Consider the following 71,574-nt stretch of genomic DNA (forward strand, 5'->3'; position numbering starts at 1 on the left):
CAGCAGGCCCTCTGGGGTCCCTGATCGCTTCTCCGGATCCACGTCTGGGAACAAAGCCACCCTCACCATCTCGGGGGCCCAGCCTGAGGATGAGGCCGAGTACTACTGTGCTCTGTGGCACAGCAACCATTACCACAGTGACAGATGCAGGTGGGGAAGTGAGACATAAACCCCCAGGCTCAGCCATACCTCTGCCTCTTGCTCTGTGTGCCAAGCTGAACACAAGGCCTAGGGAATGTGTCTTGTAGTGATAGGGATGTAAAACTTCGGGTGTCAGAAGGCAGACAACCACCCAGACAGCCTTACTGATCTCACCTCCTATAGTTTATGCCCTTGTGTGATCTATTCCCTTGAATGTGGGCTGTACTGCATGGGTAGTGAGATGGAGCATTTCAGGGTGGAACGGTGAAAAGGCGAGACCACAACGTGCCATATCCCAGGAGGAGCTTCATTTGGGCTGCACTTGGACAGGTTGTGTTCCAGACAAAACCCCTCAATTTAAGAGCTCTTGCAAAGATGGTCATTCGGGTGAGGAGGCAAAGGGACTTCCTGTGAAGGGGGATGGAGAGGGAAAATAAGCATTCTGGATATGTCACTCAGCAGCAGAGTGGGGAGTCCCTGAGTCAGAGAGCTCCAAAAGGGAGCAGCAGTTTGAGGTCTGTGATGGCCCCAAGGTTTGTCTTGTCAGCAATGAGTTGAGGAGGGGGGAGTGCAGTTTATAGGGTATGAAAAGCAAGGGCTCTAAATGACTAAGAATAATTTTGTTTGGGTTCCATTAAGCTCAACTGGATGTGCAAACAATTGAATTTAACACTAACAATCCCAGCCTGCTGTGAAGAAGTGATAACATAAGGACCAACATGCAGAGGTCATCAACTGATTCTGACTCTAACACTGTAACAAATAGTACACAGCAGACTGACACAGCAGCCATTACCACAGTGACAGATGCAGGTGAGGAAGTGAGACATAAACCCGCAGGCTCAGCCACACCTCTCTGTCCCTTGCTCTGTGTGCCAAGATGAACACAAGGCCTAGGGAATGTGTCTGGTAAGTGACAGGGCAAGGAGTTGAGGGGGGGGGGTGGAGAGATGGAGCATAAAAGAAAAAAAATAAAGAACTTATGGACACAAACAACATTATTGCAGGAGGTGGGGTGAAGGCAGAAGAGGATAAAGGGGATAAATGGCAATGGAAAAAATACAATAAAATGAAATTTTTATAAAGGAGGCCTTGGAGACAGGTTCAGGGTGTTAGCCAGGGACAAGCTGCCACTGCCCGCTGCTTCCCTGGTTGAAGGTCTCATGGGGACCCTTAGCGTTTAGGAGAAAGAGAGAAAAGATACAAGGCACAGGCATGCTTTATCGCGATCAGACCACAGATCCTTTGTCTTGAGGCTTTTTACCTCAGCAGAGGGTTTTAACAGAATACCGATTAGCTTTCCAAGTGTGTCCTTCAATATGTTGATTCACCAAAATGTGTGTATAGATGGGTCAGGGTTATTTTTTGGTTAGTTTTATTTTTAAAGAACATTATTGAAGAGGGACCAGGACCAAGGCCGGTCTGCCCTCAAACAGTCTGGAATGTGTGAACCTTTTGCTCCTAAGTATCCTTGGTTAGGGAAGATAAAACCTAGAGGTTCATTAGCTGGCTCTAAAGTGCTCAAATGGTTTCATCTTGTTTGATCATTTTGTCTCCATTTCTCTCATTCCACTTGTCAAGGAATTTCCCTAGTTTCTTACCATCCTGCCTCAGTACCAACCTCAATGTGATAATCCACAGGGCTGGTGAACCATACCTGTGATGTATAAACATCTAACTCATGACTGTCGATGTGTGCTCTGTTCTGAACTGGAATATTGTCTGGATCTAGGGACTATGAGGTACAAGTAGGAGAGGTCACTCTTTTCATCACTGCTGGGGATCCGCTTGGGGAGTTTCTTTCTCCATTTCCTACAATCCTGGTCCCTGTAGATTTGCGGGTTATTGCAGGTAAATGAGAAACACTTATGCCAGTGGACACAACAAAAATCCTAAAATTTCCAAGTTCAGCTCCACTGGGTCACTAGATATTTATCATAACAAGAGACCTAGATATAAAGAGAAAAGTCCCTGAACCAGCAGAAACAACTGACTTTGATTATCAGGATGCAGTAAGGCTGCTATCACAAAATGGGGATGAGAAATGTTTAGCTTGACTGGCGAGTCTCTCTTGCCTGACTTTGATAGTAAGAGAAGAACTACAGCAACATAAAACACATTCTCAGAAGGAAATGAAGTTTGAGCACAGACCCCTCGAGAATGAGGTTCTGATCCACCTCCTAGGTAGCCACCTGGACCTGGTGCTCATAAAGGGGAAAGGAATTGGCATAGGAGGTGAGAGAAGAGGACAATTAGCATCCTTATAGCTTGAGAACAACTCTAGCAGGAGACCTTACAGTTCAACCTGTGGATGACCTCTTGCAATTACCCCAAAGAAAAACAGGTCATAAGTACCTGGGAGAACTGCTCATGAAACTGATGACAGAAGCTAGTGGATCTAAACAGTGTAAGGATGGACCATAGGGGATGTCGTGGTGCCCTGCCATGATTGCTTCTTGACTGAGCATCTTTACCTAATGGCAGAGTGTGATCGTCCAACAGATATAAGCTGACCCTTACTGAGTCTCACAATTGGATAAGAGATCCCTTAAGATCACCCAGAGAAAGAGCACTAAAAATTTGTGTTGAAAGAATGTGAAGGGTTTAATGGAATGAAACACAGTGGTTCAGAATTAAGTATCACTTGCAACCAGGATCCATTTGTGTTTTGTACAGATGGGAAAGATGAGGCAGAAAATGGGGCATCGATTCATGGCAGGCCCAGGGATACCTTGAATGAGACACTAAGGATTTTTATTTAATCATGATGGGGAGTAATGATTGGGAGTTTTATAATCAGGGAGGGGCTTCATCATATGCATATATCAAACTATCCCTATGATAATAATGTAAACAATTAAATAAGTGAAGGCACAGGGTGGACAACACCAGACTGAGACACTGTGCATGGCCCTGGTGAGTTTAGATGAGAACGTGCACTGAGCCACCTGGAGAGGGACAAGCAGGTATGGAGAATGAGGCTACATCGTGCAAGAACCTTGAGGGCAGCAGGGGTCATCCTTGGTGAGGCATGTGTCTTTCAGCAGTCAGAAATTGCCTCCAGATGTTGATGGTGTCCACATGGGGACATTTTATTACAACAGGGACTCTGTTTACAGTGGGTTTTACCGCTGGGATACAAGCTCCCTCAGAACTGAACTTTTTATTTTTTCATATTTTGTTACCAATATATCTACAAACCCCAGGACACAGGCTGGTACTAAGGACAAACTCACGCAATGTTGTTAAGTGAATGTATCTGGTCACCTAAATGTGTAATCTAGGAAAAGGAACAGACCTGAGGCCAATATAAAGATTTCTGCTTTCTGTATATTTTGACATTGAGGTTCTGAGTTTTTTCTAGAGGTAATGTTAAGAAACTTTCCCCCTGGGGTCTGAAAAGTAGGAAAGTGCCATAAAGTTGAGTCCTGGTTTTCTTACTAAACCTTATATGTGAGGCACTGGTCACAAGGCTGGGGAAGGTGACCAGTGCGATGGACTTGGATCCCATGGGTTCATGTAGAGAAAATGGAGAAGTTGTGATGAGCTATCAGGAAATGAGTGAAGAACAAGGCAACCTCCATGAGCTGATAAAGTGCTAAGTGCAGTTAGTTGAATGAATGCGTACTAGTATCTCGCTTAACTAAGATCCTGTAATATAGTAATTTGTCAACAGATGTTAAATACAGACAACCATGTGACCCATAAAATTCTAATACCCAATTCCACATACCAAATCCCACAAGAGACCATGATGGGAAAATTCTTGAAAGAAATAAAGATGAGTTTATAAGCTCTGCATCCACAGGGAGATGCTTCTGCAAAAGGAATTGAGGGCAAAGAAGCCATAATTGATTTTGTGCCAATTTATGTCACAGTCTGGCCCTAATTTCCGTCAACATGTCATACCATGAACCTCAAGGCTGTAAAACGAGGACCCCATTGTCCTTCCTTCACTTTTCAGTCAGTACAACAATTAAATTAGCTAACCATTGGGAAAATTAAAACACAAATCAATCGATGTCACAATACTTGGAATTAACTGCTTTAATGCACAAGAGTCTTGGAACATTAAAATTTGTGTATATAAAGAGTATATATAGTATACACATGAATAGGACAAAAGTCTCAAAATAAATATGACAGAATATTCTGAATGCTACAAATATAGAACAATAAAAATCACTTCTTGAAACAAAGAAGTATATACACTATACACTGATAAATGTTAAGCATACCAATGTATTAGTTTTTCACAAATCACTGGATCTTCTCTGATCCCTATCACAATTCTAAAGCTTAGACCTCATTTGGATATGCCACCATGCTCACTTTCTGAAAAATTCCCTTCACACTAGTTTAACTGCCCTCCTCTTGACACTTGACTTAATGGAACACAGGGCTTGTTAACTTTTTCTACAAACATATTCTGCGGATGCTAACATTTTAAATAGTTATATATACATGTTTTTGCTTCCCATAGACCAGAAGTCCTTCTGGAAGTGAAAAGAAGTAGGGCAATTATGCACAACGTGATTGATCAACAATATCTAAAAATCAGACTATGGATGTGTGAATAAAAACTGTCACCTGGTGAGCTGCAGAATCCAGCTGGGCTCTCGGGGCTTTGGGCCATGAGCAGCAGAGGGTGCTGTCGGACCGCCCAGCAGGCCCTCCACAGCTGCAGTGAGGATCATTCACTTAAAGGAATCTGGGCCTGGGGGGCTGGGCCCTGTGCTTACCGGTGAACTTTCAGCAGCTGTGTCTTCTCAGGCCTGACAGAGTGCCCTGAACAGAGAGACCTTTTGTGGTCTCAGCAGATGCCTCCTCCCAGGACTCTTCCAAGGGGTGAAGCCAACCTCCTTGCTCCTCTGTGTGGGGTGTGAGCTGAGCGCCAGCACTAGGGCTCAGGAGGGGCTGGGAAGTCCCTGGATGGACACACATTTGCATGGACAGCCCCTCCCCTGGCGGAGGGTGGGGAAGAAAAGGGGACCTGGGCAGCCCAGCCCCACTGTGGGCTCAGGGGCTGTGTGCACCATGGCCTGGACTCCTCTCCTCCTCGTGCTCCTCCCTCACTGCTCAGGTAGGGACAGGTCTCAGGGTGCCAGGACAGCCACTTAGCTTGCATCTTTCTTTACTTGCCCAGAGCATTGAGAAACTTTACCCTCAGTACCTGTTCCACCAACCATGAATGTCTGTTTGCAGGCTCCCTCTTCCTGTGCTGACTCGGTTACCTTCTCTGTATCCCCAGGAGCATCAGTGAGATTCACTTACACCTGAGAAGTGGAATCTGCAGAAGCCAGGGAGCCCTTCCTAGCATCTCCTGTACTACTACTCAGGGCCAGATAAGCACCAGGGTTCCAGGGTCCCCAGCTGCTTCCATGGATACAAACGCACCTCGGCCAACGCAGGGCTCCTGCTCATCTCCAGGTTGCAGAATGAGGACGAGGCTGACTATTACTGTTGTGTACATTACAGCAGCCCTTAACTTACACACTGCTCAAGAGTCACAGGTTAGTGAGACTAAAACCACCCTGTGCTCTTTCTGCCAGGGAACATCACCCCTGCTCTGCCTGGGATCAAGCTTAACTCAAGGGTGACATCTTTTGTAGCTTCTGCAGACAGGACCCGAGTTTACTCTTCACAGCAAATGTGCCTTTTCCCTCGTCTCTGATTTAGACTGACCCCTCACCATTATATCACACCTGTTCATGTTCTCAGAGGCATAAAGTTCTTCTCAGAGATAAAAATCTCCCAGTGCAGATGTTGGAGGTGCAGACAGTGGCTAGTACTGGCCAGGCCCAGCTTTGAGTCCAGGGGAGACTCAGTGATGTTTCTTCTCTGAATGATTTGATCTGGGCTTTGAGACACAAAAGCAACATGCAGAAATGAATAGCAATGTACACACTAGCAATAAACCATCAAAAATTAATGAGGAAACTTAAAAATTAACAATAAAAGTTTTTAAAAATTCAATGGAATCAAAAATAAGAAATAAAGATAAATTAAGAAACTGAAAATTTTGTGAAAATGAGAGATATAAACTATTCATGGGATACAGGAAGGAGACCTAAATAAATGAACATGTATAGCTAGTTTATGGCCAGGACACTCAACATCAATCATTCCCAAGTGTATTTATATGTTCACGGTGAGAATCTGAGTAACATCCACATGCAGTGAATGACCAGGTAAGAAGTCTCAGCAAAGCAGTGGAAGCTGTAAGGAAATCATGAATGACGTTTAGAGCCCCGGGAGAACACTGCTCCGTTTCCATGTGCCCTGCCTGCACGTGAAGAAGGAGAGACATATGAAGTTGACTTGAAGTTAGGAGAACCAAATCAAGGGGTCAAAGCAGAGCCCTTCCCTTCTCTTACAGTATCCTAAGCTCAAGGCTTCCTGAGGCACCCTGGGCCCGGGGATGAGGTACTAAGTTGGGAGATGCTGGGTGAGAACACAGGTTTGGGAGGAATTCCAAGCACAGAGCAGGGCCTGGACTGCAGGCTGGTGGTGGTACCCAAACCTTCAGTTGTGAGGTCATGAAGAGGAGGGTTCGTCGTGGGGGAAATCTGGGGCCTGAGGCCAGGAAACCTCTTAATGGGACATGGAGGATAGGGGGTAACCTACATTTCCTGGGAAATTGCTGAGCCTGCACACAGCCACGCCATTTGAGTCCTATGACCCACCTGACAGATACACACACACACACACACACACACACACACACACACACACACCAAGCATTTAGCAAGCCCTCAGAGAAAAGTCGCAATGTAGTCTTCTAGTGTTCTGGAGCAGTAGCAAACTAAACACCATTAAGAAAGAAAAAGAAAAAGAGAAATAAATTCTGCAAAGCTACCGTGCCCTGGTAGAGACCAAACACCTGACCATGGGACAGTCAACTACCTATGCGCCAAGGCATCCACATTATTGGGTGCATTCCTGAGGAACCTGAGCTAAGACAGCAGGAGAATCCAAGGCCTTAGCTCCTCTACTCAACCTAGATGCCTAATTTATGTGAATTGGAGTAAAGAGACAGGCAGTAATTCACTCAGGCCTCCCCTTGCCCAAATGCCTCTGTCCAGTTTCTGCCTGAGAGTCATAGGCACTTAACTGACCTCCGGAGAGAAAATGACTCCGGACCAGAGGAAAGAGGGATTGCAAATAGGGAAAGCCCTGCAGGAGTGCCTCTGTCATTGGTGATATTTTCACTATGGACACTAGAGGGGGCTGTGGGCCAGTGCCTGGGAAAACAAGCTCAGCCGTGAAAGGGTCCTCTATTCCCCGGGTCCCACTACCACGTGGTCACTTAAGTAGAACAGCTCAGTGGCTGTGACAAGGCCACACTGCTGAACAACGGTGAGAGTAGAACTCATTTGCATGGCAGCCCCACCCACACGTGGTAGGAGTTATAAGGAGAGCTGTGCAGGCCGAGTCTGTGCTGCGGGGTCTTGAGGAGCACAGCAGTGAGGCATCTACACCATGGCCTGGGCTCCTCTCCTGCTCACACTTCTGGCTCACTGCACAGGTGAGGGGAGACTCTCTGGGCTGGGGGCTGGGGGTCAGTGAGAGCGGCCACATGGCACCTTCATGGCCCCTGTACCCATTCCTGACCTTGGTCTCTCACCTGTTTTCAGGGACCGCTTTCCAGGCTGTGGTGACTCAGGAAGCGTCACTCTCCACAACTCCTGGGGGGACAGTCACACTCACCTGTGGCTCCAGTGCTGGGGCTGTCACCACGAGTAACTATGCCAGCTGGGTCCAACAGGAGCCCTACCAGGTACCCCGGGGCCTAATAGGTGGTACCAGCAATCGAGTACCCGGGGTTCCTGCCAGATTCTCCGGCAGCCTGCTGGGAGACAAGGCTGCGCTCACCATCATGGGGGCCCAGCCGGAGGATGAGGCCATGTACTACTGTGCTCTGTGGCACAGCAACCATTACCACAGTGACAGACGCGGGTGGGGAAGTGAGACAGATACCCCCATGCTCAGTGCACTGTCTGCCCCCGAATATTTCCTTTCTGCGTGTGCAAAGCAGAACACAAGACCTCAGAAATGTGTGTGCTATGTGAGAGGGACATGAATCTTTGGGGACCAGAGGGCACCCTGCTGTTAGAAACCACTCAGACAGCCCCCAGGGACCCCACCTCCTGGTGCTCATGCTCTTGGGTGAGCCCCTCCCTCGAGTGCGGGCTGCACTGAGTGAAGGGCTGGTGAGTCTGAGCATTTCAGGATGATGCAGGAAAAAGGCAGAAGGAGCTGTTATGAGGTGGCAGTAACACACAGAGCTTCATCTGGGCGGCACTGGGGAAGCTTAGCTGAGAGGCGAAGTCCCTCACAGCTACAAACCTTCGGATACAGCGGCACAGGGCCGACACGCAGGGAAGGGGGGGGGCAGCCCCCAGGTGGAAGGGAGTCAGTGAAGGGCTCACGTGTCCCCTGCATGCCTTTCAGCAGCATGGCTGGGAGACCCTGGGCCAGACAGCCACGAAGGGCAGCAGCAGTTTAGGGGCCATCAAAGCCCAAGCGTTTTCTCATCTGTGGCCAGCACACACCGAGTGCACTTTCGTGGGGTATGCAAAGCAGGCAGGCCCTAAATGGATACACGTGGGTTTATTTGGTCTGTATTTAAAGCAATTGGATATGTAAAGATTTGATTTTAGTTGTAGGCAGGCTTAGGCTCATGGCTGTAGCACGCTGCGAAGAAGAAAACATCCTAGGGGCCAGGATACAGACACATCAGCAACCCATTATATAACAACTGAGTTCTAACAAAAAGGACACAGAACTGAAATGCAATGTCACCTCTGATACAGGTTTTAAAAAGACAGTGGCCTGTCTTGGTTGTTTTCTCTTGATTTCTCTTGGATTGCTTGTCCAAGATACCCTAACTAAGGCGACCTCATGAAGAAGCCCACCTGGTGAGGAACCGAGGCCTAGAACAGCCATGTGACAAAGCAGGTCCAACTGCTCCAGTCAAGCCTTTGCTGTGTGGTCCCTACTGACAACTCACCTGCAAGTAAACACTAAGCAGTTTAGCAAGCTCGCACTCCTTTTTGGTTCCACTCCCCGTGCCCAACCTACAGCATCCTCATTCCATATGTATCGGTTATTTTAGATACAGGTTTGTATGAATATGCTTTTTAATTCTTCTCTCTTTCCTCCTTTCCTTCTTCCCTTGTTTTCTCTCCCCCTTTTCACCGTTCTTCCTTTTTCCTTTTTACCCTCGTTTCTGTTGATAATAAATCTGCACGTAAATTCCATGTTCTATATCCCATATCTTTTCTACTTCTTTATTTATTGATCTAGTACAAGTTCAATATTGACTATGAGTCAGGCCTTGTTCTGAAAGGTGCTGAGGACACAGACAGATGAGCTCATGGAGAATACGTGCTAAGAAGGAGACACAGGCCAGGAAGATCCATTTTGTAGAAAGTGGTAAGTGCTGTGAGAAAAAATGAAACACAGAATGGAAATAAGGAATGACATAGGGATACAATTTTAATAATCTGGTCGATATGATGTTTGTGCAAAAATTGGGGGAGGGGAATTAGTGCTTCTTTTTGGTGCAACAATTGCTCTCAATACTTTGTTACCATTATTATTCTTACTTAAATCTCTGAGAACATTGAACTTATTTTAAATCTCGATGTTCTATTTCATTAGATTCGTGTTAAAATGTTGAGTCAACACCTCTTTCTATAGTGTGTGTGTATTGCTATAGGCGTCTGATTATGTTTGTGACCATTCCATGGGGATTTCATCTACTCAGATTTAAAAAGTACAAAGAGAAAGAAGGCACTAAAGCCCAAGGTTTAGCCTGTGTTACTGCCAGGAACAGAATTCAGGTTTTACAGTGCAGTCAAGTCCACCCTCTTCTGTTGCTTTACCCCATCTGACTGACTATATATAGGCCCCACCCCCATCTCCCTTAGCTTGCTTATCTTTATTTTCCTGTAACTGTAGGGCCTAGAGGAGGATGAGTGAAGGAAGAAATACTTTAACACTGCCTGCTGTGCTGTTGATCTCTGCTGCTCTATTGTTAGGCTACAAATTCAGCGTGGCCTAAGCTGGAGACAGACTGGTATGCAAAGGACAGGCAGCTGTGAAAGGGCTGCCAATGCCCCTGGAGATGAGAGATCAAAGGTGTGGAGCCATGGAGGAAAGGTGTGGGCACACTGACTTGTCACTAATCAGGAATGAGTTGCTTTTTTTGACTGCTAGTCTATGTTCTCCCAAACTTTCCTTTGAAATTAAATAATGTTGAAAAGTGTGAGTATAACATAAGTAATAAATGGCCAATGTACAGCTGTTTAATAATCTTACCTTTGCACATATTTTGACAACATATACTATTGTTGGTGGAAATCAGGCTCTTCCACAGCATCGTGAGAAAAGCATTTCGCAGACTTATACATGGGATATTGTGATGTGGCAAGATGATTTATTCGGGTAGAAATCTATGCCTGTGTCCCATTTTTCTCCATCACACCATAGAAAAATCAGGGTGAAGACAAAGGCCAGCATCCAGAGTTTCTGTTTCTTATTAAAGCTTAGCCCTGTTGAGCCCATGCAGTCTGCTGTGGGCTCCCCCCCCCCCATTAGCTGCTAGACCCACATGGTCACATGCTCCCGGGCAAGAGAGATGCACAAACACACAAACAAACAGGGTGAGTGTGGGTCGCTGAGCAAGAGAGAACTTTTTTGTTCCTCTGGGATTATAGTATTTTGGGCTTGGGGAAAGACCAGGAGCTTTTTCAAAACAACCAGTCATCTTTCCAAGCTTCTGCAGGCTTATGATGAGTCCACTCGCTAGTTAGATTGACAAGCCTCCATGGTCAAGCACCTCTGCCTTTGCCATTTTAACTTATGTGGCACATGGCTTACCTCTCCCTGCTCCCCCATGCTGGAGGGAGAGCAGTGCTCCTGGAGAGATTTCCTGTGTTCCAAAGATTAAGTCTCCTCTGCAGCAGTATTCTGGAATGTGTCAGAGTCTGTAAATGCTGTAGTTCCCTGGCTAGGCAAGCAGGCTTATGCTCCTCGGTTTCCCTTTACTCTTTTTTTTTTTTTTTTAATATGCTTTATTGATTATGCTGTTACAGTTGTCCCAATTTCTTTTCCCTTTGTTCCTCTCCACCCAGTGACATCCCTCCCTCCGTTGTCCGCCTCCCCCTTAGTCCATGCCCATTGGTTGTGCATATAGTTCCTCTCAACATCTTCCTGTCTACTCCACTCCCTCCTACTATGCTTCCTAATTCCTGCACCATCTCCTTCCCTTTCCCCACTTCCCTTTCCCTGCTGACCTCCCCCCATAATGTCCCCCATACCTATCATTCTTTTCCCACTCTCGTTGCCTACTTAGTTTGCCTTTGTTTCAGTTCCCTAGCTTCTGTTATTGGTTGTTGTGATACAGCTTTCATTTTAATGTTCATAGCTTTGATCCTTTCTCTTAAGTAAGTCCCTTTAACAACGCATATAACAGTGGTTTGAATCTGATGAACTCCTTCAGTTTTACTTTGTCCTGGCAGCACTTTCTCTGCCCTTCTATTCTGAATGGCAGTTTCGCTGGATAGAGTATTCGTGGTTGTAGGTTTTTGCTTTTCATTACTTTGAATATTTCTTGCCAGTTCCTTCTTGCCTGCAGAGTTTCTTTTGAGAAATCAGCTGACAGTCTTATTGGGATGCCTTTGTATGTAATTCTCTTCTTCTCTCTTGCTGCTTTTAAGATTCTCTCTTTAGCCTTAATTTTTGACATTTTGATTATAATGTGTCTTGGTGTGGTTCTTCCTGGGTCCATTTGTTTTGGAACTCTCTGTGCTTCCTGGACTTGTAAGTCTATTTCCTTCCCCAAGTTAGAGAAGTTATGCTTCATTATTTTTTCACGTAATTTTTCCACTTCTAGTTCTTCTTCACCTTCTGGCAACCCTATGATTCGGATGTTGGCCCGCTTATAGCTCTCCAATAAGTTTCTGAGCCTCTCCTCATTTTCCTCACTTCTCGTTTCCTCTTTCTGCACTGGTTGACTGTTTGTTCCTTCCCTATGTTCCAATTTATTGATTTGATCCCTGGTTTTCTCTCCCTCACCACTAGTTTTGTATGTGTTTTTGTTCATTTCAGCAGGACTAGCCTTCATTCCTTCCCTGTCTTGTTTAAGATCTGCTGTTAGGTCTATAAGCACTTTTATATGCAAAGCTCTGAACTGTGCCTCAGAAAGATTTTCTATCTGCTGCTTTGTTAGATTAGAAATTTGCTGTCTGGTCAGCTGTGTCACCGGGATCTCTATCGTGATCTGTGCCATCCTGAACAGTTTTGTGTCTACCTTTGCTTCCTGGGGAGAGCTGTCACACCTCTTATGCTATAGGAGGGGGAGCCCTGTGCACTCGTCACAACCGGCGTTTTCTGCGGGGGTGGGGGTCCAAGATGAATTCCTGCCGTTCAATCTCTGCTGAGAGATCAGGAGCCTCCTCCTCCATCCCCACCCACACCGGGCCTCACAGTCCAAGGCAATGGGGGTCTGCCTTCCCCAGCTTTGGAATTGCAAGCTGATGGGTCTGGTCTGCAGCTGGGGGTGCTCCCCAGGCGCTTCTCACTTCTCCTTAAATACAGGTGTCTGTGCTTACTGCTGTCCTGCCACCGTCATTGCTGCTGCCGCCGCCAGCACGGCTTGACCTCTCTGCCCTGGCTTCGCCCCTCCTACCTGTCCGGATGAGCATCACTTCTTTATAACTTCATACGTTGGACTTCCATTTATTTTCTGGAACTTCTGGTTATTGCTGGTTTTGCGGTAGTTGTATTCCTTCTTAGTTGTGGAGGGAGACAAGGTGTATCAGTCTAGGCCTCCATCTTGGCCAGAAGTCCTACTCTTTCTTATTAATAACTAGCTAACTACGTATGGTAACAATATCCTTCCAGGTTTTTGTTTTTCTTGTTTCTATATAAGTATTAGTTAGGGTGGGGCAGAGTGAAGGTTTAGTAGCGGAACTAAGAAAGAGAGAAGGGTCAAACTATGATTTATCTCATAATCCAGTTTCCCATTTAGTAATACAATCAACATCTCTGCATGCTTTGGGGTATTCTTCACCTATTTAAATCATTACTTATTCAGAGCACTGTAGGGATTTTATGTGTTTTCTCTATTACATTCTGCATGTTGAACTTTCAGACTACTTCTATTCATATAACGAGTCATTTCCTTTGTAAAAACTCCTAAATTTCTCGCTCAAAACAGTATGCTAAATATTGTGCAGATCTCAGTCTCTCACCGCAGAGCTATGGGTAGGCATTAAACGCAAATAATAATAAACTTTAATAATAAGCACCTCCCATATTTTGCAGGTCACAGAGTCCTTTCCTGCTTTGCACTTCAAGTTGAAATCCTCCAAGATGCATAAAATTCATGAATACTTCCTAGGGTCTAGAATGCCATTTTTATTGACATGGCCAGCTGACCTGCTGACAATGGTATAGTTCAGATGCCTGCTAAAACATCAGAAGGGCCTTTAATTCCCAAACCAGGATCTCTCTCTCTCTCTCTCTCTCTCTCTCTCTCTCTCTCTCTCTCTCTCTCTCTCTCTCTCTCTCTCTCTCTCTCCCTCTCTCTCTCTCTCTCTCTCTCTCTCTCTCTCCCTCTCTCTCTCTCCCTCTCTCTCCCTCTCTCTCTCTCTCTCCCTCTCTCTCTCTCAATCTCTCTCCCTCCCTCCCCTAAATAATGACAAAGACAGTTTGTGCTTCTCATCTTTTAAATGCTCCAGATTTCCCTTCTTGTCTGGGTTCCCCAAGCCTAACCTCCCTGCTGGACTGGCACAGTTTTTTATTATGTGTCTGAATGTGGGCTGGTCTGGGAAGCAAAGTGGAGATGTAAAAAACCAAACAAAACAAAAAAACAAAAGTTTAAGCCAGAGTAAGTTGTTAAATAAGAAGGGCGCCATACTTCCTTGGCCCAAAGAAGTCACAAATGGGGGGCACTGTGGGTCTTCTCAGAAACCTGAGTGGTTCACGTTAATGAACTGGACGCTGAGAGGTTAAGAAGTTGTTTCCTCCCACGGGGAAAATCCAGAGTTAAGAGCCACCCTGGGCCTCCCCTGGACAATAAGGCTGCTCCCTGGACCGGGGCAAGAATTGCAGGTGGTGGTGGTGGTGGTGGTGGTGACATGGGGGAGTTAAGGGCTTTGATTTGTATAATGTATCACACAAACGCCCAACCTTTACCAAAAGAGGGAAAGCAATTTAAAAGTCATCAGAGGGGCGAGCACTTACTGTGGAGCCAGTGGGTCCCTGGAACACCCACACCATCTCGCCTAGATTCTTCTCTTCTTCTCACTCGCTGCCCAGGTTCATAGAAATTTCAGAGAGCAGTGTTCAGAGTGATCTGTTTTCCTTCCTCGTTCCTAATTGGATGTCCATGGGTTTTTTTGTTTGTTTCAGGAGTCTCTTCTCAGGGTATGGTTACTCAGGGGTCCTCCCTGACCAGGAGGGACAGTCATTCACCTGCAGTTCCAACACTGGAGTAGTCACCAGAGATGATCCATAATGGAGCCAGAAGAAGCCTCATCAAGTTTCAAGGACACTGATTCATCATATAAAAGCAAACATTCATGAACCCCTGCTCACTTTCCAAGCTCCCTGCTAGGGGCAAAGCTGCTCTCACCCTCTCAGAGGCCCACCCCAAGGACCAGGCTGAGCACTACTGTTTGCTGGTATATCCTGGTGCTTGCCTTGGTGAGAGACCCTGATGAGGAATGGTGAGGCATGAATCTGCCTGGGTCTACATATGAGATCTCTTGAACTGGGTATCAAATGGAAGACATTTTAGCTCTCAAGGCAACCTAAATACTAGCTACTCATTGAGAAAAAAATAAATAGTTCAGGGAAGGAAGCTAAAATGGTTCAGTGAGTATTTTGGGAGAAGATAGGTCTAGAAAAACAGAACCCAAATATTTTGTTAATCGATAAGGAACAACAGAAGCTTCACTAGATAAGAGTTCATGATCAAGTATTGTTTTCCCCCCAAAAAAAGGATCTCTCGAAGATGTACTTCTGACTGCTAGTAGCAAAGAAAACAAGCTCCTTATTTTATATGTTTTCAAAACAATCAGGTTCACTGCATAAAATCTTGATGTGTTTTTTTAAATAAGTATTGTTTCCTAATTTGTAAAGATCAAAATAGTTAAAAAGTTGGATTTTTATAGAAGTTACTATATTTGTCTTTTTTCTTCAAATATTTTCTCCAGATCACAAAGTATACACAAATGTGTGTCCTGATAGTTTTATTTCTTATTACTCAAATCTTGCAAAATTTTTGAGCATTTAAGTTATTTCCACTTTTTGTAAGTACAAACTAAAACCTTGAATTTTCTTGTATGCTAAATTTTGATACATAAAGCATTCATTATGTAAATTTTTATTGAATTTATAAAATCTATGAAAGACTGTGACATTATTGCTTTTTTATTCATTTTGAAAGGTTTATACCAATTGACATTCCTTTCATCACCCTCTCACTGATGCAGACATTGTAATTCCTACAATATTCATCAATAAGATATCACAGTTTTAATTTCCATTTCTATGTTTGCTGTTGAGATTGATGAGTATTTTGCATTTGTTTATTAACTAGCTATAATTTTTCTTTGTGAAGCAGCCAGGTTTATTCTCTTTACAATAATTTTATAGTAGTGCATTAGAGATTTTTCTTAGTAATCTTTAGAAACACTTCAAAAATATTTTAATTATCTTTCATAATTTCAGGCAATAATTTTGCCACTTTTTATGCCATAAAACATTATAAACATGTTACATTGTCCAAAAATAAGTAGACAAAAACTGTAATATAAATTAGTTACCTACAAAAAAGAAAAGATAAATTATCTGGAAGGCTGAAAAAGAATCTAAGTTGTTATACTTTTTAATGTTTGAACAATGTGAATATATTATATATTCAAAGTTTTTAAATTTATGTACTTAATTCTAAAAAAAAATCTCATCTCAAACTGGTGTCAACCACAATGGCAAACTAGAGAGTGGGAAGGTATCCCCATGACCATTAACTAGGTTTTCTCAATTCCTTGTGGAATGTCATGAAATTTCTAATGTTCCATTCTCCCTGTGGTAGCCTCCCAGATGACCCCCAAGGATTCCCTGCCCCCTGGTATTCCTGTGGTCCACTTCTTTATTATGTCAAGGTTGGTCTGTGTGACCAACAATATACAACAGAAGTGATGATATTTCACCCTGAAGCTAGGTTGCAGCTTCTTCCTTGCTCTCTTAGACTGCCAGAAGCCAGATGACATGCCATAAGGAGCACGTGACAAGGAACTGAGGCCTCCTGCCAACAGCCAATCAAGTTTATAAATTGATTGACATAGTCCATTCAAGCTGCTCTAACAAAATACCAAAGATATGGTAGCTTTTAAGCAATAAAAATGTATTGCTTATAGTTCAGAGGCTGGCAGTCCAAGGTCAGAACGCCAGCATGACCAGGTGAGGGCCCTCTTCCAGGTCAGACTTCTCATTATGTCCTCACATGGAAAAGGGGCAAGGGAGCTCTGTGAGATCTCTTTTATGAGAGCAGTAATACTACTCACAAGGTTCTACCCTCATACCTAATCACCTCCCAAAGGCCCCGCCCCCTAATACCATCACATCTGGGGGTTAGAATTTCAACTTAAATTTGGGAGGGAGATAAACAGACCATAGTACTAATCCTCCAGCCTGTCAAGTCTTCAGATGATTGTGGCTGCAGCCAACATCTCAATTGCAACCTCATGAAAGCAGTAAAACCAGAAATACTGAGTTAACACAATTCCAAATTCCAGGTTCTTGAAAAATCACAAGATAAATATTTGTTGTTCTAAACTGGTAAGATCAGAGTAATATTTTATACAGTAACAGATAACTAATACAAATTTTGTGCCTGGAGGGGAATGCTGCTGTAATACTGTATCTAAAACATGGCAGTGGTTTTGGAACTGGGCGGTGTGCAAAAGCTGGAAGGACTCTGAAGAGAATCAGTACAAGCCCTATTTGGTGGGGGGAAAAAAACTGGGCTCAATGTGGCTTAAAAGGAAGTGAGGAACATGTTATTAGAAAATTGAGAGAGGAGTTACGTAGTGGTGGAACGTTTAGTAACAGCATCATCACCTGTAGTGATACGAAAAGTAAAAAATGGACCTGAGTCACCTTCAAAGGTGAAACATAATTACCTTCCCCTTGATATGTGGACTGAACCTAGTGTCTCCCCCCTAATGAATAGAATATCATAGAAATTACAAGAGTGAAACTTCGGAGACTAGGTCATAAAGGCACTGCAGACTCCTTGCTCACTCCCTTGGCTTCACTCCCTCTAGAAACCAGCTAGCCATGACTTGAAGACACTCAGGTAGCCCAGTGGAGAGGCTCATATGGAGGAACAGGCTTTCTCCCATCAGCCAGCAAGGAACTAAAGTATCCTCGCATTAGCCATGTGAGTGAGCCATCCCGGAAGCAAATCCTCGAGCCCCAGTCAACCTTTCAGGTGACTGGGACTTCATGAAACCTTGGAGCAGAATGACTCAGCTAAGCTGCTCCTGGTTTCCCAGCTCTGAGACACAGTGAGAGGTAATAAGTCTTAGTTCTGTGGTAATTTGTTGTACACCCTGGCTGGTTTGGCTCAGTGGATGAGCGTCGGCCTGCGAGCTAAGTGTCGCTGGTTCAATCTTCCAGTCAGGGCACATCAGAGAAGGAAAACTCTGACTCCAAAAAACCTCCGCTGCCTTGCGGCATACCTCTTCAGGGGAAAGGCTAAGGGAGTAAACCCCGACAGAAAATCCGGAGCCGGAGTCCCTAAGGCGGTTTGACGTTGTAGTCAACACCTGCAACTCCTGCGGCGCACCTGAAGCCAAGCTGTATTGACTCCGTCTTTCCCTTGGACCCTTCAGCTGCGAAGAGAGGGGGGGTCTGCTGCATGGGCAACAGCAGACCCTCCATATCACCCTGCCCAGGCTCTGTAGCTTCACTGGAGAGGACACTCCAGCGTCAACACGGGAGGAGACAGATACCGTGTCACTCCCGAGTCGGACTGCACAACCATTCTCGGCGGTGCAGATAGACTCTTAAGAAGCTACACCATCGTCTCTCAAGACGGACGGCTGCCGCCGCCGCCGCCGACGACGACGAATTTGTTGTACATCAGTAGATAACCGATACACTCCCAACTTTGAGCTCTGTCTTTAACCCAGTGGCTCTTCCTGTTTATTCTGGCTTTAGCATGATTCCTGCTGGGTCAGTTTAAGGGAAATCCCCACCCTTAATAGCTGATCAAATTCCTTATCACCCTGGCCTGTCTTCAGCAATAATCCTGTCAAGTTGTCTTAGCCAGAATCTACCTCACCCCTGAGATTTCCTTAAGTTATTTCCCATCCACTGACACCCACCCTGTTCCTAGCTATAAATCCACACTTCGCAACTTGTGGAGTCAGAGTTAAGCTCAGTCTCTCTCCCATATTACAAAATCCCATTTTATCTAGTGGCATACTAGTCCTTCCTTGAATAAAGTTTTCCTCACCATCTTTAACAGTGTCAAGAATAATTTTTCTTTAACATTTTGTTACTAGGAATTTTTCTCAAATGAGCATTTTCATACCTTTACCTTTTATACTATATTCATTTTGAGGGCTAGATGTTTAGATTAAAACACTTCATATTTTTACCATAGAAACAAAAAAAATCCTTTTAAAATAAGTTATGTAGTAATTTGAAAAGGATGTGTATATAAATAGACATGTCAGTGTATAACAAACACACACCTTCAAAGCTCCAAGGAAAACTTGATTCTCAGCCTGCAACTGTTAATAGAATTTACCAAAAAAAGTATGGAGAATTAAAACTTAAATAAAAATGAAAATATGCATCAAAATATTTGGGATTCAGATAGGCTATAATCAGGTCAAGTAGTCTTAAATCCTGTAATATAGAAAAAAAATTGCTTTTAAAATAAAAAGCCATAAAAAGAACAATTCTTTAAAAAGTAGGTATATAATGAATCAAGACAAAAATAGAGAATAAAAACTACTTGGGATAATAAATCAAGAGCTGCTTCTTGAAAAAAGTAAATCAAACATTGATAAAACTGTGGCAAATCTAATGAAAGAAAAAGAAAATATATTTCAACATTAGAAATGAGAAAGGGAATAATATGCTGAGTAGTGGATAATACTCAACACCAAGTAGAACTATTTTTGCTTCAGGAAAGGAAGGAAAGGAAGGTTTCTAATAGGAAAGCTGTGAATCCAGCCAAGCAAAACCCTGGGTCAGTAAAGAAAAAGTAAATGATTATCTCAATAGATGTCATAAACTATCCAATAAAACTAAACAACAATTCTCTTTAAACATTCGAAATAGAAATTCATTAAACAATATACTCATTACTTTTAATGGTAAAGCATTTCTCAATAAAATCAAGAACAAGAAATCCTATTTTCATATCATCATTTAGGAGTTCTGGCCAATGCAATAAGATCCGAAGAGTTTACATCGTAGTGCTAAAAAAAAAAAAAAAAATTTAACTAAACTAAAAATGTGCCATGTTATCGATGAAAAGACAAATACTAAAAACGTTTTTTTCGAAAGAACATTTTATTACTATAATTGCTATTTTACTTACAATTTTTGGCAACAATAATAAAATAAGATTTATCTGAAAGAACAAGCAAGCAAAATAGACAAGGTAATTCACACAGGGTAATTACAAAATAGTAATCTTGACAGCTATTCAATATATTTGTAAACAAAACAAAGTGACATTGCCTTAAAAAATATAGAGGTATCAATAGAAAAACAGAGAAAGCTCCTGAAGGAACTCAACTCACTACATTAATTTTCTTTTGGTTGCAGGCACAGAAATGGACTCAGCTAGCTCAATTCTTAGAGAGAAGCAAAGTCCTTAATGATTGTTCTTTCCCAGTTTTTTGTGAAAATCTAGGAACTTTAACTAGATCAGAGAGAGGAGAAAGGAGAGGGGAGGCATAAAGTGTCTTTAAGAGGCGAAAAGGGGTAGGGGCCGAATTTCAGTGTCTGTCATTTTAAGAACATTGATGAAGCTCAGTGAATCAAAGGAAATGTCCAACAATTGAGGTAGCAAACCACGCAGGTCTAGGGGAAGAGCTTTCTAAGACAAAGAATAGCAGTTGCAAAGTCTTTGGATTGGGGAAAAAATGTGATTTGCTTGAGGATAAGCAAGGCCAGTGTGTCAAAAATAGTGCATCACTGGGGAAAATGATAGAGTAGCATGGTACAGAATGAGAGAGAGAGAGGAGGCAGGCAGGGGCCACGTCACCAAAACCTTGGCAATAAACAACAATTTGCACTCCTTAGAGGCATAGTTTAGTAAAGGAGCAAGCAGCAGTAATAGTTAATAAAACTAAGCAACCACAAACACACAGAACTAAAGCATATCATATTTTTACCAACAAAACAGAATAAGGGAGGTAAGTATGCAAAGTCTGGAGCTCTAGTTAATACACAGTAGTTTCCACCTGACACTAGAACAAGTAGAATTCTCATTCTCTGTCTCTCTCCACCTAAATAAAGGGGTTCAGGCTAAAACTTTAGCAAAGTGCCTTGATCCAAGCAAACTAACTGAAAAGGCCTAGTTAAATGTTCAAAGTGCAAATCAATCTACCAGTCAAGCATTGAGCACATTTATACACTGAGATTATTATCAAAATCAGACAATATACCCACAGCTACCTTGCTGTCTGTAGTCCTTCCTCCCCAACTCTAAGAGGCATGCTAAGGCCCTGATTATCACTTCCCAACTTTTAGGGAAAGCTTAAGGAATTTAACTAGATTGAGGAGGGAAGAAAGGAATGAAGAAAGATAAGGTGCCTTTAACAAGGAGGAGAAAGCAGTGGGGGAAATATTTTTCCAGGCTTAGATCTATGGCCAGGCTCCCAGATTCCTTGAATGGCGCACAGAAGCTCCTGGGTACCTGGGTTGGAGTGGAGGAAGGATGGCACCAGAATATACCGAGAGAGACTCAACCCGGGAACCCACAGAAGCAATACTTATTGAAATAAAAGGGTCATTTCTTGCACATTGGAATGGGTCAAGTAAGACCCAAACAGTATTCATTTCACAAAGTGGGAAATTATACACACAAGAGAATAATAACCATTCATTATAATACATTCATGTCCAACAAGGCAAGATACAAAACTGCAAATTTCACATGTTCAATTAGGGTAAGATACATGAACAGAAAAAATACAAGGAAAAGCCCTATAACCAGCTTCAGTTTAGTCAGTACCTGGGCTATTTTTATCCACTATACCTACTGTTCTTGGACAACCCCCATTCCAGCTTAACAGACTAAATTAAGCTCAGTCCATGAACTGGACAGATACAATTTGTTTGGCCCTTTTCAGTTAAAATTATGGGTCCAGTACAGTTCAAACTATGCATGTCAGAGCCTGTTTCCCTTGGAAAACCTTACCTTATGGCCGTGGCTGTGAGGGACATAGCTCATTCTGACTGAAGGCCAACCAGAAAGAAGAGGGGAGGGAACATATCAAATTCCCCTGTGGAATAGTCAGCAGCAGGTTCATTGGCACCAGGCACCATTCCATTAACTACGTCTGCTTCTCCAGCTTGTTTGGTGTCTGCAGGGACCCCTCACCAAACATAGGCATTCCATTGTGATGGTTTTGCTTTCTTGGATGTACTCGGGCTGGGTAAAGGCCCTCTGACACAGTCTTCCTTATGCCTTAGCTCGAAGGCAAGTGAATGTGTGCCTCTCTCTCAACGGGGAAAAAGAGCCACTGCTCTCCATTCATGCCACAGCTTCTCCCTCCACTTCTGCACATCCAGGCTTACAGAGCCGGGTTGTTTTAGGCCGGCACAACAGAGGCACTTCTGGGAGTTCAGCAGCAAACAGGACCAAGCCATAACAACACCATTCCAGTCTGATTAGAGTTAACACTAAAATCTTCAAGGTATGGAAAAAGTAGAAAATAAAATTAAATACTTAAAACTCTCTATATACAAGCAGAGTTTACACACTCACAAGTAACATGAAACAGCAAACTAATAAATAGGTTTCCAACTTTTTTTCCTTAACATACTCACACACACACACACAAAGCACCTTTTATGTGTTAAGACTGATACAGTCACATAAAAACCAGGTAATATATTTTTAAATAACATCTCAAAATGTGTATCAAATAATAGTGTTTCATTAATTTAAAGAAAAAACTCACAAATGATCCATTGGTTTCACTCTTTTTTAAGCTATTAAATAATGTATGGTTTGTATTTTTTGTTTATAGTGTTTTTGACTTTGATTAAAGTACTTGCTTTAGATTTCCTGAAATTGGGATTCACAAGGTTTTAAAAAATAAATTCCACTTTTAGGCCTTGGAGGGTGATGGTTCAGAATCAGATGTGCTCAGAGTAATGGATGCTACTTCCACTGACCCCGGCTGGAGAGGTCCCAGTGATACTTGAATAACAACTTTAGTTTCAGGAGGCAATCCTTCTAGCTGCTTAGGCTTCTTAAACATTTGATGACATCGGGTCTTGTGCTCCATTTTCTCCTTAAAAGTTAGAAACTGTAGCCGGCATTTGGAACATTGGTGAAAACTCTTTTCCCAGTGTCCTCTGTAATGACACATGTAGGGTGTTGCTGTTTTGAAAATTTTCAGACAAAATGGACAAAGCAAATTCTTAGTGTTTTCATGGCACGTTCTGAAATGTGTTTCCACATCCGCAAAGGCTGATGACCTGTACTTGCAAACCTGGCACACATAAGGCATCTCACCAGGCTTGTGATTGTCCTTCATGTGCTGTAAGAGAACCTGATCTGTTTCAAATGACAATTCACAAATTCTACAGACGGCAGAGGACTCCTGGGTAGTGTGCACACTTCCAATGTGACACTGCAGCTGGAAGAGAGTGGGAAACTGCCGGTGGCAGTGCTGGCAGGTGGTATGGATTTCCCAGTTGTCGCCCCTCTGCTTCTCAAGTTCCAAATGGTGCTTCACATGATTCATAAATTTGACATTTTTTAGAACTTTCAAGCAGCTGAGGCATTTAAAGGTTGTGTGGGTCTTTTTTTCTGGCTGCCCATCTCCTTTATGTTGTCCATAATAAAAGTCATGAAGTAAAATGATCAGATTTCCTTTCTTGGGATCAAAAGTCTTGTTTTGACTTGCTAGACTTGAAAAGCCTGTTTTTGTCTGTCTGTTTTCTCTAACAGGACTTACAGTCTTGAAATGGACACTGTCCTTTGGATAAGCTGTTGGAAAACATGCTCCATTCTGAATAGGGCTGAATGAGGTAAGAGCACCATTTGAGGGTGTGCTTTGGTGAGGAACCATTGTATGAAAGATTCCTGCAGAGGACAAAGCTGAAGAATATTCCCCTGTGATTCCATCACTGAGTTTAGGCCTTTTGGGATTTCTGCTGTTTACTTCAGAAGCAGAAAGTAACTTTGATGCACAATCTCCTACAGAAAGTGCTGATTCTACTGGATGCTGCAATGAACTTGTGAATGTAATCAAAGGAGAACATAACTCTGAAGATCTATTAGGCACAACTTGTGGTGAATTACTTTTATAATCAGGTTTAGACAAAGGCTCAATAATAATAATAGGACTATCTGTTAATCTTGGCTCAGATTCAGAAACTGGCAAGACGGTCACTGCTTCTGATGTAGGGGTCACATGACTTACAGGCTGCAATTTGTGGGCAGTATCTTTTCTGATGTGACCATACTTTTTTCTCCTTGAACACGAGCCCGGGGTGACTCTGTTCAAAATGTTTGAAACAACTGGTTTTGAATGTGAAGTCACCCCAACAAAGATCAGTTCAGCATCTTCATTTACGTGTTCCACTCCAACAAAGATCAGCTCTGCGTCTTCTTCGTCTACTTGTTTTCTTTCTTCTGTGCTCTTCTGTGGTTCTGGCTCTTGTTCTTTCTCACATAACATACACGCTGGTTCCATTTTCTAATTTTTTTTCTTCTTGAAGGGTGCAGCCACAAGTTCCAGTGCTTCCTTTATATAAACTGCCACCTAAGTACAAACAACACTACACATCAGTAAGTACAGAAAAAAAAAAAACGTATCTCATTTAATTCTCTCCAAAACTCTAAGATAGTTATAAACATCATTATTTTATCGATAAGGACAGTGAAGTTCAAAGAAGATAAATGACAGCTTAAAACTATGATTACATGCCTGTGCAATTCTAGAATCATAGCTTTGTCCTATGCTAATTATGATCTCTTCTATTAAAAAAAGAAAAGAAAAAAAAACTTCCAACAACTAATCACTAGGTGAAATCATAAGTAAAGGACAGGATTTTTGACAAAGGTACTGTTGTATAGTGTTTAGAAACACAAGCTTTGGAATCAAAGATAAAGCTGGAATTCTAAGCCAGCTACACCGCAGCTGCAGTTTCTTTGGCAAGTTTATCACTTTTAAATGCGTTTCTGTATCTTAAAGGCAAAAATTCTTACTTCTTAGATTTAAGGTAACAGTTCTTTTTAAAAAGCACCAACTCCTCAATGGCAATTCATCTTGTAGTAGAATTGAGGAAAATTTGTATTAAATGCACATATCTCAATGGATTCACACATACTAATTTCGTAACTATTAATATGGAAAAGTATCAAAATTCAAAGAATAGACTAAGAGCATGTATACATAGTTAACACACAATATAATTCAATGTCAAGTGCTTAGCACATACAACTCTCTTGATGATCTCATCCCAACTCAAGGCTTTAATTATAATCCATTTGCTGATGTCTCCTAAATTTCTCTCTCCAGTGCTGACTTCCCCATGGAACTTAAATCCAATAGTGCTTCTTCCCTCCCTCACCCCACCTCAGTGTCTTCTTCACGTGGCAGGCAAAATGATTCTGTTAAATTAGATTCTATCACTGCTCAGCTTTCTGGCTCATTCATAAAGTGCCAAATCCTTCCAATGCCTACAAGATCATGGTTCCAACTCTGCATATCACCCTGCAGTTATCTCATACTCCTCACATCCACCTCATTCTAGCCACACTAAACTCCTTGCTATTTCTTAAATGCACGGAACACTTCACCTTGCTTGGGGCCTTGTATTTGCTGTCCCTCTAATGTGAATGCTTAGCATCCAGAGATCTGCATGACTGGCTCCTTGCCACCTTCAGTGCTCTGTTCCAAGTCTGGCAGAGATGTTCTTAAATACTCCAACCAACTTCTAACTCATATTTCTGATACCTTTCCCCTCCCTTTACCTTTAACCCCTTAGCACCACTTAAGGTATTGTATCCCCATCACAAGAGCTCAACAAATACATTATTTGTTAAATGAATTAATAAACAGTATTTATTGAGAAAACTTAATTTGTAGAGCAGATTGTGCTCCATTAATCTGAAGTTTTCTATGAACCTACTCTGAGAACCTTGTCCACAACAGAAATTCTATAGGTTAATAAAGGATTTAAAGCTCTTAGCTTGATACAGACATATTTTGCTATAATCTAGAGTAAAAATAAAATTTATATGACATCCAACTACACAAACACATATAAATAATAACTGCCTTTACTATGTGAAATGCTTATTCTAATACTTTCTATTTCATTTTTCCTAAATTGACCATGACCCACAAATTCAATTATGATTCATCAGTGGGTACACTACCAGTGGTTTGAAAAACACTGGCTTTAAGCTGACAAATGTAAGCACTTTAAACCACAGTTCAAAACTCACCACCTTCTGAAAACAATGTCAGAATTCATTGTAGCTTAACATGGATATCTTCAAACCAACATACTCCCATCTATAAAAATTAAACTGCATTTACTATGTGCCATGTACCTCTCATTAATTTAATTAGCTTTCAGTATATAATTTTGGAACATATAGATATCTAATCCTGCAAATGTGTGTGCCAACTTGGAATTGAGTTTTAAAAGATATATAATATTAATAATAAAAAGTATTATTCCTCATTGTTTCACAACTATATTTTGCCTGCCCAACACTAGTCTGACACTACCAAGCATTGAAAGTACAGAACGCAAATAGAAAACTGAAAGTGGTAAATGTATGAAGCTTATAGTCCAAAGTGTCATAAATAGTAATTTACAACTTCAAAACTAAAATACATAACTAGGAGATACACAATGCAAGAAAACATATGATGCAGATTTGAAAACACTGCTCTTTGAAGTCAACAAAAATGGGTTTGGCCTGTCTATGCACAACTTCAGTCATTTAACCACAGAATGATGCCACATAGTCCAGTGTTTCTCAGTCTAAGCACTATTGACATTTTGGACCAGATAATTCTTTGTTGTGGGGGGGGCTAGCGGGTGCATTTAGTTTTAGCACCATCTCTGGCCTCTAGCTGCTAATGCCAGTAGCAATCCCCTGATTTTGGCAATCAGAAATGTTCTGTGGGAGAACTTCCTTAGTCTAACCTTCTTTGCTTGATCACTTTCATATTTCTAGTAACTATCTTCTAGGTAATTCTACATTTTGCTCTAATATCTTCTCTAAAAAAATAAATGTAAATCAAAATTATTAATAGTCTTTCTGATACCAAAAAATCAGAAAATAATTTGACAAGTAATATGACCATGAGAATTATCTGAGAATGGACTTCTAAAGCCTAGAAAAGTTTATGATTCACCTAAAGGTATATATATGTAGGGTTTGGAAACAGAGCTAGCACTAAAATGTGTGATTCCTGAATTCTGGTCCTGTGTTCTTTCCAACAGAACTCTAATTTAACACATGTTTATTTTCTGATGACAGTGCTATTAATTGCTTAGTCTCTAAGGATCAAAGAGCCTCACTGGATTTATTTTTACTCTCCTATGTTACAAAAACTTGTTCTAACTTCCCCCAGCTCCCATCAAATTATCCACAGAAAATTTTAAGAGATTCTAAATAACTTTTTAGAACCTTGGACATTCTAACCACATTTCATTTCCATTCCTATTAAAGCACCTCCCCCCAGCTTCTAGGTTTAGGTCCACTTATTACTTCATATGCAAATAAAAGAGCACTCAAGATTGGAAAGGAAGAAGTAAAACCATATTGGAGATGACATGATTTTATATATAGAAAATATACAAACAAGTATTAGAGCCAGTAAGCCATTTAAAGTTGGGAAACAAGGTTAATATTTAAAAATCAATTATAGTTCTATACACTAGACTCTGAAAATGAAATGAGGTAAACAATTCCATTTACAATAGCATTAAAAGGAATAAAGAACTTAAAAATAAAACAAAATCCAAAGTGTTTATACTGAAAACATTGAATTATACTGAATACATTATAGAAGCAATTAAAATAGCTGAGAAACTGGAACCCTTGTCCAGTAAGGTTGAACTGTAAAATGGTGCATCTACTATGAAAAACAGTACAGAGTTCCTCAAAAAATAAAAAATAGAACTACCATATGACCCAGCAATCCCACTTTTACACTCATGTTCACAGCAGCACTATTCATAATAACCAAGAGGTGGAAGTAACCCAAATGACCAGCACCAGATAAATAACATTTTTAAATGTGATATATAGATGCAATGAAATATTATTCAGCATAAAAAGGAAATTGTTACATGTTGCAACATGCATGAACCTTGAGGACATGTGGCAAATGAAATAAGCCAGCCACAAAAAGACAAATACTGTATGATTCCACTTATATGAAGTATGTAAAGTCGTTAAAGCAATGGAAAAGAAACAAAAAGTAGAATAGTAGATGGCTACCAGGATCTAGGGAGAGAGAGAAGAGGAGAGTTTCTTATTTAATGGGTATAGAGTTTCCATTTTGCAACATGAAAAAGTTCTAGAGACCTATTTCAAAACACTGTGAATATACTTAAGATGGATGCCCTGGTTGGTGTGGCTCAGTAGACTGAGTGCCGGCCTGCAAACCAAAGGGTCGCTGGTTCAATTCCTAGTCAGGGCACATGCCTGGGTTGTGGGCTAGGTCCCCAGTTGGGGTTGTGTGAGAGGCAACCACACAGTGATGGTTCTCTCCCTCTCTTTCTCCTTCTTCCTCTCTCTCTCCCTCTTCCTCTCTCTCTAAAAATAAATAAGTAAAAATATTTTTTTAAATAGTTAAGATGGTAAGTTTTATGTTATGGGTTTTTCAGCACAATAAAAAATATTAATTAAAAATGGGCGAAGGATGTAAATAGACATTTCTCCAAAGAAGATAAATACATGGCCAATAAGTACAAGAAATGCTGCTCAACATAATTAGTCATTAGAGAAATGTAAATCCAAACCACAATCAGATACTACTTCATACCCACTATTGGCTATAATCAAAAAGAGGAACAACAATAAGTGCTGGAGAAAATGTGGAGAATTTGGAGTCCTCATATATTGCTGGTGCAATTGCTGTAAAATGGTGCCGCCACTTTGGAAAACAGTTGGCAGTATCTCAACAATTAAATATATAGTTACCATGTGACCCAGCAATTTCACTTTGGTATATACCAAAAAGAACTGAAAACATAAATCCACACAAAAATTAGCACAGCAAAAAAAAAAGTTCAAGCAGCATTATTCATAACAGCCACAAAGTAGAAACAATCCAAACATCCATTAATCAATGAATGAATAAACTGTGGTAATACAATGGATTATTATCCAGCCATTAAAATGAATAAAGCAACACGGTACATGCATGAGATGGATGAACCTTGTAAGCATTCTAAGTGAATAAAGCCAGATACAAAAGTCCACATAGTTTATGATTCCACTTACATAAAACGTCTAGAATAAGCAAATCCATGCAGACAGAAACAAACTAGTGGTTGTCATGGGATGGGGGAAAAAAAGGAATGGGGAGCCAAAGTAAATTGAATAATAAACCTCCAAAATATCAGGTTCTAACCCCTGAAACATGTGTATGTTACCTGATTTGAGAAAAGGATCTTTGCAGATGTGATTAAGTTACAGGTTTTGAGATGGAGAGAATATCCTGGATTACACAAATAGGCCCTCAATGCCATCACACCTGTCCTTCAGTTTTAAACTCTAAAGAGTGAATTTTACTCCCTGGCCGTTATGGCTCTGTTGGTTGGAGCGTCATCCCATAGACCGAAGGGTTTGAGTTTGATTCCTGGTCAGAACACATACCTGAGTTGCGGGTTCATCCCCAGTTGGGGCAATCAATCAATGTTTCTCTCTCATTTCAATGTTTATCTGCCTTTCTCTCTCTCTCCCTTCCCCTCACTATGTCCTTGGGTGAGGATAAAAAAAAATAATAATAATAAAGAAAAATAAAGAGTAAATATTATCGTATGTGAATTATATCTCAATTAAGAGAAAAAATGCCTATCACACCCAACACACACATCCCAGCAACTCTGAAATAAATCTTCAAACCCCCAAAGCAGACTCATGTATATAACAACGCAAACTAATCAGCCAACAAAGAGCGTTAAGCTCGTTATTAGGTGGTCAATTTATAAATTTGTAGTGGAGGCATACATTCCCAGGGATGGAAGGATACTCCTTGTAGAGGGGACATTTCTCTGATACTAGGGACTGGGAAGATCAAATTAATTATACAGTCATGTGCTGCATAACATTTCAGTCAACACAGACCGCACATACAGTGACAATACTATAAGATTATAATGGGGCTAAACTATTTCTATTGCATACCAAGGTCATAGATATTGTAATATCATAGTACACCACATTACATAAATATTTGTCATTGTGTTACAACTGCTTACAGTATCAGCAGACTAACAGGCTATACAGGTTTGTGGCCTTTGGAAAACAGAATCTGTCACTCTAAAATATGTCTATTTGGCCTAAGGGTTATTTTAGGTTGGTTAATTTTAAGAAAACAGCAGACTTCGGAGAAACTCTGAAAACTAAGTAGAAGTTACCCCTTATAAAAGACATTTACAGTTGTAAGGAAATCTCCAGTTGTGAAGGTATCTCCTGGTTGTACCAGGAAGAGGTGGAAGACCTTATCTCTAGAAACTCTTAATGCAGAAAACAAGGACTTAACTCTGCTTAACAACCTTACCCTTCTCTACTGTGCTTTTCCTGTAACCTCCTATAACTGACTCCCCGAGGTCCTCTTTTGTCTTCAGCCACTTTGGTGAGATACTCAGTTTTCCTGGGCTCTACCATGTATAAAGGAGGTATACACACCATTAAACTTTCTTTTTCTCTTGTTAATCTATCTTTTATCACAGGGATGTCTCAGCCAAGAACCCAGAAGGGTAAAGGGAAAATTATTTTTTCTCCCCTACAGAGCAACAAGCTATCCAATAGAGCCTAGGTGTGTAGTAGGATTTGCCATCTACATCTGTATAAGTGTACTGTCGTGTTCACATAATGGCTAAATTGCCTAAGGACATGTTTCTCAGAATATATTCCCATTGTTAAGTGGCATGAAGATTGTAAATACAATTCTAAATATCCTGGTTTGACCAGGATAATCCCAGTTTAATCTACTGTCCTCATGTATTTATTAATAGTGCCACTGCTGTTCACTCTTAAAAAATACCCCAGTTTGAGTGGTAAATTAGCCAAATTATAAGGAATCTTGAGGATGCAAAAGTGGTCAGATGGGCACTGTGATGAATCTCTACATAACTAGTATCTTCCTGCTATTGGGAAGCTCCCAAAGGAAAAATTTTGGTAAGACTTCTTCAGATCATACATATCTTGTTTTTTAATGTAAACAATATTAACGCTTGAAGCTAAATGCTCAGAATTGTATTATTCAGTGTTATTCAAATGACTGGCTGATTAATTTACACAGTTAAGGGAAAGAATGAGGAACAGACTTAAGTATACATGTAGTTTACAAGCATAGGAGCCTACAAAAGATAACATTAAAATAGCTTGTACCCACATTTATTAAGTGTTAAGAAGCCAAAACATGGAAATCACTTTTCTTTTTTGGCATATCAAATTGACTCTAAGATAAAAAATATTCCCTTGTAAGAACTCTGGGGTCCAAAAAAAAGGGAAGGGTTGTTTTTTTCTTAAATGAAAACTAAGGAGAAATTATTAGCTATGGAAAGAGCATCATAAGAGGTTGTATTTGTGATCATAAAAACAAGTTTGGTAATGTTTTGATGTTCACTACCTTGGGTGAACTATAACTATAAAATGTATGAGATCAGTAGAATTAGAACATACTTTTGCCCACAAAAGACTAAGAAACAGAGAAATGATACAGGAATGGAGTGACAAAGAATTTGCAATTTTGATAGTCTCCTAACCACAGAGAAAGCATAAGTGGGGAACATCAGCATGGTATTTGAGAGAAATCTGAGTAGAAAACCATTCACTCAATAGAAGTTTGGTGAGTTTACCATGTGCCAGGTACTGATCTATGTACTGGGGATATAGTAGTGATCTGAACAAAGACCCCTTTCTTCAGGAAGCTGACATTTCAGTAGGGGTAACTGGAAAATACATGTAATAGTATATTTTGTTATAATAATATAATAAAATATATAAAACATATTATATATTAACTATATGTTATATACATATACATATATAAAATTTCAAATGGTTATAAATGTAGAGAGAAAATAAAGCAGGAAATGGGCCAGGTAATACAGAGGCAGGTTCATATTTGTATGACATGTTTATGGCTATCTGGGAAACAGTACTGCAGCAGAGGAAACAGCAAAGTCAAAGGCTCTGAGGCTGGAGCATGCTTAATACATTTAAAGACTGGTCTAGAAACTAACATAGGCAAACCAATGGAAAGGGAGGGAAGCTGAAGATGAAACCAAAGAATGAGCTTATTGTAATGGAAGAGAGCCAAGGTCAGGTGGGTCAATGAAGGCGATCCTAAGTTTATTGGGTATTACTCTAAGTGTGATGAGAGGTCACTGGGACATTTTAAGAGAGCAGTGATATGATCTGACTTCATTTCAACAGGATCAGTCTGATTGCTGTGTGGAGATATATTCAGAGGGTAATACTGGAAGCAGAAAGACAAGTGAAGAGGCTACTGAAATAATACAGACAGATGATGATGTTAGTACCAGACAAGATGGAAAAACAGAGGTACTGAGGAGTCAGATTCTAGGTCAGTATCTTGAAAGTCCACAAGATTTGCTGATGAATCACATTTGGGTTGTGAAGAAGAGACTGACATACAACGGGTGATGCTAAGCAGATAAATATATGAAACCGGAGCTCAGGGAAAGGTCTGGGCTAGGCTATACAAATGTTGCAGCCTTCAGCATGTAGTGTTACTTAAAATACAAGACTGGATGAGATCACCTAAAGAAAAAGATCTGAGATCCAAGCCCTGGAGCATTCCATTGGTTAGAGATCAGGTAGAACGAGAAGGAACCAGAATATGAAGAAGTAACAGTTACAGCCATGTGGGAGTGGGGGAGGGGGAGGAAATCAAGAAAGATAAGCATCCTGTAATCCAAATGAGGTGGAAATGAGTTACTCTGACAAATGCTACTAATAGATCGAAATTTTTAAAAAACTAAGTATTGACCACTGAATGAAGCATCATGAAATTCATTATTAACCTTGACAAGAGTGGTTTTAAAGGAGAAAGAGAGAATAGCAGTCAGCAAATATGAACAACTCTGGAGAAATTTTCCTGTAATAACAAACAAATATGAAATAAAATAAGCAGGACAGAGATGTGCAATCAAAAGATCAATTTTTAATGAGAGGTGACATTACAATCAGTCTGTTTGCTAATGGGAATGATCCAGAAAAACAGACAACGTAATCCAGAACAAAGAGGAGACTTGCTGGAATAATATCCTTGAATAAACAAGAATTGCTTTAATCTAGTACGCAAGTATAGGTTTTAACCTTGGCCTGGAGCCAAAGAATTAACCTATAGAAATAGGACAATACCTGAGATCATATGAGGGAAAGGTGGGAACAGTATGTAAGTGGGAGTGGTAGCCAGCCTCCAAGATAGTCCCAAATGAATCCCACCTCCTGGTGTTCAATCTCTTGTGTGGCCCTTTCCCGCACTATCACGGGGCTGTCCTGTGGAACCGAGCAAATACAGCACACCTAGCTTTTGAAAAGGAGTCTGCACTTCATCTTGGGGGCAAGCTCTCTCTCAAATTACTCACTCTGGGGGATGCGAGCTGCCATGACATGAGCAGTCAAGTGAGTGGGCTTAGATGAAGATCCTCCGACAACAGTCAAGTCTGCGGATACAGCCAAAAGCTTGACTACAACCTCAGGACAGACCCCGAGGCAGAACCACCCAACTAAGCACTGGGATTCCAGACCTTCAGAAACTATGATGATAAACATTTATTTTAAGCCATTAAGTTCTGAGATAATGGGTTACACAGCAATAGATAACTATAAATGGGTCTCACTGAGCAGTTTGTACAAGATGCTGGGCCTACAACTTACCTATAAACTTGCCAACCAGCATGAAATAAATTCAGATGGTCTCCCCTATCCAGTCACATTCAATGACAGAAATAAAGCCCTTATGGAAAGGGGTATAGAGTAGAACAAGCTACCCCCACGTAATCATTTTAACCAATATACAGTCACCCCAAATGAACCACTTATTACTTTAACACATTTGCTGAAATCTTATGGTTTGTGTTATCAGTCAATTGTAGCCTCATAACATGCTAAAAGAAACCAGATTTACACATCTTAAAATCTCTGGTGCTCTTTTCTTTTTCCTTTCAAGGCACCAGGTAAAAGAATGTCACAAGCACCCTCTGCTTTTTTAAGGAAGCAATTTAGAAGGTTTCAAAATTACCTAAATCAATGATGAGCCTGAATTTATCACACACACTCAGATTCAGATCACACACACTCAGGAAATACTGTCTAAATACTAACGTTTTGGTACAGGAGAGAACAAGAGAAAAATTGAAGGAAAAGAAGATACAATTTTAAGCCCTCAGGATAAAGATTTCTCTCATCTTACCTTGGGCGTGCACTGAAACTTCTAAGAACTTGAGATGTTCCAGGCAGGAGAAGATCACGTCCTTGAGGCAACCAGAGAGAAGGCTTAAAGTTACTTACATGTTACAGAAATAGTTTTTATCCACTGCTTTCCTGATATTGTCCTTTGGCTGTCTCTCAAGCACCTCCCACTTAACCAGAAAAGAGAATTTCATTCCTTTCCTCAAACTTATTCCTCAAAATAAATAAATAAATAGATAGATAAATAAATAATAAAATAAAATTTTGAATTGCGTGTAGGTGCCCTATCATTATAGTGTTTCTTTTTCCACACTAGTCAATGAATGACTTTAACCTAAATTGTAAATGTTTGTAAAAGGTTAATTGTTCTACATCAAAGTTGTATTAAATAATTCCATCTACTTATGGTGGAGGAAGATATAGAAGAGGTAGAAGCTGGACAGTAGTTCATATGCCTCTGAGTCAGTAAAGACTGAAATAATGCCCCATGCTGAGTTGGTTATTTTGAAACACGATAAAAAATTATCGCTGAGGTAAAACAATTCTATTAACTAGATGATCACAGGATGTACCCACCATACTTTTCTGGACATAGTTTTTACTGTGGGCAAATAAGTAAAAATTATACTGTATGGTAATTGTATTTAGGTTCTAAAGAAAAGAATCTGCAGAGAAATTTATGCAATACATAGATTAGTCTTTATCTGGGGAAAGAAATTATGAAATACCCCCAAAGCAGTTTACTAATCAATTAAAAGTCCTTCCAAAAAACGAAGAAAGGAAGAAAAGAAAGAAAGAAAGACAGAAAAGAAAGAAAGAAAGGAAGGAAGGAAGGAAGGAAGGAAGGAAGGAAGGAAGGAAAAAAGGAAAGAAAGAAAGAAAGAAAGAAAGAAAGAAAGAAAGAAAGAAAGAAAGAAAGAAAGAAAGAAAGAAAGAAAGAAAGAAAGAAAGAAAGAAAGAGAAAGAAAGGGACTATTAGGAAAACGTGATATGTGGGGTGGAAAAGAATAGCTCCCTGAGTTTTTTGGAGGGAATAACTTTAAAAATACTTAAATGGCTAAATGTACTTGGTGCAGTTAAGAATTAACTTGTTGACTGTAACATTGTAATTACATCTGAAATAAACATGTGATGTTCTGGTAAAAACAACCACCACCAACTTGTTTATCCCACCTACCCTATCTCAGTAAAGAAAACACTCCATCTGGAAACTGCTCAGAACAAAAGCCTCAGAACACCCTCGGTCCCGGCTCTCAAGGCACCCGATCAGGGTCGAGGGGGCCGCTTTAGCGTCCAACCAAAGACACAGTAAAGGAGAAAAACAAGGCGCTGCGGTAGGGGGGAGACCAATAAATAGACGAGTGTTTAAATGCTGCCAAAGTCCTAAAGGGTCTGGACAGATGTTCGGAGTGGGGGCGACGCTGGAGTTACAAAACTGTTTCAGATTTTCACCACAAGAGAAAGCTCCCCAAGGACCCCCAGCGGGAGCAGCGGGGAGGGGGTGCATCAGGCGCCCCGACAGGCCCTTTAAAGACCTGGGGGATGGGAACGCTCGCCAGCGCTGGGGAGGAGAGGCTGCCTCAAAGTGGCGCCTGAGGAGATTAGGGACGGGAGTGTGAAAAGGGTCTTTAAGGGCCGCTTATCCGCTGTGACACAAGGACAGGCCGCTTGGCAGTGCAAAGACAGGCGCGCTGTCGCGACCCTTGCAGCAGGGGCCGCAGAATCCCGTTCATCTCCCCTCAAGGAACACTTGGACCGCTCCCCGCCCCGTCCTTACCGATCGATCCCAGCAGTCGACGCTCTTGTAGCGCACCCGGACCGAGGAGCTTCCCCGGCGCCTGATGAGACGACGCTGCCTCAGGCCCGCGGCGGCGCCGCCGATGCCTCCACAGCAGAGCCAGCTGCAACCAGTGCCTAGTTGCAAGGTGTGGGCGTGAGGCCGGCTGGGCTCGGGCGCTGCGATCCTATTGGTCGCGAGGACGGGCTGGGCGCATGCGCACGCTCTCCCTCTCGGTAGGGACCGCTGAGGGTGGGGCCCGGGTAGGAGGAGTTGTGGGTCTCGAAACATTCAGTGGTTCAGTCCTTGAAAGGGCCCTGGGCGTCGAGGTTATACAGAAGGCCTGCGTTCACAGCCTGGGAACAGGCTCACAGTCCACCCGGGAATAGGTTTCCCCACCTGGGGTCTGTCGCATAGTCCTCAAATGTGATGTCTTCCGTAAAAGCCTGCCCCGTGCTTAAGGGACTCGGCCATGCGACTGCGTCTTTACTTCCCCTACCCTCCATTCTCTTCAAGTTGCATCTGTGGCCAAGTCAATCTAGCCTCTGCCACCTTAACAGAAAGCTAAGAATGAGCTTTACAATTTTTTAAGTATATTTTATTGATTATGTTGTTACAGTAGTTCCAATTTTTTCCCCCTTTGCTCCCCTCTGCCCAGTACCACCCTTCCCTCCAGCAGTCCCACCCCCTTAGTTCATGTCCGTGGGTCGCGCAGACAAGTTCTTTGGCTTCACCCTTTCCTATACTATTCTTAACATCCCCCTGTCTATTTTGTACCAACTGATTATGCTTCTTAGTCCCTGCACCATTTCCCCATTTCTCCCCCTCCCCCCTTCCAGCTGATAACCCTCCAAATGATCCCCATACCTATGATTCTGTTCCTATCCTGGTTTGCTTAGTTGGATTTTGTGCTTATTTTTTAGATTCAGTTGTTGATAGTTGTGAGTTTGCTGTCATTTTAGTGTTCATAGTTTTTATCTTCTTTTTCTTAAGTAAGTCCCTTTGATATTTCATATAATAATGGCTTGGTGATGATGAACTCCTTTAGCTTCACCTTGTCTGGGAAGCGCTCCACCTGCCCTTCCATTCCAAATGATAGCTTTGCTGGATAGAGTAATCTTGATTGTAGGTTGCTTTTCATCACATTGAATACTGCTTGCCAGTCCCTTCCTGCATGCAAACTGTTCTCTGAGAAATCAGCTGATAGTCCTACAGGCACCCTCCTGTAGGCAACTCTCCGCCTCTCTCTTGCTGCCCCCAGGATTCTCTATCTTTCACCTTTGGCATCTCAATCATGATGCATCCTGGTGTGGTCCCTCTGGGTCCAGCTCGCCTGGGACCCTCTGTGCTTCCTGGACCTGTATGTCCATCTTCTTCACAAAATTTGGAAGTTTTCCTCATTTTTTTCAATTCTTGCTTCCTCATTCTGCACTGGTTAACTGTTTTTTTCTTCCTTATGTTCCAAATCATTGATTTGAACCCCAGTCTCCTTCCCTTCACCATTGGTTTTGTGTGGATTGTCCTTCATTTCATTTAGCATAGCCTTCACTTCTTCTTTTATGCATTTGCCGTACTCAAGCATATCTGTCAAGTCTGTGAGCATCTTTATCACCAGTGTTTTGAATTCTGCATGTTAGGTTGTCTATCTCCTCATCTGTGAGGTTGTTTATCTCCTCGTCACTTAGTCTCCCACTGGAACCTTGATCCGTTTCCCCTTTTGGCCATACTTCTCTGTCTCCTCATTCTGACAGGCTGCTGTGTGTGTTTGCCTCCGAGTCCCAGGTAGAGCTGTCGCTCCTATTACATTGTAAGGGGCGGAGCCTTAGGGATTCATCAGTACAGGGCGACCTGTTTCACCATGTTGTGGCACTGTATGTGAGGGAGGGGTCTGAGAAGGAACAATGCCGCCTGCCTAGCACTCGCCCCTTTTCCAGGCACCTCTCTCACTTCTGCACCAGACTGGTGCCCCTCTAGCTGCTGCTCTGGCCATCATTCCCAGAGTGGGTGGGACTTCGGATGTTCTAGGACTGTGGGGGCCCTTTAAACAAACAAGCAGGCTCTGCTGAGACCAGCAGTTTCTGCCTCCACCCCAACCCCCACTGGTCTGCACAGTCAGAAGCAATGAGGCTTGATTTTCCCCTGTACTGGGACTGTGGGCTGTGAGGTCTGGTGAGGAACTGGGAATGCTCCCCAGGTGTCCCTCCTGACTTTTTAAAATATATGACTGCGCTTTCTGCTGGCCTGCCGCTGCTGCCACCTCCACACCGCATCCTCTCCACCCCGGCTCCACCCCTCCTACGTATCTGGATGAGTATTTCTTCTTTATTTCTTTGTTTGCTGGACTTCCATGCAGTCTGATTTTCTGGAACTTCTGGTTATTTCTTGTTTTGAGGTAGCTGTATTTCGTCTTAGTTGTGGAGGGAGATGCAGCATGTCTGTCTGTGCCTCCATCTTGGCCGGAAGTCTACATTTTTTTAAGGGCTGAAAAATCCCACAAAGAGGCATGTGAAAGTTATATGAAGTTCAAATTTTAGTGTCCACAAATAAAGTATTATTGGACACAGGACATGGCTATTCCTTTAGATATTGTCTATAGCTGCTTTCCTGATATAACAGCAAAGTTGACTAATTGCCAGAGGTCATATTAAAAAGCCTAAAATATTTACTATTTGGACCTTTACAGAATTATTTTTTTATTTATATTTTATTGCTTATGTTATTACACTTGTCCTGATTTTTCCCCCTTTGGTTCCGTCCACCCAGCACCCGCCCCCACTCCCTCAGGCAATCCTCCCACCATTGTTCATGCCCATGGGCCATGCTTATAAGTTCTTTGGCTACACCATTTTATATATTGTACTTTATATCCCCATGGCTATTCTGTAACTACCTGTTTGTACTTCTTAGTCCCCTCACCTACTCACCCATTCATCCACATCCTCCTTCCATCTGGCAACCATCAAAATGCTCTCTGTGTCCATGAGTTTGTCTCTGTTCTTTTTGTTTGCTTAGTTTATTTCTTAGATTCAATTTTTGATAGATATGCATTTATTGCCATTTTATTGTTCATAGTTTTGATCTTCTTTTTCTTAAATAAGTCCCTGTAACATTTCATATAATAATGGCTTGTTGATGATGAACTCCTTTAGTTTCTTCTTGTCTGGGAAGCTCTTTATCTGCCCTTTGATTCTAAATGGTAGCTTTGCTAGGGAGAGCAATCTTGGCTGTAGGTTTTTGCTCTTCATGATTTTGAATATGTCTTGCCAATCCCTTCTAGTCTGCGAAGTTTTCTTTGAGAAATCAGCTGACAGTCTTATGGGAACTCCCCTATAGGTAACTTCTTTTCTCTGGCTGCTTTTAAGATTCTCTCTTTGTATTGAACCTTTAGCATTTTAATTATGATGTGTCTTGGTGTGGGCCTCTTTGCATCTATCTTGTTTGGGACTCTCTGTGCTTCCCGAACTTGCATGTCTATTTCCTTCTACAAATTAGGGAAGTTTAGTTTTCTTTCATTATTTTTTAAAGTAGAGTTCCAATTTCTTGGTCTTTCTCCTCTCCCTCTGACACCCCTATGATGCAAATGTTGGACTGCTTGAAGTTTCCCAGAAGTCTGCTTATCCTCATTTTTAAAAAATTCTTTTTCTTCTCCTTGTTCTGGTTGTTTGTTTGTTTCTTCCTTATGTTTCAAATTATTGATTTGATTATCCGCTTCACCCACTCTACTGTTGTTTCCCTGTAAATTGCTCTTTACTTCAATTAGTGTATACTTTGTTTCTGACTGGATCTTTTTTATGCTGCTGAGGTCCTCACTAAGCTCCTTGAGCATCCTTATAACTAATGTTTTGAACTCTTCATCTAATAGATTAGATTATTCATCTCCATTTTGTTTAGCTCTTCTTCTAGAGTTTTGATCTATTCTTTCATTTGGGCACCGTTTCTTTGTTGCTTTCTTGGCAGCCTCCCTGTGTTTGTTTCTATGTTTTAATTAAAGCTGCTTTGACTCCATGTTTGGTAATGTGGCCTAATGTAGTAGGTGTCCTGTAGGGTCCTGTAGGGTCCAGTTGCACATCCTCCCCTATCATCCAAGCTGGATACTCGAGTTGTGCCCTTCATGTGGCCTGAGTACACCCTCCCCTTGTAGCTGAACCTTGGTTGCTGTTGGCAGATCAACAGTAGGGATTTAACCAGACCGGTCAGCTGCAAGGATTGGCTGTGACCACTTACCACCAACCTCTGCCCTCCATGGAGGATCAGCTGTGCAGGAGCAGGGTGGTGTTACTCAGAAATGGGACTCCTTGCTCCTCAGATATCTCTCCTAAGTTTTTATCCATCACATATAGGTGTGGGGCCAGCTCATTCCACATCTGTACCCCTCCTACCAGTCTGGATGGGGGTGCTTTCCTTAATTCTGTAGTTGTCAGACTTCTACTCAGCTCAATTTCTGTCATTTCTGAGTGACAGTTATTCTATATTGCAGCTGTAATTTATATGTGGTTGTGTGAAGAGGGGACCCATGTCTGTCTATGTTACCATCTTGACTGGAAGTCCCAGGAATTATTTTTAATAGCTCAATTCTGCCATAAGTCTGTTTTTAATCTTTTGGATTCGTTAATCTATAATGCCATTTTCCCCCTCTATTTCACTTATTTTTTCCACTCTTCCTTATCTCTGTAGGTTGCTCCTCTTTAAAACTTATAGAGATAAATGCCTCATTTGTTTAAATTTCTTTCTTTTTCTTTATGTAATACTATAAATTTAACTTAATTTACTTAAGTTCCAATTTAACTCTGTTCCAAATTTTTGCTTTATGATATACTCATTATCATTCAAGTCTTAAGTATGTCCTAATTTCCCTAGTGATTGATTCTCTTTTTAATACAAGGATTATATTATAATGGTATTTATTTTCCAAATCGATGAGATTTTAAAAAGCTGTTTATCAGTTTCTGTTCAGACACACAAATTGTGGGGGCTAAAAATATATTAATACTTTTGCTCCCACCCTCTAAGTTGTTCTGGCTGAGCTAATAACCAAATTAACAGAGACAGGTTAACAGGGGGAAATCAAAGTTTTAATTACTTGTGCATGGAGAGTTCACATAGGTATGATAACTCCAAAGACAATGAGGCTACATTGGGTATATAAGACATTTTTGAAAAAGGAAGAAAAGGGAATTAGATTTCAGAAGTGAGAATGGGCAATTTACAGGTATTTGAGGAAGAGTGGAACACATCAGCAGGAAAATCCTTGCTAGGCAACTCAGAACTAATGGGACATGAGCGTAGTGGTGGTGGTTGGTGGGGAGGGTGTTATCTAGCTAACAGGTACCTGCCTGAAGTCCTCTTATTTACTATACTAAATTCCAATTAGGCTAAGAGAAACATCTTAAGATTTTCTTCCTTCTGAAGCTGGTTTCTCTGTTTGAATCTCTTGTGCAGGAAAGTGAGGAGGATCAAAACTTCCTTCTGTGTCCTCTTGTTTTTTAATAAACAGCTTAAAATCAATATCCCAAAAAGGCAGTTTCAGGATGGCAGAATTTTGGTTCTTTCAATGCTTCTAAAGACTGCTCAAACCTCAGAATAACATACAACATTGTTATACAGATTCTGGGGCTGCATGTAACACGCAGAAAGTTCAACTTGCTAGGAGATGGGCCCAAGAATCTAAATATCCAATGTTTGCCCCACTGGATTCTTAAACGAGAGTCCCTTGGGAAGCATTACTGTCTCAGGTATGATTGAAATTCTTCTGTGCCTGTTCTTCAAAGGGAAGCCTGAGGGTGGATTGAGGGTCAGAAATATTTTTTTTTTTCTTTTATAATTTATTTGACACTTACACTGAGCACTTTCTTTGGGACAATGCAGTATTGGGTGACACAATAGAACAATCAATCTGGAGCTTGAGTTGGGAGCTTTCCCCTTCCCTTCTAAGTTTCCAAGACCCTCACCTATTTTTCTGGGGCTTCTGGATGACCTACAACATTCATGGAGGTTGAGGTGTGTAACCAAATCCCAGAAATCTATATGCAAACTTCTCAATTAGAGCTGTACTTTTGAATCACCTGGGCTGTGCTTTTTAAGCATCAGTGAATCTATGGGTCTTATGAAAGTAAAGATTCTGGCTCAGTAGTCCTCGGCAGGGCCTGATAATCTGAATGTCTAACAAGCTCCCAAGTGATGTGAACGCCACTTGACCACAGACCAAATTTTGAGTAGCAGGTATTAGGGAGCTTTTGAAAAGTAGTGATGTCCTGGTTGATTTTATTGATCCTCCTCTAAACCAACAGAATCAGTATCTCCAGGGGTGGAACCCAGAAGTGTGTGTTATTAAAGCTCCCAGCTATTTCTTCTTTATTTTTCTTTTTTTGTATAAAACATTTAATTTATTGTTGCTCGGGGGAATTTCATGCCTCACCAGTGCACTACAACTGAGCCATTAATCTTATAGCTTCTTCAACATTAACAGGTTTGTTTTCATGACACTGCTGAGGAATCAGCTGTTCCTGCAGAGGTTCGAGGGAAAGGCCTTTTGAGAAGTGAGAAAGCTCCTTCTGTATATCAACAAAAGCTTTATTCACTCTGTTAACTTTTTCATCATTCACAATGTTTATCTTCTTCAGATTAGTGGTAACTGGTTTTGCTTTACTCTTAGCCTTAAAGTTTTTTTGGTTGGCTATGTGAAATACATTCCTGGACTTCTGTCCTTTTCTTTTGTTCTTGGCCATTGTCTGCTCTGCATATTGTTCTCTGAAGACACCTGAACATTTTCGCTTCCCTCCCTTTGCTCACGTTATCTCTTGACTGAAGTTTACATCCTCCACGTCTGACTTCAGGCAACTATGTACCAGCAACGCTTTTGACCCCAACAGTGCTTAAATTGCTGCCGCACTAGCTCCCGCTAATGCGCAGGACCTAGGGAGTTCCGGCACTCCCAGTTATTTCTAATAAATGGTTTGATGGTTGGTAAACCACTGTTCAGTTGGTGATGGCTCCTGCTCAACATTTACCAAGTACTCTGTGTGAATGAAGGCGTCACAGTCACTCCCTGTTATGGCCTTAATTGTGTCCTTCAAAATTCACATGTTGATGTTCTAACCCTCCAGTACCTCAGAATGTAATTATATTTGGAGATAATACCTTTAAAAAGCTAACTTAAAACTAAAACGAGGTCATTCTAGCGGGCCCTAATCTAATCTGACTGGTGTCCTTTTAAGAGGAAATTTGGACATACAAAGAGATGCCAAGGAGACTTAAGCATAGAGAAAAAGACCATTTGAGGACACTGTGAGAACGCAGCCGTGTGCAAGTCAAGGAGAGAGGGCTCAGGGGAGACAAAACTTGCCAATGTCTTGGTCTCAAATTTCCAGCCTCCCAAACTATGAGAAAATCAATTTCTTTTGTTTAAGCCACTCAATCTGTGGTATTTTGTTATGACAGCCCTAGCAAACTAATACTCCCTTGAAAAGAAGCCAATAGAAAGGGCTTACCTCAGTGACAGATAGGGGCTGTTGTCACCTAAAATAAAAGGCCTAAGTGAGAGGTAACACGCATTAATTTGAGAATTTAAAGAAAGAAAAAAAGCATAGCTATTTGGGGCACACTGATTCAGGCAGAAGCCCAAACAGTGTTTGATTAGGAGACAAAGGCAATGGGTATTTAGGAGAAAGGGAAGGGGAACAATTACTTCAGAAAAAGGCAGGCATTTCTATTGGTACAGAAAACATAATACAGTGACACTAATTTTAAACAATGCTTTTAATTCTCAGTCCAGTAGTCATTAGTCCAGTTGTCATAATACTTGCTTTCTTGTTATCGTGCATACAGTTCTTGGGACACTGTTGCCTTATGCCCAGTTCCAAGGTTATTTTGTCCAGTTAACATTCTAGAGGTTTGAGGCATAAGATGTGCAGGCAGTTCCTCTGGGATGGCAGCTCTGACTCCATCTTAAAGTGGTTTTGTTTATATGATTGTTTATATTATGCTGGTGATAGCTGAGCTCCCAAGTGACTCCTGGCCACAAACAAATGCCCATCCACCCTGATTTTCCAGGAAGCAGCCTGCTTCTGCTTCTCCTTTGTACTATTTCCTGAGACAATGACTGGTAGGAACCCCCATTCAACTCTCTTCCTGGTCCCCCACTCCTTCCCTTTCCCTACTAAACTGTGAAGGGCAGAACCCTGTGGACAGAGTTTCATTTTTATATCATCCCAGGTATGGAGAAACTACACTACTGTATTTCTACTATAACTAAGAAAAGGAAGAAAAACAAACTTTAGCTGCATAGCAGTATGGTCTCAAAGCTAATTACCTGACATGCAAAAAGGCCTTAAAACGTTAAGTTATAAAGATGCAGAGGACATAAATTCAACCTGCTTGCAGACACTGGGAAGGTCCTCTGCAGATGCTGGGAAGTTTGCCATGGAGAAGGACAAGATGCTGTCTGCAGACTGGGCTGAGGGACACTTAGAAGGAATTTGGGCCTGTGGCTAATAGTGGCCAATAAAGGAATATGAGTAGAGGAGGGGTAGGAAGGGGGTGAATGTTATTTCTCAGTTTTCTCTGTCCCCAGGAGACTCCACAAAATGAGCCTTGGGTGTCGGAATTCCCTGGAGTCAGGGAGAGGAATGTCTGGTCCTGACTTCATCAAAGCGTGTCACCACAGAGGCTGCCTCTCACTAGCTAATGTCAGAATGCTCCTGGGCAGCATGCTGGGCTCGGGAAATTACCTGTTCCCACCTTCTCACCCATGGACAGCCCCCTGGCCAGAGGAGCCCAAACAGTGCTGTGTCAAGGTGGCAGCTCCTTGACCTCAGCATCATCTCTGAGACTCAGGGTCATGATAGTGAGGGTGATATGTGGTCAGACAGATTATCTACCAACAGGGCTGGGCACCTCAGCCAGTCTAAGAACATTGCACCCAGGAGGAAATCAGGCCTACAGGACTGAGGGCCTGGCACCCCCTTACATGCAGACCAAAGCTGTAAGGAAAGTGGACCCTACTTTATGAGGTGGCCTAGGGAGGAACACTTGTTCAGGAGGGCACTAAGCAAGCCAGCCTTTGTCCCTTCCTCCATTTCCAAGACCATTAGAGCTCTCCCATTTTCCTCATAAAATTTTTCCTCTTCCCCTCACCCTGGGAAAACTTTATCACAAGAGATGTGTGCTTTTGTAATCAGTGAGTGGCAGTGCCTTTAGCTTCCTGCTGCTTCTGCTCTCAGCTTTGGTTATCACTGGGATAAGAAGTCACAAAAGGATGATGTTCCAGCTTAAATGCCAGGGTGGGGCAGAGAGGAACTAAAATAGAAGGGAATAAGACACACTAAAAAAATCCAATAACTTCCCTGGCTGGTGTGGCTCAGTGGATGGAGCACTGGCCTGTGAATTGAAAGGTCACTGGTTTGATTCCCAGTCAGGGCACATGCCTGGGTTGCAGGCCAGGTCCTCCATTGGGAGCGTGCGGAAGGCAACCAATTGATGTTTCTCTCTCACATTAATGTTCCTCTCCCTCTCTCCCCTCTCCCTAAAAATAAATAAAATCTTTAAAAATAGATAAGTAAAATCTTTAACAAAATCCTGTAAATGATGAGAGTTATATCACTGACTTTGCAAAGCAAGGAGATGTTAGTTTCCAGGGCACTTCTAGATGACAAATTATGGTGGCTGCTCATGTTCGTAGCCCCAGCTCCTTCAGACACAAGAAAGGGTTCCTCACTCAGTGAGCAAGAAGGTTTGATAGGCAATAGCAGTGATATGTCAATCAGACTTTATCTGTTCTGATCCATTTCGGTCCTTTTATGGGATTGCGTGGAAGCATTTCTCTGTCCCTCAAGTAAAACTCTGGAGGAACTGAGCTGGGAAAAAGAAGCAAGTAGAGTCATGGATCTTCACGCAGGACTAAACTAAGAAAATAGGGCTCTATCTTGTCAAAGAAAGCTATATTAAACAGTCTGTGGACTAGAAGAAAGCCATGCAGGTGCGCAGGGCCACAAGTGCGAGGAGCATGCAGAGGTCTGACAGACACCAATCTATGTGGCACTTGTGCATCTCACATTGTTATTGGTGGAAAACGAGTTCTTGCCGTTTCTGGAGGAAAAGAATTTCCTGAGACCTGCATGGGAGGATGAGGCTCTGTGGTAGACTTTATGGATGATATAAAATTAAGGGGATTCCCCTCCTGGCTTCCTGATGTCCCATGTCTGTCTGTCTTGCCATGGAAAAAGTCCAATATTGTCTTCAGCAAGGCCAACACCAACACAAAAGCCAGTGTCCAGAGTTTCTGCTCCATATTAAAGTCCAGTCCAGTCCAGCATCTGGCTAGCTTGGTGTGTGTTTCCAGCTGCAGTTCATTGCTGTGCTGTGGTGTTCAGGCTCCCTTCTGCAGCCAGAGTGTGGAGTGTGGAGTCCCCATCGCCATGGGCCATGTGGCTGCTAAGGCCTCCTGGCTATGGAGAGAGGATATGTGAGTGCACTGTGCAAGTGCAGGTTACCGGGCGGGGGGTGGGGTGGGGTGGGGTGGGGTGGGGGGGAGAGAGAGAGAGAGAGAGAGAGATTCGTTCTTTGTTCCCCTGGAATTATATTAGCTTGGGTTTGGGATAGACCAGGTGTCTTTTCAAAAGAACCAATCAACTTCCCAAACTTTCATAGGCTTTGGAAGGGTCCCCACCCCCTAGTTAGATTGACAGGTCTCTATGGTCCAGCACCTCCCCCTGTTACCCCTATAACAATCCCATACTGGAGCCAGGAAAGGAGTGTTAATCCCCTTGGCAGAGCACAATGCTGTAGTCCCCTGGAGCGTGAAAAGTTGTTATCTTTTTGGTAGAGCAAACAGGTTCCTGCTTCCGCTTTTATTAAGCTCAATGTCTAGTCCCCTTTGCTCCCCTTTTCTAGCTAAATACCAATGGTAACAATATGAAACTCACTCCAGCACTTTGGAGATCCATACAGGGCTGACAAGCTGCGTTTCTGCAGTTTGCAGTTTTCCATGACACAGGCTCAGAGACCCATGTACCTGCTCTGGCTTTCTTGGGATTGGAAGGAGATTTGTTAAAAGAAAACATTCAATAAAAGTTTCGTGGGTAACTGCTTTGTTCTTCAGTCCTCTGAGGTCCTGCCACTTCATCTTATATTAAATTCTGCTTGTCCAAATGCTGGATCACTTCTCCCTCTTGCTCTTCTCTTTCTCAAATAATCTCTCTAGCTCTTAGGTGCCTGGACCAACACCTGCTGGGGAACCCCAGGTTTGTCTCCTGTTGTTGAAGTTCTGCTCTCTCTGGAGCAGATGAATCCTAAATCAGAATTCAGCTCAGCCTGTAGTACCATCCTTTGGCCAATTTCTCTTTTTAAGTTTCAGGGCCTAAGACACAATATCACCAGTAAGACATGAAATTGGACAGGTTTAATGTCATCCTCAAAACTAAAATAGCCAGTTATTTTACCAGCAAAATAAGTTTAATCAGGAATAGCAGAGAATTGCAATTCAGGATAAGCAAGCTACGGCTGAATCATAGGCAAGTCTGAAAAGACAAAGGAAAGGTTTGCTTTTATTAGGCTTTAGGAGGAAATTAGGGAAGGTTGTTTTGAAAACCTTTATAGAAGAACAAGAATTCAAGGTTGTAGTGGTGTCTCATTGGCTGCAAGTGGTGGTTAGTGCATTGTTGCTGGGGCATGGAGGGATCTTCCTTCCTCTTCTAAAAGCAGGAGACGAAATTCCTGTATGAAAAACGTCCTTCCTTAGCAGAATAACTCTTCCTTCTTCCTTTGGTTTTGGAGGCCGCAAGGGGAAGTATGTATGGGAGAACTCCCTGTTCAAGACTTCTCGACTCTTTTTATTTTCACAGTGAACATGGGCCTCTTAACAATGACTGCAGAATCTAGTTGTATAGCCCCCATTATTAGTATTAGAAGTAGTAGTAGTAGTAACCTGGGTTCCTAATGCTGATTCGGATTTTGGGTCCAGTCAGTTCTTGTTGGCATCAGGAAATAGTTTTGTTCTTCCCCAACTCACTCTCCCTAAACCATTTGACTTTTTCTTTGTGCCTTGACCTCAGGCATTCTTTCAGTCTCGTTTCTGCCTCTGGATAATCCCCTGAGCAAGTTGCATTAGATTGCAGTCTGGTTCTTTTTTATTCAGATTCTTGCCTTCAACATGCATATTCCTCAGCTGCCCTAAATTCAACCTGCCTGTCTGCTGTGCAGATCCGTGCACTGCAGGGTAAATTGTTAATAGTAAGCAGCCTACTGTGTGCACCATACTCTCCGGCTTGCTTTGTAATGAGACCCACTCATATAGGGCCTTCTATCTACATGACCCCTGTGCACCAGCAATTACCACCTCCCCAAGTACCTTGTGTTGCCATCCTCACAGATGACATCTCTAAACACAAGTTTTCAAAAACCCGTTGTCATGATACTATGCCTCTTGGCATGTTTTGATGGACAAGTCTAAATTCTAGTAAAGAATTTTGCCTGATTTCTCAAATGAGGTCTCCAGATCAAATAAAGTCTCAACTGCAGAACAGTTTTAGAAGATGCAACATTGGCCTGTTTTTCTTCCTACTTGCATCTGATGGCTAATAATCACTGTTAACGAGAATAATAATGTGCATCCAGGGATAGGGCATGCTGACAAGTACTGTACGTAAGTTAACCCCATAGGTGAATCTCACTAGAACATAATGGGGCGCAATCTCCATTTCGTGGCTGAGGAACCCTGAGATCATGTGACATTTTGCCTATGCCCTTCCTCTCCAAGAACTTTCCCATTTTGTAGTTTTCTCAAATTCCAGAGGTGCTGATTCCCCCTTCTGGAAGCTATTCCTTATAACTTGGCTCTAAGATGGGGATGCTGAGACACAGTGCATGTCAGGAAAAATAAGACATCTTTTCCTGATCCTTTTTTTTTTTTTTTGCTCCCCATCAGTTATAGAGATTTCTGCATTTTCTATCTTCTTAGAAATGGCAAAGCGTGCCTGCAAGCCGATGGGCCCATTTCTGGTTCTTTCTCATTGGGGGCATAGGGTAGGGGACTGGAAGGTAGAAGAAAAGAAGGTAATGGCTATGGGAAGAGAATGGAGAAGGGCTCATTGCTCTACGTGGCAAGACAGGAAGCTGCTGACACTTAGCGGATAGCAGAACACATCCAAGTGGCTGGCACTGACGGAGAGGCAGTACAAGGAGAAAAAGCAGGACTGGCTCACTTACACTCAGGGAAACATGCAAATAGAGCCCTGCCTCTGGGCCTGGGTGTGTGGCCCTCTCCCCTGGTGCTTCTCTGGGAGGCCACTCAGAGAGAGCTGAGACAGCCTAGGGCCAGTGTGTACTGGCATGGGGCAGAGGACTTCTTTCTTGCTGGGCAGCTAACTGTGCACTGACCATGGGATCCAGCCACATAGCATGATATCCCCTTTTCATTTGGATGTATTTTTCCTCAGGGTGGCCCCTCCACACCCCTCCCAAGTCTGGCATTCACTGATGTCCACCTAAGTGCTCTCTGGGATCTGGTGTGGTTTTATTCATTCTTGAGACCCAAAATTTAGGGATCTTGCTGACTCAAGAGTTGGTTTACCACAAGGAGGAACGAGGATCATCTCGGGAATCATTCTCACAGTTATGACCTAGCCTCCACCAAAGGATGTTATATACTTACCAGGGTACACATACCAAGCAAATGTTACATAGCCTTCATATTTTGCTGGAAGGAATTTAGATGTTTATACTGGCCAAAGGTAGTTGAATTCAAGAAGGGGCTGGATTCAGTGGGATGACAGGAATGTATTGGTGAGGGCAAGGCTCCATCTCGTTGGCAGGGTAGACATCCCTTTCAGTACTGGGGGCCTGACTTGTGCACGGTGAAGCCCTATCTGGAGCAGCCAAAGGCCAGGGATGGAAGCTCCGGTCCCAATGGGGAGGAGTGTTCGAGTCTAGGGCCTGGGCAACTTAGCAAGGACCCTGAGAACTTTTACTTCGATGGTGCTTACTACAGGCCACTTAGTATGTTCCAGGCCCTGCGGATGCAACTTGTATGCACTGACTGACTGAACAGTCACAGAGATAAGTGAGGAGGGAACAGATGCACCAGAAAGAAGAGCCAAATAGGAAATGATGAAAGATGATGTAAACTCCTGGGGCCCAACCTCATCCAGTCTAGAGTGTCTGAGTATCATGGATGCTCATGACTTATTTGATCAGTGACTGAAGATTCCCAAGGTTTAAACTGGAGAGTCAGGATAACATGTCATAGAGGACACCAGATGGTTAACATTGAGGTTCCCTTTATTTCTCTCTCTTTACAACCAAACAACAGTAACTCCCACATCTATCTTGCAAGCCTGAATCTTCCTCTAAATATTCAGAATTGTATTTCTAACTCTATAGAACACATCTCCCCAAAGAAACCAACTCCCCATGTCAAAATTTCCCCCCAAAACTGAGTAGTTGTCTGAAACTGTGGCTGCTGTATTACTTTAAGATGCACTTATGTCTGGGCTTCAGTGTCCAAGTGCACAGAATAAAGCCTATGATATGTGCAGCCAGCTAGAAAGCCATGTAACAGGGACACAGAATGGGACTTGGGTCATAGAAGGTTCTATCACCACAACAAGGACAGGGACTAGCACTGACCCAGACCATGTCAGGCCGCCCCAACTCCTCCAACATCTGCCTCAGCGTGGCGTGCACCTGGGCAAGTCTGCCCAGGTGGACGGTGCCAGTCAATTCACTGTAACTTTCCAGCGGGGCAGCATACAGCACGTGGTTCAGCTTGCTCAGCCTGATGGTTTGGCGCAGCAAGTCCTCCAGGGTAGGCACAGAGATGGCGTTTTCACAGAAGCTGAGGGTCGTGAGCTGTAAACAGTTGCTCAGGGCAGGAAAAATATAAATGAACTCAGAGTCCAGGATCCCACACTCATCCAAGTCTAGGTCCTGGAGGGTGGCAGAGGCTCTCTCTATCAGAACTTTGAGGGGCCCAGAACTCGTACTGGTCATCTGTAGCCCTCTGAGACTCAGGCTTTTCAGCTGACTGACGTTCAGGTTCTGGGACAGATATGCAAAGTCACTGTCTGTAAGCGAACAGTTAGTGATTGACAGGGCCTCCAAGGGGGTCTGCAGGCACCTGGGGAGAGACACAGCAGTTAGTTCTGGGAGATGGAGCTGTTGGGCACAGAGAGGTGGAGATTACCCAGGCCTTAAGGGAAGAGAGGCTCATTTCACCAAAACCCCCAAGATGCTGCGTGGTAAAAAGAGGCATTCAATCAGTGCAAGTTTGAGTGGAGTCCTTTTTCCATCACTTATTTGCTGTGTGACTTAATCAAGTGAATGAAATCTCTCCCACACCTTTGCTCTGTGTCAAAACAGGATATCATCCCCCCACACATACACACACATGTAGGTGTAGTGAGTATGAATGGAGGTAAAGATGGGAGGTGCTCAGAAAGGAGCCTGACCCAATGTCTCAAGCAGGAGGGAACCAGTGAATTTTAGTATTGGGAGGCATGATCCAACATGCATTCAACTTGGGCTTCCCTCTAGCCCCAGCTTGAACCCCTGTCCCCCTTATCTCTGAGCCTGATGAGGTTACTGGCAGGTGTGCAGAAAAGATTAATCTGGGCAGGGGGCTGCCAGCCTGCAGGGACTAACATATCACTGCATCGTCCACAAATCATCTATCCCCTTTTATAATTCCTCACTCCCGAATCCTGAATTTCCCAGTCCCTTAGCTGGAGCCTAAAGCAACTCTCAGCAGACAGACAACTAGAAGCAGGTTCGAAGTGAGAAGCTCCTACTGACAAACTGCTAACTATGGAGCATAACATCTGAAACCTCACCTCTGTTGGGCTTTCCCTTTATCACTGCCATCCTCACTTAGTTCTTTTCCATCATCTTCCCTTAGACATCACTTCCTAAGGGAATTCCCTAAGCTACCCTCACCTGGCCTGAAGCCCCCATTATATAGATTCCTACCAAGGAGTCTCTTCAATAGCATGCATCCTAATTCATACCTCCAGCCTTCGGGGGGCTACGTGACAACATGCAAGGGGACAGAGCAGTGAACAAGACACTGACTGTGTGGACCATCTAGTGACTCATACACCCTGGCACTGTTGACAGATGGCGCACAGGAGATACCATTATTGTTGACTAAAATGAAAAGGGCTTGGTCTGGTGTGCAGAGAATCCTTGCCATCTCTCACCTGAGCACCTGGTCCAGGCGGCCTTCAATGAAGGCGAGAGAGTCTAAACAGAGCTCCTGGAGGTGGTGCAGGCTGAGGAACTGAGAAGTGAGCTGGCGAAGACACTCCTCCTGCACCTGGGTGATGTGAGAAGACAGGAGGATGTGGGAGAGAAGGAACCTGCGCAGACTCCCCATCTGGCTCAGCTGAGGAATGAACTTCTTCAGAGCTGATGGCCTCCAGGTACAATTTACTTCCAAATCCTGGACAGAGTCGAGCTGCACCATCTTGAGGATATTCATGTTTTGTGACGACACCACAAAAATCTTCAGCTTCTTACAGCAAAGGTGCAGTAAACCTCTTCTCTGAGTGACTTTCTTAATAAGATACCTGATGGACTCATCAGGGTGACTTTCCCTGAGGCAGAGGTCTATGAACACCTCCACAGGGGTCAAGGACCCGGCTACTGAATTGTCCGTTTTTTGCTTCTTCCCAATAGGATGGGCTGCCTCTGGCTTCAACAGTGAGCACGTAGAGGCTTTGGTTCCTGACCATACGGTCCAGAACTCGTGGTGAGCATCCTGTAAATTCAGCACCTGAAGCTTCCATCTCCTGCAGAGAAAATTGGAGATAGACTAAGATACAATAAGATAATAGGGAATAAAGCCCTGACCATGAGTCAAGGAATCTGGGCACCTGGACCAGATGCGACTGCACTTTTACTCCAGATCCCAGATATCAGCTTCTCCTTGCACTACTGGGATCCCTTCTGCTTCCCATTTCTGGTACCTTTAAGTGCACGTGCTCCTTTGGTAGCCTCTGCATCTTAATCAACCCTATACAGCCAGAAGCGTATTCCCAGAATGACCCCAGCAATGGTCCCAAGGCCTCCCTGAGCATCCTGATGCCATCAGAAGCCTCTAGCTCTCCCTATGGCCCTGTACTGTACCTGATCCCAGCTGTACCTGCTCAGATCCCCAGGGCCCTACTGGACTGAATCCCCCTCACCTGGGGCGAACCTCCTCGGCAAGCAGGGCATCGAGTCCATCAATCACAGCCTGGAAGGTCTCTCGCTGAAGCTGCTCACCCTTCATCAGGCCCCCCAGAGGGAGGCAGGGGAAGGGCCAAGACTGCACCATCACCTTCAGGACTTTGTTGTGCTTCCCAGCGAAGGCTGCCATGAACAGAGGTGGGAAGACCTCTGCAGGCAGGAACTCCACAGCACTGATGGCCAAGGCCTCATCCCTTACCAGGCTCTGACAAGCCAGTTCCAGGAGTCTGCATGGGGTTGGGAGGCTCATCCTGATGAATCTGCTCTGAAACAGATTATGGGAAGACATCCAGGGAGCAAGACATCCTTGTTAGACTGAGAATGAGCAACCCCACTGTCCCTCCACCCTTCAGAGGCACAGTAAGGCAGTCCTCAGTTTACCCCGATTCCATTTGCTGCTCAGGTGCCACAAAGCCATAGCTCTGCCTTTGCTGGTGGCAGGGCAAGCATCTCTCAAGGTACCAAGGAGGGGCAAGATGACCACTGGCCCCTCCCCACATCTACCCACTGGCTGCATTTAATTCTGCTGCAAACTGAGTACTGAGAAGCCTGAGAGCTGATCACACGCTTTTCAGAGAGAAAAGTTTCTGATTATCATTCAAGGACTGACAACAACTGGAATAAGGAGCACCACGTGGTCCAGCAGAGCTTCTTTCCAGGCTCCAACAAATAATCCAGATGGGAAAGATTAAGGAACAACCACACAATGGGTACCATTATGTCATTTAAAACATTTTGAATGAGAAACTATAAAAGCAGCATAACAGTATTATATAACATGTGAAAGCTAGAGATGAGAAAAATATACATTAACCCAAAGATGAACATTTTATTGTATCCCTTCTATGAATATTAGAATTACTACTTTGTTCACGGGAACAAAGAGCTCACAAACAGAAAAAAGCCTCCGCCTAAAAAGGAACTATAAAATCTTTTCTAAGCTCTTTGTTTTTGTTTTTACTTTAAGAAAAAGCTTTAGAACTTCCAGCTAAGATGGAGGCATAGGTAGACATGCTTCACCACCTTCCATAACAATAAGAAGAAATACAACTACCTCAAAACTATACAACCAGAACTACCAGAAAACTGAACTGCATGGAAGTCCACCAAAAGAAAGATATAAAGAAGCAATACTTGTCCAGACAGGTAGGAGGGGCAGAGACAGAGCGGAGAGGACATGGTGTGGTGGTGGTGGCGGCGGCGGCAGCAGCCACACATTATAAAAGTTGGGAGGGACACATGGGGAGCGACCCTAGCCCCAGCCCCAGACCTGACTGCACAGCTCACGTTCCCAGCACTGGGGAAAATAAAAGCCTCATTGCTTCTGACTGTGAAAACCAGTGGGGGTTGGGGCGGTGACAGAAACTGCTAGTCTCTCAGCAAAGTCCACTTGTTCACAGGGACCCATGGTCCTAGAACATCCACAGACCCACCCACTCTGGGAACCACAACCAGGTCAACAGCTAGAGAGGTGACAGTATCACACGGGAAGTGGGAGAAGTGCCTGTTAAAGGGGCAAATGCTGAGCAAGTAGCATTGTGCCCTCTCTGACCCCTCCCTCACATACAGTGCCACAACATGGTGAAACGGGTCATCCCCCACTGACAAATACCTAAGGCTCTGCCCCTTACAATGTAACAGGTGGGACAGTTCTACCTAAGACAAAGGAAAAGACAGGAGACTGTCAGAATGAGGAGGCAGAGAAGTATGGCCCAAAGGGGGGAACAGATCAAGGTTCCATTGGGAGAACTAAGCGAAGAGGAGATAGCCAACCTCACAGACACAGAGTTCAAAACATTGGGAATAACTATACTCACAGATTTGCCAAGATTAAGCATGACAAACACATAAGGAAAGAAGTGAAGGCAACATTAAGTGAAACGAAGGAAAATCCACACGAAGCCAATGGTGAGGGGAAGGAAGCCAGGGTTCAAATCAACAATCCGGAACATAAGGAAGAAACAGTCAACCACTACAGAATGAAGAAATAAGAATTCAAAAAAAGGAGGAGAGCCTTAGGAACCTCTGGGACAACTTTAAATGTGCAAACATCTGAATCATAGGGGTGCCACAAGGAGAAGAGGAGGAGCAAGAAACTGAAAACTTATGTGAAAAATAACGAAGGAAAACTTTCCTAATTTGGTGAAGGAAACAGACATACAAGTCCAGGAAGCACAAAGAGTCCCAAACAAGTTGGACACAAACAGGACCACACCAAAACATATCATAATTAAAATGCCAAAGGTTAAAGATAAAGATATCTTAAAAGCAGCAAGAGAAAAGCAGAGTTACCTACAAAGGAGTTCCTATAAGACTATTAGCTGATTTTCAAAAGAATCTTTGCAGGCAAGAAGGGACTGGCAAGAAGTATTCAAAGTGATGAAAAGGACCTAACCAAGATTACTCTATCCAGCAAAGCTGGATAGAATGGAAGGGCAGATAAAGTTGCTTCCCAGACAAGGTAAAGCTAAAGGAGTGCATAATCACCAAGCCCTTATTATATGAAATGTTAAAGGGACTTATTTAAGAAAAAGATAAAAACTATGGACATTAAAATGACAACTCAGAACTATCAACAGCAGAACCTAAAAAAATACAAACCAACCAAGCAAACATCCAGAGTAGGAAGAGAATCATAGGTACAGGGATCATTTGGAGGGTTATCAGCTGAAAGGGGGAAGAGGGAGAAATGGGGAAATGGTGCAGGGACTAAGAAGCATAATTGGTTGGTACAAAATAGACAGGGGGAAGTTAATAATAATATAGAAAATAGAGAAGCCAAAGAATTTACATGCAAGACCCATGGCCATGAACTAAGGCGGGGGTCGGGGGGTGGCTGCTGGAGGGAAGATGGGTACTAGGTGGAGGGGAGCAATGAGAAAAAAATGGGACAACTGTAGCAGTATAATCAACAAAATATACTTTAAAAAAGCTCGAATTAGCTAATAAAATTACAAAAACATAAATGAGCTTGTCACAAACTAAATATTTTAAATGTCATAAAAAATTTCCAATGAGTTTGATGTTTTGTTTTTTCTTTAATCTGCTTGTTAAGAAACACAGGTATGATCTTCCATGTCCCAAAAATTCATGTCACATCACTTTGCTTCTATGAAAGTCCTACCTTAGTACCTGTTTTCGCTAACTGAAAGAAATCCCAAGAGGATTTGCCATTTCAGCCTACAAGAAGTTTTGTAGGAATGTTCTACTTCCAGATAACAGGGAAAACCTGCATTATAAACACTATAAAATGGAATGCACCAGAACAAGAAATCAAAATACGTTTGGGATCAAGACAAAACTGCATTTTGAGGCAAAAGCAGAGCCTGTTTATTTGTAAGGAAAAAAAAGACAACTCTCTGTGTGACCTTGGCCTGCAGGTCCTTGGAGATCACCTGAAGCTCCTGACTCACCCGAGTGGGCATGGCATGGTGCACGGAGCCCTCAGCTCAGACCTCCACAGTGACTCTGGTGCTCTAGCTTCTGGTCCCTCCTCTGCTTCCTCAGGAACAATTATTGTCCTTTCCGGATACACCTTCCTTTTGAAGTCCTAGCTGAAATTTCAACTTCTAACTGAAAGCAAAACCTTATTACTAGATCTCCACCCAGTTAACCCTGATTGGGTTTTTCACTCTCCATACAACTAACTATGTCCATTTGTGAAAGGAAAAGAAAAAGAAAATGAGACCAGCCTGTAAATGGAGTTGGGAGCGTCTGGGCCACATGAATATTCTGAAAGGTTCTAGTTAAGGCAGCCGTAGGTGGGCCGTGGTATCATCCCAAAAGGAAAAGAAAAAACAAACTTCTTGAATATCAAATACTCATTTACACTTTGTTACCTAAAATTGCAAATTGTGTGCCCATTCAACGAGGAATAGAGGTACAACAGATTTTGAGGATCAAGGCTTCCCTGGAGGAGGTCGAGACAAAATTACAACTAGCAGTTGGCCAGGAGAAGGCAGGGGCTGCAAGTTTGTAATGTGGCCAAGGGAATTGTCCAGGAGAAAGTAAAATTTGTTTTGCTTGGGGAAATTCAAAGACTTTGATCTGGATAACTTGAAAACTTAAAAGGGTAGCGGTTAAGAAGGAAACTAGCTGAATCTCTTAAACCGAAGGTGATGGGTGAGAGCAGGGAAGAGATTCAATGTTCCTCCCTCCCTGGAGGTAAATGTTATTTCCTCCCCTGAAGAACCAGATCAGAAGCAACACTGGGGGTTACGACTAGGCATTCTAATACCAACAGCACCTGTGTGCTGCCTGATACTCCCAATGTATGAGGCCAGCCATCATCCAGCCCCATTCTCCAGCTCCAAGGCCTCCCTGACCTCCTTGGGTTGTGGCCAGAGGACAAGCTGTGCACTGCTGTTGCTTTCTTTCAAGGAGGATCCCTTACACCACTAGTCCAAGCTCATGGGGAAGTGAGACCAAAACCTGCTTGGCACCAAACATGAGTCAAGTCTGTGGGGTCTGATGTCAGCCCTGCTCCTGTACCCCAAGTAGAGTTTCTGAATGTAACCACGGCTTTGGGAACATGGACCCTAACATTCTACAGCTGCTGCTGCTTTTTTTTTTTTTTTTCTTCCCCTCTCATAAAAAGGCAGCAGAACAGATGTTCTCTTGGGAAAATGACTTGAGAGCCTAACAGCTGCTCCTGCTTCTCCTCCCCCATTAGGGACCTCAGGAGGCAGATTCCACCTAGTTGATCCAGGATAAGAACAAAGGGGGGCAATAAGCTTCTCCAGACACCTGAAGAAGCTTACCTGAAGATGTCTTCCTTCCACTCTGGTCCAGCTCAGACTGGTCTCAGGTGCTCCAATACTTGCTTTCTCTGGTGTCCTATGGTCTCAGCCACCTGTGTCCACCCAAGTCTGAGAGCAAGAACCAAAATGCTCCAAAAACAAGGAGACAGTGTGTTAACACGAGTATTTAGGAAGCCAACGGCTCCTGTGAAAATCTTTGAGAACACTGCTGAGAAAACAGAAAACTGGAGATACAATCCTGTCCTCTCAGTGGGAATCACCTCTTATCTCCGAAGGTGACTACCAGTTTCTCACTGGCTGCACCAGAGGGCAATCTGGGTGATACACCTCGCCCTCTGTAAAAGGCGGGCCTTCCCCCCTGAATACTGACTACCGTCCCGCAGCCACGTCTCTGCCCCTCATGCCCCGGCACCTCCCGAAGACCCAGATTCCTAGGGTAGCCAACCCATCTCAAAGGCAAATACGGCCAGCTGAGAACAAACAATAAACGCAGAGGCCGGAGTTCGATGAATCGTTACAACTAAAACTGAAAACCGCGCAGTCATTTTTACGGAGCACGTGACCTGGGCTAGGCCTTTACTCCAACCTCCGTTGGGATAACTCATTTTCAGATGGAAAACAGAAGCAAGGGAGGGGTTGAAGATTACTGGTGACTAGCGCAATTTCACCCTGCGAAAAAGTGGGGTTTGAACTTACGTTTTGGAGAGACTGCGCACGGCGCCACGCGGCCGCAAGCACAGCGTCTGGAGGGAAAGAAACGGAAAGTGACGCAGCAAGCTCCCGGAGCTCCGCCGGAAATAGCAGTATCTAACCAATCCCGCCTTAGGGTTCCTTCTCGGGCGAAGTCTTGCGAGATCCTGACATCACGAATGGGGTCGCCCAGGGAGCACAGAAGGGGTTTGTTTTCTCTTGCTGAGAGGATGGGGAAGGGGGGAGGGGTGCCTGTGGCCACACCCACTAGGCTGCACGTGTGTGAGTGGGGGTGGGCAGGGGTATGGGGATAGGGTAGAGAGGGATGGGGTTGAGGCGGGGGGGTGGCTGTGGTTTGTAGAAGAAGAGGAGGAAGGTCCGGAACACGCCCAACCCCAACTTATCCCCAACTCTCCACCCCGTGCTCCTTTCCCTCTGCGAAGTGCCAGGGTCGCCTCTCGGATCCCCTGACCATGGGTTATTGTCCCACCTCTACCTTCCTCGCCTAGAAAAGATGTCCCTGTCATTGGCGAGTCCACTGTCCCCCACTTTCTGGACTTGTCCATTTTTGTAACCCCTTGGGCAGAGGAGAACCCAGCCAGATTCAGTTAGATTGTACTCTCTCCAGAGTGTACTCTCCTCAGACTTCCCTTCAGCTGTGGTTTCCCAGAGCGCTTTCGGAAGCCCAAAATCCCGGCGTGGTTTGTTCTACTCACCACCCCCAATCCTTGAAATGATTCAAAGCGTCCACTCCACCTAAATGCAAGGCTTCTTTTCTTCTCACCAACAAATCGCTTTGGACAAAGTCACAACTGGCCCTGAAAACCGAAAAAGCCGACGGCCCGCTCCTGAGGAGGGGAGCAGGTCAATAAGGCCAAGGACACGTTGTGGGGGCGCTGCGCCAGAGACTGGCGTCCGCCTCTCGCAGAGCGGCTTCTCTTAAACCTGGGGATACCCTGTGGCGCCGCCAGGGGGCGCTGGGAGCCTGGGATCCTCCACGTGTCCGCTTTGGGGGCCAGCTTTTTGCCGGTTCCTTTAGGGGAGAAAAGTCACGCTTCTTCAGGGATGGCAAGACTCAGATGGGTGAGGACCCTTTCCTGGTGAGGAGAGAAGGAGGGGTTAGGAGCAAAGTGGGGGCACCAGCCCTGTCATTCAAGTCGGCCCAAAGGATCTCCTTGGGTCTTTCAAAATCAGCTTGCTCTCCCAGGCCTGGGAAATACTCAGCCTCCTCAAACTGTGAGACTTTTTCTGGAAGGGGTAGTGGGCACTGTATCCCTGTCATCCAAATGACCCTGAGACTTCTTATCACAGGCTCTAGGAAGGTCGGGTGGCTGAGAGTAACAGGCAGGGTGGTTAAGTCTGGCGGTTTTTTGTGGATCTACCCTGCCATTCCTCCAGACACCCCCATGCTTATGAAGTAGCAGAGTACATAGATGAGTGAATGAGTGAATGAATGAATACAAATGAGGTCATTGCGTCGATCCCCTTTGGATCTGGGATTGTCACCTAGAATATAGCTGATTAAAAACTCAGTTTTTTCACCTTGGAATTGGAGGCCCACTTCCCCTACCCTCCTATCTTTTAGACTCATTCAGCAAATATTTGTCCTTGAGTGGCTGCTAATGCAGTGCTCTGAGGTACACACAGTCTCTACTCATAAGGTTTAGGGTGAAAACAGAGGAAAAAAACCCACCAAAAAACAAGAAGACCATTGTCTTAAAGTGGCCAGTTGTAACTAATTCTCTGAAGAAAACAAAGGGGCTGGTATGGAAAGTTAAAAAGATAGGCAGACTCCTGTCGGAGACCTGAGCAAGAAGCAGCCATTGGGGCCTTGAGAGGATCCCATTCTGGGCATGAGGACAGACTGCACAGATCATGAGAGAGTAAAGTGCGTGGCCAGTTTGAGAACATATAAGACTGGGGCAGAGGCAAGGGTGATGAGAGTGGTGGAGAGGGCAGTGGACGCATCTGTGGGGTGTGAACTGAAAAGGGAGTCCATTTGAAGATTGCCCATCCTTATTTTCATGATCTAGATGCTTGTCATACTCACTGAGATTGATATACTAAAAAGATGAGGCCTGTAATATTTGAAAACAAAATGCAGACCACCCTATTAATTATGTAATGCAATCCCATTCATGTAAAATTAAACGTGAATATAACATACATTTATTTCATTGCCTCAAGTAATGCTTCACAATATTTACCATATTCCTGGGCTATACTAGGCCTGGGTGTGGAAGAGAGACTCAAAGTTACAGGGCCTCATGCTCCTGGAATATTTGTAATTTACATTTGTGAACATCTTAGATAAGCAGGTCAATATGTCCCAAAGATGATCACGAAAATGTTAATACTGGTTATTGTAAAATACTTTTCTGTATTTTAAAAAATGTTTTCTGTCATAATTGTTTCTCCTTGACAAGTGATGAAAATAGAGCTATTTTCATTTTGGAAATGTTAGAAAGTTCAGTCAACCTGCACTGTGTTATTATGATCACTGTGGAGACTTTAAAAACCTTGAGTGAGGGAAGAAAGGGAGGGGTGATGCTTTTGAAGGAGCTGTTCTGTGTGTGTGTTTGCAACTGAAAGAGGCTGGGTCTCTGCTGGCCTGTGAAGAGATGAGCTAGAGATGAACTGAAAGAGGAAAAAAATGTTTTTTCTATGGTCACCCAAAGTAAGCCTGAAGGGGAAAGAACCTGAATTCTCCACCTAACCATGCTTGGCATAAAAGTCATAATGCCAATACTAGTTGCTGCTTTCAGCCTGCAAGGCGCTGCGTCTGGTGGCTGCTGGCCCTGCCCCTCCTGGGATGCAGGAGAAGAAGCTGCTGAAGCCCCGCTGTGCCTGCCAGGACACCACGAAGGCGAGTGACGCGTGCATCGTTGAGAAAGGAGAACACTGTGGACATTTAATTAAGGCCCATAAGGAGTGCATGAGAGCCTTGGGATTTAAGATATGAAATGATGGTCTGCTCTGTGTGTGAATAATTCCTGAAGAATGAAGATGATTTAGTAATTTGGGGAGTTCTTTCATGAACTTTGATAAATGGCAAAAGTATCTATAATTTATTTTTAAAAAAGGAAATTACCTGGTCAAAATTTTTTTTAAATCCTACAGTGCTTGGAAGGAAAGGACAGGAAGTAGAGGTGCCACCCATATATCATGAAGGCTTCACACTGGAAGCCCCTCCAGGCCTGTGATAGGAGGGATGGAATCCCTTAGAAAAGAATCCTGTGGGGACAAGTGTGGGAATGCATAAATTACTTCCTAAAATTCCTTTGATTGTGGAAGGAAAATGTCCTCTTTGATTTATGGTGAGACATATTTTCATGGGAAGCAGTAGTGAGATCTCCAGTAGCTAGAATGTGAGCAAGACAGGATTATACCAGTGGATATTTCTAGAACTTTTCTTTGTGAGTTCTCTCTTTGTACAGGCTCAAGTAGTAGAAATAGTCTCCCAGGTTTCCAAGAAAAGGAGGACAGGCAGATCATTTTAAGTGACTTTTAAAAATGGGTTGTGGATAACTCTTGCTTATGGAATGTGTCAGTGTGCTATTGTGGAAAACAGCCTGAGAACAGCCCCCGAGAGCATTTCCTGTGGGTGCCTCTGTAGGACTTGAAGGCCGGTCAGTAGCCTCAGTAATGACGCCCAAAGATATCCAGGTCCTAATTCCTGGAACCTGCGAGTGTTACCTTATAAGGCAAAAGGGACTTTGCAGATGTGATGAAGGATCTTGCAATGGAGACTGTGATGGTTAATTTTATATGCTGGCTTTACTCATCAAGGGGAGGGAACCTAGATTAAACACTATTTCTGATTGTATCTATGAGCGGGTATTCCAGGTGAGATTATCATTTAAATTGGTGGACTCAGAAAAGTAGATCACCTTCCCTGTGTGGATACGCATCATCCAATCCACTGAGGGCCTGAACAGAACAAAAGGAAGAATTCACCCCCTTTTTTCCTGTCTCACTGTTCAGGTGGGACATCACATCTCATCTCATATTCCTCTGTCCTCCGACTGGATCATCAGCTCCTCTGGTTTTCAGGTCTTCAGATTCAGACTAAATTATACCAACAGCTTTCCTGGGCCTCCAGCTTGCAGATTGTGGGGCTTCTCAGTCTCTTTAATCACATGAGCCAATTCCTCATAGTCATATATATAAGCAGAGGGAGAGAGATCACCTGTAGGTTCAGCTCCTCTGGAGAAGCCTGACTAATACAAAGTCAAGGGACATCATTCTGGACTATCCAGTGTACCTTTATGTAATCACATGTCCTTATAAGAAGAAGGTGCAGGCAGATTTTAGGACAGAAAAGGAAAAGAAGATTTAACCATAGAGCCTAGGAATGCTGGCAGCCTAGCAGCGGGAAGAGCAAGGAAACAGATTCTCCCTGGAACCTCCAGAAGGAACTAGCCCATCTGACACCTTAATTTCTGCTACTTTAAGCCCCCGGGACTTCTCAATCCTACAGAGCTTTTTCTTCTTTGCGCATGTCTTTTCTTTCCACACTGTGAGAAGTCAGGCTGTCTTCACTTAGTCCCGTGTTTCTTATCCGGCCTTTCTATTTGGGCTGCTTTTATTTACTATTTCCTCACCTTGAGCCAAGAGCTGCTTCACAAGCATTTACCTTGTGCCAGGTCTGTGGTGGGACATGCTAAATAGTCCTGACGTGAGCATCTGGACCACCTGGTGTGGCAGGTGACACGTTCCATATTAGATGGGCTTAGAGGGAAATAGAAGGGATCGGGGTCCTGGTACTGAGCTGAACGGGGAAGGACAGAAGATGGGAAAGAAGCAAACGGATTTCCAGCTCCCGCTCAGCTGCCTTCCCTGGTGCCTGGGATACACCATCTTAGGCCACCAGGGGGCAGCCAGGGCCTGGATGTGGGGAAGGTGCTTGCTGTGGTTTCCCTGTCGTGGATGAAGTTTGAGGAGCTGCTTCCCTCTGAACCCCTTATGTCCCAAAACTGTTGTGCTCAATAAATCACCTTTTAAAAAGGCTAAGACGTCTAAGGGCTTGGTGTCAGGCTTCAGTCTCAAACCACTGCAAAGACAGAGGATGAAGCCATGAATGGGGCGCCATCCTAACTAAAGGGAGTGAGGAGTTGAGGGTGATACTTGGTCCTCAGCTCTGCCATTGATACCTGGGAAATAGAGCAATTGGATCTTTGTCAGCCATCTGGGACCCTGTACTCACCTTTCCCCACACAGCGCAGAGAGGTAGTAGTGAGATTTCTCACTCAGGAACCACCATGACTCCCGCAACAGAAAAGACCTGGCTTCATTTCTGCATACTGTTCTGGGCTCAGTCTAATTTACTTAGAACATATTAAAGAGTTTAATTCATTAAAAAAATTTTTATTGATTGATTTTAGAGAGAGAGAAAGGAGGAGAGAGAGAGAGAGAGAGGGAGAGAAACATCAATTTGTTGTTCCACTTATTGATGCCTTCATTGGTTGATTCTCGGACGTGCCCTGACTGGGGATGGAATCTGAAACCTCAGTGTATCAGTACTGATGCTCTAACAAACTGAGCTGCCTGGCCAGGGCAAGAGTTTAATTCTTGAGAATGCTCTTCCTTTCAGGGTTGCAGATATATCTACACTCCAGGTCAAGTTGGAGTGAAGCGAGGAGAGGCAGGTGCAGGAAGCAGATTTGCATGGAGGTGCCCTACCTCCTCTGAGGCAGGGGGAGAGGATAAGAGAGGTTCTGGAGAGCCAGGACCAAGCTTGGGGGCACAGAAGGCAGCACTCCTGGGGTATCGTCACCATGGCCTGGGCTCTGCTCCTCCTCACCCTCCTCACTCAGGGCTCAGGTGAGGCCTCCAGGGAAGGGACCATGGGGACATCTGGGCTGATCCGTGGCCTTCTCCTCCTCACACTCACCCTGGCCCAGCACTGAACTCAGCACTGAGTGTATGTTTGCTCTTTTCAGGTTCCTGGGCCCAGTCTGCCCTGACTCAGCCTCCCTCAGTGTCCGGGGCTGTGGGACAGTCGGTCACCATCTCCTGTGCTGGAAGCAGCAATGACATTGGACGTTATAATCTTGTCTCCTGGTTCCAACAACAACCGGGCACAGCCCCCAAACTCCTGATTTATCATGTCAGTAATCGGCCCTCGGGAATCCCTGGTCGCTTCTCTGGCTCCAAGTCCGGCAACACGGCCTCCCTGACCATCTCTGGGCTCCACTCTGAGGACGAGGCTGATTATTACTGTGGTTCATATACAAGCAGTAACACTCTCCACAGTGGTGCCAGTTCATGGGGAAGTGAGACCAAAACCTCCTTTGAACTCACTCAAGTCCCCTCACACCTAAACTCAGGCTTTCATTTGTTTATTTCGTGTTATTATTTTATTTTTAAATAATTACAAACAAAAATTTAAAGATAATATAAAGAAATCCTATATAACCTTTTCCTTGATTCACCACTTTTTAACATTTACCATATTTGCTTTTCATTATATTTCCTTATTTTTCATCTCCTAGCACATGCATAAAAATGCATGTGTATGAATATAGGTATATACATATATTTAAGTATACATACATTACACATGCACACACACATAACATTCATTTTCTGAATCTTGAGACTAAGCTATAGCCACCAGCACCTAATTTTAATATCTTTTTTCCCAGATTCACATTCCATAACATACAACATTTCAAGGTTTATAATTCTGTTTTTTATTATATTCACAAGTACATGCATACATTACACTCTATAATTTCAGAGCGTTTCTATCCCCCTAAAAGTAACGTCTCATCCATTAGCAGTCACTCCCCATTTTCCTCTTCTTTCAACCCCTTAAAACTACTCATTTACTTTCTGTCTCTATGGATTTGCCTGTTCTGGACGTTGCACATAGATGGTATCACACACTATATGGTCTTTTGTGCTTGATTTTTCTCATTTATCAAAGTGTTTCCAAGGTTCATTCAAGTTGAAGCATATGTCAGGACTTCACCACTTACCATGGCCTAGTAATATTGCATTGTATGGATGTGCCTCATTTTATTTATTCATTAATCAATTCATGGAATCCCATTAACTTATCTGTGTCTTCTGTCACAAAATAAGGGCAGAGAAGTACTTTCAGGATCTAGGGCATCAAAAACCCTAGGTTCATGTCACTTCACATGAGGAAATAAAAATATAATACTTTCAGGGAAATCATAGGAGGCAGCCAAGGCTTCATTTTTCATTTATTCTTAGCGCCTAAGGATTTCCTGTTGAAGAGCATTTTTCCTCCTTTCTATCTGTTTTTGAACATGTCCTGGATGAAGTGGAGAGGGCAGGGAGGCACCTGCACCTCAGTTTCATCAACTGTGCGAGGGGGCTTCCTCCTTCTCCTGGTTGTTTCTTTCTCTTTCCCCGTGTCTTCGTCAAATGTTCTAAGTAACTTTGTACCACCTCCAAAAGGCTAAAAGGACAGGTTTTTCACCTTCTACTTGTGGTTTGTCATAAAAACTTACTCCCTGTCTACATTTTTCTGAGTTATTGTCTATGGAGCTATGGAAAGGAAAAGAATTCAGATGTATTTCAGTTTACTTTTTTAAATTCCTTCTGTTATGATATACATCATTCCCAAAAAGAATAAGAAATAGGAACCACATCTTCCCATGGCTAGACCTACCCACCCAAAGCATATCCATCTATCCCACTCCCCAAAGAGCCACTGTACTTTCTTTTCATTCCTTCCCTGTACCTCCCTAGATCTGCATCCACAGATGACATAGTTTTGAAGCCTCCCAGCACATGCACTTTCTTCTCATTAGAACGGGATCTTCCCCAAATGGTTCCTTGGTTGTACAAGGAGGAGATAACTCATGAGCCTATCCCCAATTCCTCTGGAGTTCTCACTGATGTTTAATTTTCTCATGTAAAATTTTTAGCTAGGCTTTATATTATAATGATCGCTAAATACAAAAAAAGTACATATCTGTGCGAGATTTTGTTGGACTTATGATGGAAACTGGACTTAAGTTCAAGAAGACCTGGTAGGGTGACCATCTTCACTCTCTTGGTTTTAGTACCGGAAGTCACATGTGCCCAGTGGACCCTCATTCCTGTGTAAGCCAGAATGTTGGTCACTCCATCAACTCAGTCTTTCTCATAATGTTCACACACTTCAATCTTTTCACAATTATTTTTTCAGTTATCTTCCCAGGAAATGTTAAGTCCCTTTATGCTTTAATCATTTACAATAGAGTGATACAGATTGACCCTGGAGCCACTGGTCAGAGCACCAAAGGGAAGGGCCATCTTCTCTTGAAGACACAGAATAGAACCTTGAGTCATAGCCCAGTGTGTTCTTGTGGAGACAACAAATAGGAGGTGGGGAGCTAAGTTCTGGTTTTTGTCTTTGGAGCAATCTTAACACTTACTCCCCAAATGTGTAACAGGACCGATTTTTAAAATGAATATTCTGAATGTGAGTTAGGAGGGCAGGCAGCCACCAATGTCCCTTCTGTGTGTCTGATTCTGAGGTGGTGCAACAATTTCCTTTTCAGGTGGTAGTCAGAAGTTCTGTAATTTGTGCAGTATATAGAAAACCAGTAGCTAGATGTGAAGTAAACAGGATTACTCTGAATATGACATGTCTGGAAATACCATCGCTCTGTGTATCTGTTTCCCTGATGACTAATTTGCAGAGATGGCAATTACATTTTCTCAATAATACAATTTCTCTCTCTTTTAATTTTTTAATTAAAAATTTTTGGTAAGTTTTTTTAATTTTGTAAAAAATGTGACAGAGGGATCATTTCCAGTAGAAGAGATTAAGTGTTTTGGTGTCCTCATTGTAAAATCATCCCCCAGAGTTTTATCATCAGCATAGCCAGATGATCAATACTCAAATTCCCATTCAACTGCCTGCATATTTCAGGGTTAGGTGTCACACATTTCCCACAGCATTTCTTCCAGATAGTTTGTTTTCCTTAAGAAATTGTGCTTGTGCAGAAAAATATCAGTTTTATTTTGTACTGAGAGATAATAGAATTGAAATTAATTTTGAATATTTTTAATTTATGTGCATTGATTTAATTGATTAACAACTTTTTTTGGTATTGGTCCTTTTGTCTCCCAATTGATGACATTTTTGTTTCTTTAAACTGTTTAATATCTTAATGTGTGGGATATGTATCCAGGATATTTTAAATGAAATTGGGTTCACCTGTAGCATGGAATAAGAATCCTCAATTTGCAGTAATAGAACATAGAACAGAGGTCAAGGTGGATCCTTGTAAAGATCAGATACCTACAGTATTCCCTGGGGGCCTCTCCATGGTGATCCTAAGAGACAAAGATTCAAACTTCTGGTCTCTAATCCAGGCACACATTCCCTGCTTAATGGATTTCTGAGCAGGTCATTGACTTATTATCTCTCTTGGTATCATCTCAAATTATACACAATATTATCTAAACTAGTGTAAAAATAATGTGGCACATAAATGTTGAAGATACACAAACAATAGTCACAAAGCTAAAAGTATCACTTCCCCCGAATATTCTTCTCCTCCTCCCTCCATCCCAGAGGCCAACTTTTAGTTCCTCCCACCCTTGGCTGTGATGTCTCTTCTCTTGTTCAGTTGGAAATGTCTGTCATGAGATATTAACAATGACAGCAAAATAGTTTTCTCTGAATACTCACAAACCATAGAACACCCTGTCCATTTCCTTAGCAGACATTTTTATTCTGGTAAGGATCAATTAGCTGTGATTGGAGTCGCATCACAAACCCATGTAACTCGAGAACACCCGTTAGGTTCAGCATCTCTCTGTTGACGAAGAGACTGTCTCAGGAAGGCACGCAGCTCTGATGTGAGTAGTCAATGTGCACAAGGGGGGCAAGATGAAGAACATCACCTGTTCCATGTGACAGACTTAACGAGAAGTCCCATGTGCCCTTGGAACAATCCTGACCCAAGTCCCCTTCTTCTTGACCTTTTACTCTCAGAGTTCGTGTCCTGTTTTCTATTAGGTCATGCTGAATCGTACTGAGCTCCCTCTGTTTCAAGCACTATTTTTCCTGTTAACATTTTGAGGAGCCAAGTGCTCTCTTATTGACCTATTTTTCTCTCATGCAACCTTCCTACTGGGGTTGATTTTATTATCCGTCCAATGTATTAACAGTAGGTGTAGGCGCAGAGCAGAAATTTCCAGCTCCTACTGGGGTGCCTTCCCCGGTACTCATGTCACATCATCTATGGCCACCAGAGGGCAGTGAGGACCTGAACTTGGGGAAGGTTCTTGCTGTGGTTTACCCTGAGCTGTATGAAGTCCTAGGAGCTCTGTCCCTCTGAGTATCCCTAAGTGGACGTGGGGGTAAGGTCCAAAATCTGTTATACCCCAGTAAGTTCTTTATACAAGGTTCAGTAAATGCGCTCCAGGGCTCAGACTCAGGACACAGCCAACGCACAGGCAGGGACAGATCACTGCATGAGAACCCATCCTATGAAAAGGGCAAGGGAGGTTTGAAGGAAAATGAGGAGTACCCAGCCTTGCATATTGCTCCTGGAAACTTAGCAGTTGGATCTCTTCCAGCCTGACTTAGACTCTGTCCTCACCTTCATCCCTCAGAGAAAGAAGCTGAAATCCTAAGACTCCTCAGTTGGGAGCCACAATGACCCTTGCAATAGGAAGGAAAGGGAAACCCAAGATTGTCTTCATTTCCTGGGCTCTGTCATGGGCTCAGCCTATCCTGACTCAGAAAATACAGATCAAAGACTTTCAATCCCTCAGCTGAGCTCTCTGTCTGGTGTGCAGAATATCTAGAATCAAGGCTAGTTCTGAGGGGGTAGGGAGAGGCCGGTGCAGGAGGCAGATTTGCATGGGGGAGGGGTTAAGAGAGGTCTAGGGGAGCCAGGACCAAACTTGGGGGCTCAGAAGGCAGTACTCTTGGGGCATCTCTGCTATGGCCTGGGCTCCACTCCTCCTCAGCCTCCTCACCCTCCTCACTCAGGGCTCAGGTGAGGCCTCCCAGAAAGGGATCACAGGGACATCTGGCTGATCCTTTGTCTCCTCTTTTAGTCTCACCTGAGCCCCAGCACTGAACTTACCAGAGTTTGTTTTTGCTCTTTTCAGGCTCCTGGGCCCAGTCTGCCCTGACTCAGCTTCCCTCAGTGTCCGGGACTCTGAGACAGTCAGTCACCATCTCCTGTGCTGGAAGCAGCAATGACATTGGGCGTTATAATTATGTTTCCTGGTACCAACAGCGCCCAGGCACAGCCCCCAAACTCCTGATTTATTACGTAAGTACTCGATCCTCGGGGATCCCTGAGCGCTTCTCTGGCTTCAAGTCTGGAAACACGGCCTTCCTGATCATCTCTGGGCTCCAGTCTGAGGACGAGGCCAATTATCACTGTTTTTCATATATGGGCAGTGGCACTTACCACAGTGGTGCCAGTTCGTGGGGAAGTGAGACCACATTCTGCCCTCTGCTCACAAGCTCTCTCCTTGTTCTGAAGATGCTTCCTCATCCTGAGCTGACAGGGCTTCATGCTTCATGGCCTGGATTCCATTTCTTCCTATCTCCTCTCCTACTGTGAAGTTCAAACGAAAACACTCTCTTGTGAATGTTCAGGGTATCATGTCAGTTTCCTCTTGTCCTGTGTAAAGTGTCCCCAGAGCCAAATCCATCTCTTTATTGTTTGAAGCAGAGTGAGAAGCACATGCCTGCCTGGGGCACCTTCTGCTGTTCTCAGGGAAATCGGACTTTAAATTTCTCCACTGACACAGCGACTCACCACCCTGGATCCAGGTCTCCAGAAATTGTAACAGTGATTGAAATAAACACATTATACTAATTGGGTGGCAATTTTAGAATAGGCCATGACAAAAATCTCATAGAAGATTCGTGTATTAACAGTTTCCTGGTAAGCGTTTTAAAGACATCAGCAGTTGCAGCTTCTGCTTAGCCAAGGAATGACCCTGAAAACAAGAAATTGGATAAGGGTCAGCAACACATATCAGAAGCAGCAGAAATGCTGCCCTGCACGTCCTGTTCCCAGATATCAGCAGTAAAACTGTGGATGGAGCTTTGAAGCTACATGATCATGCACACAGGAGATAACATTGACCTTACCCAAGAGCAGAGCTGAGAAACTGCGTGTCGCCAGAAATTCCTTAGCTCCCCTCTTCCCGCCGTTCCCTATATTAACTAGCCGGGGTGCCTGAGATGCCAAGATGGGCTTTGAAACTAAGTCCCTCATCTTCCGGGTTGCTGGTACCTGGATAAAACCTTTACATCAGCACTTGCCTCTCCAGTATTGCCTCTTGAAGCTGCGGGCAGCCGAACCTGCATTCGGTTACAAAATGACTGTCATAGTCAACTCTGTGTTCACTGTGCTCTAGTCAGGATAGTTCCCCATCAAGGGTTATTGTTCTGCATATCTATTCCCAAAGCAACAGCACCCAAGAGGATATCTGAAGGCATTGCTGAGAGAATGAGGACAAACAGAACATCTTTTTCTTTTCATTGTCCCTCATCTTTGACCAATAAATACCCTTGGGGGCTGAGCTTGGAGAATTTGAGTGACAGGCTCTATGGTGTGTAAGACTCCTCTGCCCCTGGCCCCCTAGATACCTGAACCGCTGTCCTGGATGCTGCCCTGTACGTGGACTGTCTCCCCATTAGAATGGGCTCTTCTGAAAATGAGTTCTTTCTTCCACAAGAGAAGAAATAGCAGGTTGCCCTCGGTTCTTCCAGGATCTTCATGTGTGTTGTTTCCATGGTGAACCAACCAGGTTTCTACCTGATTCCCACTTTTAATGAATCCCCAAGTACACAAACACCTAAATATCTGTGTAAAATTCTGTTTAACTCCTTTGAAACTAGGCTTAAATTCCAGAATGCCTGATAGGGTGACCATGTCTTCCCAGTTCTAGAACTTTCCTGGTTTTAATACTCTAAGGTGTCATTCGAGGCAATGGCCTCATTCTTGAGCAAACCAGGATGGATGGTCACCTTACCTAACAACTTCCTCATAATGTTTTTCTTCTTCAGTTATGTTCCAATCTTGTTCCAGCTCCATTCCTTTATGCCC

At 43.2% G+C, this 71,574-nt stretch overlaps 3 protein-coding genes, 1 pseudogene and 1 gene segment (V, D, J or C); 2 read left to right on the top strand and 3 right to left on the bottom strand.

The window, feature by feature from the left end:
* The first annotated feature begins 7,592 nt into the window (after nt 1-7,592).
* On the top strand, nt 7,593-15,273 carry LOC149997089 (immunoglobulin lambda variable 2-like). The segment is given in 3 exon segments: nt 7,593-7,669; nt 7,779-8,100; nt 14,566-15,273. Coding segments are annotated over 3 exon segments (474 nt in total).
* A 7,073-nt stretch (nt 15,274-22,346) lies between these two features.
* On the bottom strand, nt 22,347-35,879 carry LOC149997090 (zinc finger protein 280B-like). Its single transcript, XM_090290989.1, has 4 exons — nt 35,853-35,879; nt 34,077-34,137; nt 31,492-31,584; nt 22,347-24,191 (listed from the first exon to the last, which is right to left on the bottom strand). The coding sequence occupies exon 4, from the start codon at nt 24,120-24,122 to the stop codon at nt 22,527-22,529; it is 1,596 nt and encodes a 531-aa protein (XP_090147115.1). The 5' UTR covers nt 24,123-24,191; nt 31,492-31,584; nt 34,077-34,137; nt 35,853-35,879; the 3' UTR covers nt 22,347-22,526.
* Nucleotides 35,880-42,251: 6,372 nt separating this feature from the next.
* On the bottom strand, nt 42,252-42,577 carry LOC149997091 (ribosomal biogenesis factor-like). Its single transcript, XM_090292155.1, has one exon. The coding sequence runs from the start codon at nt 42,575-42,577 to the stop codon at nt 42,275-42,277; it is 303 nt and encodes a 100-aa protein (XP_090148281.1). The 3' UTR covers nt 42,252-42,274.
* Nucleotides 42,578-50,384: 7,807 nt separating this feature from the next.
* Nucleotides 50,385-56,794, bottom strand: PRAME (PRAME nuclear receptor transcriptional regulator). The gene is made up of 4 exons (XM_090292515.1): nt 56,761-56,794; nt 53,027-53,345; nt 52,040-52,630; nt 50,385-50,961 (listed from the first exon to the last, which is right to left on the bottom strand). The coding sequence occupies exons 1-4, from the start codon at nt 56,792-56,794 to the stop codon at nt 50,385-50,387; spliced, it is 1,521 nt and encodes a 506-aa protein (XP_090148641.1).
* A 4,389-nt stretch (nt 56,795-61,183) lies between these two features.
* LOC149997093 (cytochrome c oxidase copper chaperone pseudogene) lies at nt 61,184-61,481 on the top strand (annotated as a pseudogene).
* The last annotated feature ends 10,093 nt before the right edge of the window (nt 61,482-71,574 follow it).

The sequence above is a fragment of the Furipterus horrens genome, unplaced genomic scaffold (assembly GCF_987537825.1).
Source record: "Furipterus horrens unplaced genomic scaffold, mFurHor1.1.pri manual_scaffold_11, whole genome shotgun sequence".
Classification (NCBI taxonomy): domain Eukaryota; kingdom Metazoa; phylum Chordata; class Mammalia; order Chiroptera; family Furipteridae; genus Furipterus; species Furipterus horrens.

Coding starts and splice junctions, on each gene's coding strand:
- LOC149997090 (XM_090290989.1), bottom strand. CDS start 24,122: ATGGAACCAGCGTGTATGTTATGTGAGAAAGAACAAGAGCCAGAACCA.
- LOC149997091 (XM_090292155.1), bottom strand. CDS start 42,577: ATGGCCAAGAACAAAAGAAAAGGACAGAAGTCCAGGAATGTATTTCAC.
- PRAME (XM_090292515.1), bottom strand. CDS start 56,794: ATGTGGCCCAGACGCTCCCAACTCCATTTACAGG. Junction 53,346..56,760: donor CTCCCAACTCCATTTACAGG/CTGGTCTCATTT, acceptor TGTCTTCCCATA/ATCTGTTTCAGAGCAGATTC. Junction 52,631..53,026: donor GCCGAGGAGGTTCGCCCCAG/GTGAGGGGGATT, acceptor TTTTCTCTGCAG/GAGATGGAAGCTTCAGGTGC.